The sequence below is a fragment of the Oreochromis aureus genome, linkage group 3, assembly GCF_013358895.1.
Source record: "Oreochromis aureus strain Israel breed Guangdong linkage group 3, ZZ_aureus, whole genome shotgun sequence".
NCBI classification, from domain to species: domain Eukaryota; kingdom Metazoa; phylum Chordata; class Actinopteri; order Cichliformes; family Cichlidae; genus Oreochromis; species Oreochromis aureus.
Genome location: NC_052944.1, coordinates 40019772 through 40091860, shown reverse-complemented (window position 1 = coordinate 40091860; position 72089 = coordinate 40019772). Strand labels below are relative to the sequence as shown.

The 72089-nt window shown below is 41.5% G+C and overlaps 2 protein-coding genes and 1 long non-coding RNA gene across 17 annotated transcripts in view; all 3 read right to left on the bottom strand.

Annotated features, from left to right (window-relative positions):
• Nucleotides 1-6784, bottom strand: part of LOC120439342 (gastrula zinc finger protein XlCGF26.1-like) — a 22902-nt gene extending 16118 nt beyond the window's left edge. The window contains exons 1-2 of one of the 5 annotated variants that reach the window (XM_039610263.1): nucleotides 6666-6749; nucleotides 6430-6536 (exon numbers count right to left, since the gene is read on the bottom strand). In XM_039610263.1, the coding sequence (XP_039466197.1) occupies nucleotides 6430-6445 (16 nt within the window). In that variant the 5' untranslated portion in view covers nucleotides 6446-6536; nucleotides 6666-6749. The other 4 variants (XM_039610264.1, XM_039610265.1, XM_039610266.1 and 1 more) reach the window with 4 other exon arrangements.
• A 38039-nt stretch (nucleotides 6785-44823) lies between these two features.
• Nucleotides 44824-61533, bottom strand: LOC116313191 (gastrula zinc finger protein XlCGF26.1-like). 10 transcript variants are annotated; one of them, XR_005612571.1, is made up of 4 exons: nucleotides 61142-61533; nucleotides 59747-60665; nucleotides 57965-58060; nucleotides 56103-57826 (listed from the first exon to the last, which is right to left on the bottom strand). XR_005612571.1 is itself a non-coding variant. In XM_039610236.1 (3 exons), exon 3 carries the CDS (start codon nucleotides 48283-48285, stop codon nucleotides 46609-46611), a length of 1677 nt encoding a protein of 558 aa, XP_039466170.1. In that variant the 5' UTR covers nucleotides 48286-48362; nucleotides 60630-60665; nucleotides 61142-61533; the 3' UTR covers nucleotides 44824-46608. The 10 variants fall into 10 exon arrangements, 6 of the variants coding, with proteins under 6 accessions (XP_039466170.1, XP_039466171.1, XP_039466169.1 ...); XR_005612570.1 differs by having other exon boundaries at nucleotides 60630-60665; XR_005612573.1 differs by having other exon boundaries at nucleotides 61253-61533.
• Nucleotides 61534-68722: 7189 nt separating this feature from the next.
• Nucleotides 68723-71187, bottom strand: LOC120439345. Of its 2 annotated transcripts, none has more exons than XR_005612575.1 (5): nucleotides 71032-71187; nucleotides 69499-69608; nucleotides 69249-69308; nucleotides 69065-69155; nucleotides 68723-68898 (listed from the first exon to the last, which is right to left on the bottom strand). It is a non-coding gene; the product is annotated as an uncharacterized LOC120439345 (long non-coding RNA). The 2 variants fall into 2 exon arrangements; XR_005612576.1 differs by having other exon boundaries at nucleotides 71037-71174.
• Nucleotides 71188-72089: the final 902 nt, after the last annotated feature.

Below are 72089 nucleotides of genomic sequence, written 5' to 3'. Positions count from 1 at the left end.
CAACGTGTCATCTAGTTGTTAAGAAACGGGGGGAAGTTTTAGGAGTGACGGCGGTGTTTTGAGATGTGAGAGATTTGAGATGTTTAGCACAAATCTTGTGTAGTTAGTGTGTAGTGTAGTCAATAGTTTTGTTGTGTGTGTCAGAACAATGAGGTGACTGCTGAATCTTACAGGTGTTACAGGTGTGATACATCTCCTGTTGTCAGGCCTGCAGGTATCAGGCTGTTGTTCTCCTTTATCTCATAGTGGGCAAATTATTTTTTGGAGTGGCACAAATAATTTGTGTGGCATCAGATTTGATGCAGAACAGCTGATTGTTCTGTAAATAGTTTGAAATGTTTATTTAAAAACGCCTTGGCTGCATTAAAAAAAAAATAAATAGCTGCAAAAAACTTTGTTTGCCAAACTGAGTTACTTTTTTGAAGTAGTAACTATATAATTAATTGCCCAACATTGGTCATTATACACTGTATTTTGCAGACAGTTATAGGACTCTCCCAGACCACAGACTCATACTCATAATACAAGTCAGAGCTTTATGGAAAAAAAAAAGAAAGAAAGAAAGTTGTGTTTTCAAAATTGGAGTTCAAGTTATTTTCACTTCCAATAGTGTTAACATACTACACAGATCATGAACAGGATTTTTTAAATTTTCATTGTAAGTGGGCTAAAGCAGTTAATTAAAAGTAGTCTAACATAAATGTAAATGCTGTAATTTGATTATTTTAATAAACCATGTAACTTGGATGGATTAGATGCTGGCGTGACCACAGTGCACACGTCTGATGTCGCTCACAGTGGTCCAAGGGATCACTCAGGGAGTTTGTGTGTTCGCTCAGACACATGAAGTATTTGAGGGAACATTGGTGGAAACATTATGGGTTCGCGGAGTCAGACATGGATCAAATATTGTGCAGTATTTTGAAGTTCACTAAACATAGATGTTTACATTTTCATTTATTTTTATATTGCAAACATTTGCACTGTAATCAGTATTTGCACACTATTTTATATTATTTTTTGACAATCTTTAAAGCCATTATTCAATACATTGTTATTGTTAAATAAATATCGTCAAATAATCGAGATCTCAATTTCAGTGAAAATAATCGTGATTATCATTTTTGCCATAATCGAGCAGCCCTAGTGCAATATTTTTTTTTTGACACCGAAGAAGTTGTACTTACATCTTATGCCATCAGCTTGTCCTAGGTCAGTGGCTCCCAAACTTTTTTTGCCAGGCCCCCCTTTTTTACAAGAAAAATGTTCGCGCCCCCCCACCACCTAACCGAAAACGGAGATTATTTAAAACTCCTTTTTTGCGTTTACGTGTGGACGAGGATTACAGAGTTCGTCACGCAACGTCAAAGGTATGTGCCTCTTTTCACGTCACGCTGTGCGCCATGTTATTGTTTACATGAGATGAATTGCAGAATGGCAGATAGAGACAAAATACTGTTAATCTGACTATCTTCAGGTTTTACACGCTTACATATACACACGCAGTTACTGTCCCTGCATTTAGAAAGGCAGAGGCGTCACGGTGTAATTATTTTACATGTAGTTGTTTTTTTTTCCTGTGTAATAATATTCAACATTGCTATCAATACATTTTTCAAAAAATGTCTCTCTGTGCAAAATGGGTTTAAACACATAAACAGCTGTGGGATACTGTTTGTCCATGATTTGAACAGGGGGAACAAATTACGGCAGGATCAGCCTGATATTATTTGTATCCCGCTGTAACTTTACTGCATAAAGAGCTAACATGTCCAAAATGTCAGGAGTAGTTAGTCATTACAAGAAATGTTTGTGAACTAAAAATCAAGAATGTGGGATCCTGTTTGTCCGTGATTTGGAGAGCCCAGCGCTGCTCCCGACGCAGGGAAACTAATTTTGCAGGGGAGACCTACCTTGGCACTTGTGCAGGTGAAGCCAAAGGGAAGATATGCTTCACCATATTTTCCTGTCTTTGGCTTGGAAGGAAGTTGGTTTGGAAACATATTTGGCGATGCTTCATCTCCTGCTTTGCACCTGTCCACAGTGTCCAAGCGCTCTTTTTTTTTTTTTTTTTTTTTTTCATACCGCGCCCCCCCTGCAATGGCTCTGCGCCCCCCCTAGGCGGCGGGCCCCACACTTTGGGAACCTCTGTCCTAGGTCACGGTTTCCTTCCACGTATAACTTTGCAAAAATTGCATAAGAAGCACTTGCAGCAACAAAAACATAATATTCCAAACTTGCAGCAACAAAAACATAATATTCCAGAAACACGCTTTGCCGATGTTGATAATACTTCCTACGTTGGCATATACGTCAGCGCGAACTATCACATGTCCGCCATTACCTCCCCGAAACCGGAAGTGACGTCATTTTCGCGAAAGGGCCTTGTAAGCCTATGTTGGTGTTTTTAAAAGTCATGTTTTATTTTATGCTTTTCTGTATCATTTCTGGGATGCTTAGAACTCAAATTACACTGTTTAAAATAGTTTATTTTGATGCATTATAATATTTTTTTCATCTTTCCTGTAGTATATAAAAATTAGTGTATCTCAAAAGTAAAACTATGAAGACACTCAAAATAAATTTCTCGTGGTTGGAAACTTTTGTATTTACAGTTTTGAGGGATACACCTCTTAAATTTTTTAACTAGAAATATATGTAAAAAACAAAACAAAAACGATTTTCAGGTTTTTTTTGTAGTTTATTGCACTACAAGTTTTTGCAGTTTATGTAGTTACTATGGACTTAATGCATACATATTATTAAAATTTGGGCTATAATGGTTGTATTGATATATGGAAACTTGAAATGCTCCCACAAATGGCACTACAGCATGTAAAAACATAAAGATAAACTCTGGCGGACTTAGTTCTATGGTAGGTCTTAAAGGGTTAAATAGCCTGTGGGAAATATATTAGTGTTGTCTTCTCACTATACATGCTCTTAACTTTATGCAAGAAAAAATAAAGTATAAAAAAAATGATATTTTTCGCAAAGTAACTCCGTCTCGTGGTTTGCGAGCTGGTGCTGCTGTACGTGCACCCGGATTTGCGACATACTTTACGGTAACTCAAAACAAAGACTGCACCCTGCTGTTTACAGACTGCGTACTTTCTAGATGACCACAGGTCAGGTGGTATATCGTGATATATATCGTTATTGTGATATAAAATAATTCATATCGTGATAAATATTTTTTCCATATCGCCCAGCACTAATGGAAAACCAAAAGACAACCTACTGTTGCATTATCTACCTGTGAAGCTGAGTACATGGCTTTAGCTGCAACCCTACAAGAAGTTTTGTACCTGATGCAACTGTTACAAGGTATCGATGGACAAAAATATGAACCGCCAAAAGTTCATGAAGATAATCAGGGTGCAATTGCGTTGGCGAAGAATCCTGCGACGAGACAGAGATGTAAACATGTTGACATAAAGTACCACTTTGTGAGGTCAACTGTGAGTGCAGGAAAAATAACTCTGGATTATTGTTCAACAGAAGAGATGATAGCAGATGTAATGAGAAAACCTGCAACAAAAGTTAAGTTGTTCAAGTTTGAGGAGTTTATGTTTGGGCATTAACATGGTATACGGACATGTATACAGTACCAGGAAGAAACCCTGTGTTTGTTGTTTATTTTTTATTTTGTTACTTAAGAGTATCATAATATGAGAGCAAGTGGGGGTGTTGACATAAGGAGAGAAAATGCTCTCAATTATGGAGACAGTAAAATGGTTCATCTATGTTTGATGTGTGCTTTACATTTGTGTGGCTGTTAATAAAGTTGGCGCGCTCTAGGGGGCGTGTGCGTTCATTCAAAGGCTGATGTGTGTTTATTCTAGGCCTGCACAATAAATCGAAAATTTATTGTCATCGCGATATCAGCCTGTGCGATGAGCCCATCGCAAAAGACAGCGTAAACTGCGATAATTGGGTACCTTAAAATGTTTACACACGTGCTTTAAAGAATTTACCAATCAAAGAAAATCCTTTACACATTTGACCAGTCGAATAGAGCCCTTCACGGCATTAACCAATCAAATGGATTAGAGGCCCGCCTCCTACGCAGGTGGGGAGCGAACAACGCTGCAGCAACGAGTCAGAGTTGTAAAGGCTGAGAGCGAGACGCATGACGAGAACGGTACTGACTATGAACTCGTGCCTAAAAAAAAAAAAAAAAAAAAAAAAAAAAAAAAAATAGTGCCTCGCTTATTTGGAGGTACTTTGGATTTGATGAAGACAAACACAGGTACTCTGCAAAACTTGCCGAACACTCGTGGCAACCACCAGAGGAAACACGACTAATCTCCACCATCATCTTCAATACAACCACAGAGAACTGTTTGAAGAGTTCCCGAAAGATAGGGCTAGCCAAACAAAGGTTGCTAATGTTAAGACAAAGAGCGCAGCAGTCCAACAGCCGTCTCTGTATCCGCGTTTTTCAAGTGGAACTAATGAGAAAACGTCGAAGCACTACAAAGAAATAACAGAGGCCATTACACATTTTTTGACAAAGACGTGATGCCTATAAATACAGTCACCAGTCTGACACATAAAGTGGACCGGAGATACCGCATCCCCTCACGAAACTACTTTTCCCATGTCGCCATTCCACAAATGTACGAAACATGCCGCAAGACCGTCATGTTTGAACTGAGCCAAGCTGAAAACTACGCAAGCTCTACAGTAAAGTTTCCTCTCCAGTTTTGACTTACATCATAACTACTTGGTGAGTGGTAAAATGATGAACAAATGCATTGAGATAATTTGCAGTATAATTTAAGTTATGTTTATTTAAAACTAATTATAGAGATTGGGATGGATGTCTTTCAGAATTCAAGCCTCAGAAATTTTTTTTTTATGGGGGCAATGTTTCAATGTTAAAGTGCACCTTGTTGTTACACTGCTAATACAGCAGCTTTCATTCATTGCTATTTATTTTATCGCAAGTCATATCGTTATCGCAATATTGATCACAGTTATCGCACATTGCAGGTTTTCCTAATATCATGCAGCCCTAGTTTATTCCTCCCTAAATATCGTCGGTGAAGTTTGCCATGCACGTCAGATTTTCCTGCGCATTTTCATACCTCTGCCAACATATTTCCATATTTCTTCATTTATAGTTTTGATGCCTTCAGTGAGAATCTACAATGTAAACAGTCATGAAACGAAAGAAAAGGCAATAAATGAGAAGCTGTGTCCAAACATTTGACCAGTGCTGTACTAAGATAGAAAGACAAACAGTACACTTGGCTCAGCCTGGCTGCAGCGCTGAAAAGAAACCTGAGGTTGTTACCGGTTTTTCATTAATTACTAAGATTTCATTACTTTCAAGAGGGCTTTTTCTTTTCCAGGTCAAAAGAAGATCTTCTACATTGTGCAGAGGATGTAATACTATTAACAAAATAAGCTATCAGCGATCATCAGACGGAAAAAAGTAACCAACAGAGGCTAAAAAGAAGGTACAAACGAAAACACAAATTAGCTAAGAGAGAAACCCTGTAGACCAGAGATTCCCAAAGTGTGGGGCCCGCCCCTGGGGCGGTATGAAAAGAAAAAAGAAAAAAAAAAAGAGCGCTTGGACACTGTGGACAGGTTTTTGACCGTATGGGCTCCCACACAAACGCAAAGCAGGAGATGAAGCATCGCCAAATATGTTTCCAAACCAACTTCCTTCCAAGCCAAAGACAGGAAAATATGGTGAAGCATATCTTCCCTTTGACTTCACCTGCACAAGTGCCAAGGTAGGTCTCCCCTGCAAAATTAGTTTCCCTGCCTCGGGAGCAGCGCTGGGCTCTCCAAGTCACGGACAAACAGGATCCCACATTCTTGATTTTTAGTTCACAAACACTTCTTGAAATGACTAACTACTCCTGACATTTTGGACATGTTAGCTCTTTATGCAATAAAGTTACAGCGGGATACAAATAATATCAGGCTGATCCTGCCTAATTTGTTCCCCCTGTTCAAATCATGGACAAACAGTATCCCACAGCTGTTTATGTGTTTAAACCCATTTTGCACAGAGAGACATTTTTTGAAAAATGTATTGATAGCAATGTTGAATATTATTACATAGGGAAAAAAAACAACTACACGTAAAATAATTACACCGTGACGCCTCTGCCTTTCTAAATGCAGGGACAGTAACTGCGTGTGTGTATGTAAGCGTGTAAAACCTGAAGATTTTACACCCTTTTTTTTACATTTTTCTTGTAAAAAAAAAGGGGGGGCCTGGCAAAAAAAAGTTTGGGAACCACTGCTGTAGACAACTATGGAGTTAGGCAACCAATGCAGTTATAATTTACTCACTGTGGATCCCTCTCTGAGTAACCCGAATTAAAGATCCACCAGGGGAGAAGGAGGCAAACGTGCCGATTTTATAACTGGACTAGGACTAGTAGAGACAGTGGGCTCACTGACCTCCTCTTTCCGGCATGTTACTCCCGTCAGTCAGCACGAGTACACGTTCTTTGTTTACAACGAGAGCGTATATCTTTCCAATCACGCATCAGAAACAGAAACGCGATCTGCTGGAGACCAGAGGGGTAGCATTAAGGAAGCTCAGCACAGCCACACGATCTTTGCCTTAGACCGCTTAAAAAACTAAAGGTCCTCGTAGAAGATAAAACGTTTGATGACTGTAGTTATACTCTTACCTCCTTACGCCCACGTTGTACTTTTTACAAGCACCGCGCGCTACTACTTCTTCTTGTTTAATGTCGATTGACAAGCAACGTTTCTGGTGCATTACCGCCACCACCTGCACAGGAGTGTTGATAGGGGACACTAAGGCTGTGTCCCAATTCAGGGTATGCACGCTTGAAGTACGCACACTACGCGTACTACGTACGGTGCGTACTACAAGTACGGGAAGTGCGGAAGTGAGAGGCTTGTGAAATGGGACGGTCTAGCCTTCGTTGCGCTGTTCAGGTTGCCTAGCAACCATGATACTAACCGCGAGAAATGTTTCATACAGCTTTGTGTGACAGAAATGAAGGAGAAAAAATGTTTTGTTGGTCATTCATTTTTGTCATGACATCACTTTGATCAGTTGAGACCACAGGACTGTAAAACATGATAGTTGGGCTTCATTTCTGTACTGAACAGTCATTTCAAGATTAGTTAGTAAATGATAATTAGCTAATGTTGTTCATGAGACTAAAGTCATCTTACTGTGGTAATGTTAATATAATATGGACAATATTATATGTATTGTCAGATTATATATATATATGAGCTTGAACTCTGGGTCAAAGATGCAAGTAGCAGTTATTTATATTTCCTATCACCTTAAATCTTCACTCAAAGACAAGTATCTCTGACAGTGTATATACAGATGTATTATATATAAGCAGTGTTGGGTAAGTTACTTTAAATTAGTAACTTAGTTACATTACTAGTTACTTCTCTAAAAAAGTAACTCAGTTACTTCAAGTTACTCGTTACTTTCAGAGTAACTAGTTACTAAGGAAAGTAACTTTGGTTATACTCAGAATTCTCTTGTTAATGTGTTGCTTCCGTAACTGGATACCCAGCAAGTTTGCCAGTCTTCTAGCTTGCTTACTTGCCACAAGTGCACTGTGCCACCTACCAACAGAAAGGAAAAAATAATGTGCACATTTCCATGAGAGAAATCCCACGCCTGGACCGTCGTTGACCGCCGCCATGATTCTAGCCTGCTTTTTACATCCAACACAAAAACTGCAGTCGTGGTGCTTTTGATTGTACTCAGAACTTGGAAATTCTGCCTTCTGAATAGGAAGATGTAGGTAACACCAGACTGCAGATGAGCTGCATACAGGGCTGGACTGGGACAAAACAATCGTCCCGGGTATTTTGACTAGAGACCGGCCCACCATTATAGGAAAAATCATAAAGCCTTTGAATGAAAATAAACACTGTTGTGACAGTGATGTACACTGTTCTGATGGTATATATGTATCAATCTATCAATCGTTTGTTGTAAGACTCAGATAATTATTTTTTTAAAAGCGAGACATTTTAAATGAGAATAATAAAGAAAATATTTCCTTGTGTCCCCCTTTCTCTGTTAATGCCCTTCCTGGCCCCCTGGCAACACTTTGCTAGACCCGCCCCTGCACAGTTACCAGCTGTCAGCTACTTAGAAAAGGATCCTGGTGTTATTTGTCTCTCAGAAACAGTTCATAACTTCCCTTCAACTCATTCATGTCACCTAAAAGGTAAACCTGTTTCTCCATCACCTGTTCAGCTCTGATGATTCAGTAAGGACATCTCCTGGTTTCATCTGCATGTTTCCTTCTCACCACATATCCAAACCGATGACCAGCAGCTTTACAGTTGTGGCTCCAGCAAACATCAGCTGATACTAGAAATTAATATTAAATAAATTCTAACAACAGCTGCTCAAGCTTAAACGTGCTGCTGTTGTTTAACGCGACATCCGCTGGTTTCCTCTTTCTGGCACAAAGTGGGCGATAAATAAACAAGAGAGAAAAGCCGATCAGCTGATCATTGATCAGTTTCGTGATTGAAGTAGAAACGGGAGAGAATGAGAGAAGAAGAGGCAGCTGTGCAGCTTCAGCTTTGTGTCTTTTTCATTGTAGCTGAAGTCCGGGACAAACTGTGTTCCTTTTCACCTCAGTACGAAACGCGTAATATTTTCTCTGAATACCAGACGATTCTGTTTTTTAGGGGACGGTTGGCAACTCTAATAATTAACCGTATGAACAAAATAAAGTTCAACATCAGTAACATAGCACCCACCCAGCTGTATAGAAACTCCGTCATGCTAGCTAGCACGCAGTACGAAAATGTCAGCATACCGAAAATAAACTCCACCTAAACTTGGTTTATATCTGACTCAGATAGACTGCAGGTCATAACTTCTTACCTGAAGTTCAGTTCACCTGACACGCGGCGGCTTCGGGTCTCTCCTCTTGCCTCCCTTTTCCTTCATCCACCTGCTGGCCTCCATCACTTGCTAATGTTATTGAATCTGTGGAAGCTCCGCGATATCCACCACACGAAGTAACGAGTAACGAGCCTATCTAAATCTCAGTAACGAGTAACGCGTTCCTGGTTTTGGCATAATAACTAGTTACCGTGCTCGTTACCACAATAATAACGTAGTTACTGTAACGCGTTACTTAATAACGCGTTACTTAATAACGCGTTAGTCCCAACACTATAAGAGACAAACATTGTTCTTTCAATATGTTGACATTACTAAATTTGGCTCAATGCTTACATATATGTGTAAAAAGAAAATGTACGAGCTGTGAAAACTGTTGGTGATAGAATGAAGAGTAGACTGATATATTAAATATTCCTTTATTGGGTGAGAAAATCAGAGCATGTCATAACTGCTTTAAGTCATACAGAATAGATATCAGAGCCTTAAACAGGCTGACTTCTGCTAAATGGGTCAAACTGGGCAGAAACTATACAAACACATAACATCCTTATAGAATATGATGTAACACTATAGATCAACTTACCTCAGAATATATAAAGTATATAAACAATTACAGCAATATGATGCAACAAACACAGCAGTACTACTAATCCAAAATACTCAAAGCTTCATAGAACTGAAACAAACATTTATTTTTAGCTCCGTTCTGCTGCTGATACATACTTTAGGTTTCTGAATATTAAACTTGTTGCTGCCTTTCATAGTGTGTAACTTGAAGGCCCTGAGTACTTTCTCCCACACTGAAAACACTGGAATGATAACATTATTTGAACATTACCTAATAAGACTGATTCAGGACAGACAATTAGTTATTTTAAACTTTCCTAGCAGTCCTTCACAAACAGGGAACAGTCTGTCTATTCTCTCCATCTGTCAGCTGCTGCTGGCTCTTCCTCCTCTTCTTCCTCACACACTGCTGAGTTTGTCCTGGTGGATCATCAGGGTGCAAAGCCTCACAGATGATGTGCAGCAGTGGGTCCCTCAGTCTGTCCTCACTCTGGACACTTGCAGTTGTCACACATGGAAATCAAATGTGTGATAAGCTGCAGGATTCAAACACAAGTGTAACTTATAAATACATGTTCATACTTTTATTCCACAATCAGAGAGAAAGAAACAGAGAGAGTGCAGGACAGACAGACAGGTGACAGTCTCAGGTGTACACACTGCTACAAAACAGCACAAGAGAAGGAGGATTTAGTGTTTGTGTTATTACGAGTGCTAAACAAGAAGAGTTCCCAGATGGTACAGTGGACACATGTGTGACTCCTGTGATTAAAGCATCTTTCTTTCAGCTTAACGAGTGAACCGTCAGCTTGTTCAAACACACGTTAAAGTCCGTTTGGCTCGACACCACAGAGGTAGCAATATAACATAGCTAACATTAACAGTGCAGTGAATCCTGCTTGTGCCGTCATATTCAGGACTGCAAACCGAGCAGCATCACTGACTTTCAGCTCGTTGTGTTTGTGGATATATGACTGACTTTAATTACGCATAAAATCATCACATTCTCTGTAAGATTAAGGTCAACTATATATATATTTAGAAGTAGAGGCTTTAAAACCAAGTTACCGCTGAAAGTACAAACATCACTAATGTCACATAACTTTGCCGACATGTGGCCAACAGTAATGTTTTAATGTTCTTAAACATTTGCACATAAATAAGTGGCATAATATTCAGTACTTACTTTTGACAGTTCACTCTTGACGCTCCCTTCTGCCGTATTTTTGCGGCAAAATTATCCACACCCACCGCCGCGCTATGGATTGTGGGATATATGGGGCCACGAAGCGTGCACCGGACCATGCTTGATATTTGGGGAAAACGACGGCGCATTTGGAGTATGCATTTGAAGTGCACTTTGAATTGGGACAGCCGTCGTCGCGTGGCGGTGATGTAATCGCACTTGAAATGCGTACTTCAAGCGTGCATACCCTGAATTGGGACACAGCCTAAGGCTACGTTCACACTGCAGGTCTTAATGCTCAATTCCAATTTTTTGATCAAATCCGATTTTTTTGTCTGCTTGTTCACACTACACATAAAATGCGACATCAAACGCGCGCTCCAGTGTGAACGCTCAAAGCGGCCCGCATGCATAAAAAGAAGATGTCACACACAACTCGCTCTGTTTAGACCCAGAGCAAACAATATTGTTTGACTGATTGCCCTTAATATAAAGACTTCGGACTTTATGTTTCCAGATTTTTGCTTTAAGTTATTTTGTTATTTACATAATAATGTAGATAACCTAATAATGATCCTTTTTGCTGTTTTAGAGGAGCGGTGCTTCAAAGGATAGTTGCAGATTTCTGTCAGAATCTGCAGAAAATACAGTAAAAATAAAATGTTCACATTTCTCCAACGTTGTCTTCCCAACAGTTTCACCGGATGGTAGGAAATCGTTCGCGATGTCCTATCGGGCGCTTCTCCGGCGCTGATAATTGACGTCTGTCTTGTGTCAGTGACGTAAAAGACGGATTTAATGCGACTTGACCGTTCACACAGCAGTCGCTTTCTCAAACATCGGATACGTATCGGATTCAGTACCACATACGAAAGTGACCCAGATCGGATTTGAATATATCGAATTTGTGCCGTTCACACTGTCATACCAAGATTGGATACGGGTCGCATAGGGGCGAAAAAATCAGATTTGATGCGCTTTCGCCTGCAGTGTGAACGTAACCTAACTTCCTGCGAATTCTTTCATCTTTACTGTTCTGCCATCTTCACTTGATTTTTTCAATTACTGTTTTATTTCTCCTTTAGTGAATAGTATCATTATATCAATTTGACTGCTTTATGTGGCTTGTTTTGCATATTTGCGTTCCAGCTCTAAAATTTGAGGCTCCCCCATTGCCCCTCCCATCAAGATTGTCTTACGTTTGTTTTCATTTTAATAAACGTGAACAGCAGAGAGGAAGTCACCCTACAATGAGATGAAACAATACCTTGCAATTTTTCCTGCATATACAATTTTACGGTCATTCACTCCATGCCACTAATAACCAGCTCGCAAAGTAAAACATAATAAAAACAAAACAACAAACACAAAACACCAGACATTATGATATAGACTTATAATTTGCACAATTTGTGTTTTCTAAATTCTATTTCACACATATTCGGGAAAAGTGAATGCAAGGACCCTCAGTGCCCCTGCTTGCTGCTGCTGCGCTGAAGTCTCAAACACAACCTGTCAAAAGGGAAAGGGGGCGGGAAGCATCCAAACAAAGAACATTTCATTCATAATGTTGTCAATCCAAGCCCAGTGTGTATTGATTATTTTTTGTGGTTTGTGTGAAATCCAGGTAATCAGATGTGTCATCGGATAATGGTAGGTGTGGGGCGCTAAACTGGGCATTGAAATTTCATTTCATTTCAAAACAGTATTAAGACCATGGACCAGACCTTTTATTAGAAATTCAACAAGTACTGGCATTAATAGGGATACACTCCTTTCCAGCTGGTGGCGATAATGCTCCAATAAACGAAGAAGAAGAAGACGTGCCAGTCATCATAATTGTTATTTTCCATGGCATTTTTTAAGCGGGTTAAAGCCATCACCTTTGTCCATCTGTATCTGAAAGTGCCACAGGACTAGGGCTGTCCCAAACACACTTTCAGTTGTGGCCATCTTCCTGATGTATTTGTGGATGTTTGTTGTTTCATCCTGAATAGTGGTTCTGACACTCAGTAGGCTGCAGCCACCTTCATTTCACTTAGTGTAAAGTCTCAGAGTGCTGAATTTGGATTGAAACTTTCCATACATGTTAAAGAGCTTTCTTATCTTGATGCCAGTGGCTTGTTTCTCTTCTTTTAGCCTACTGATTATCCCAGCAGGGGTATAGGTATTAATTGCCTGGATCCTATTCTTCCTATTCAGCTAACATCACGCCATCCTTCAAAAGTCTTCGCCTCACTGTGTGTGCAGATGCACTTACACCTGCCTGCTGCCATTCCTGACCAACTCTGCACTGGTGGCACCCATATCCCGCAGCTGAATCATCTTTAGGAGACCTTCTAAGCCTTGCTGGACTTTCTTGAGCGCCCTGAACCTTCTTGACAACAATTAAACCTGTTTCTTAAGAGTTCTTGATGATCCCATAAATGGTCGATTTAGCTGCAATTTTAGTAGCAACAACATCCTTGCCTGTGAAGCCCTTTTTATGCAACACAATGATGTTGCATTGCAGATAACCATGGTTAACAGCAAGAACAACGATCTCAAGCATAATCCTCACTTTTATTCTAACTCAGTCAGCATAACATAATAGTCTTCAGCCTTGTGTTCATCAACATTCTATTGTTTGTATTGTTTGTTTATTGAAATTATCTCAGCATGTCTTTTTATGGCAGTGATAAATGTAGTGGAAATAGGTTTTTTGGGATTAAGTTCATTTCTATGGCAAAGGACTTGCAAAGAACTTTGTCTCACACATGGGTCCTGGAATATTTACACTGAGGCACAGTCGGTGTCAATCCAGGTGATCCACAGATTGCTCAATCTGCTTTTACAATCTTGAGCAACTCCTCTACTTAGCAGTAGCTGATTTTTTTTTTGTCTCTCTAGTGTTCTTCCCAATTCTTTTCTGTGCCCAACATCTGCATTAAGCTAGATGCCCATTTATCTTAAATGCTTTGAAGCTGAGGCAGATTATTGTTCAAAATCACTGCTGGATTTCTCTAATGAGAGGCATTTTCAAATCGTCATATCTCCTTAACGAAACGAAGTTAAAACATGAGGCTTGTGCCAATATATCTTCACACTCCTGGCGCTAACAATTCAAGAATTTCTTTATCACCTCTTACCGTTTGGCTATGAATTAATAATTTACTGTTGAAAAAGTACATTTGAGGGACCCTTACCATGTTCAGCATTTTTTCAGCTGTCCATTTAAGTTATTACTATTCTGCTAAATCATAGTATTTCTGCTACTTTTCAGTATTTGTGCTATATACAGTATTTCTGGTAATTCATACTATTTTTGCTATTTTATAAGATTTGTGCTAAATATAGTATTTCTGCTTAATCATAGTATTTCTATATATTACTGCCTGTTCCCCAGCAAGCAAATCATATCTGAGGGCTGGAACCATTCAAATTTACATATGAGGGCCTGCACGGCTTCCCCGCCAGCTCTAAAATTTGAGGCTCCCCCATTGCGCCTCGCGTCAAGATTGTCTTATGTTTGTTTTCATTTTAATAAGCATGAACAGCAGAGAGAGGAAGACACCCTACAATGAGATGAAACAATATCTTGTAATTTTTCCTGCATATACAATTTTACAGTCATTCACACCATGCCACTAATAACCAGCTCGCAAAGTAAAACATAATGTCAGGTTTTAGTTAATGGACTAAGGCACAGACCGGGAATCCTTGCAGAGTAGACAGTCAGTTTATTAACACAAACGACACCAGGTGATACTATTTACAATGTGCTGGAGGGAGGGGAATGGGGTCCAGGGCCCTGTTTCAGAAAGCCGGTTTAGAAAACTCAGAGTTAAAAATGATACTCAGGGTTGAGTAACCCCGAACTGTCCAACTCGGAATATTCGGTTTCAGAAAGGCTGATAACAATTAGTTCAATCAACGCGGAGTTGCTTTAACCCCAAGTTAAGCGCGCGCACGAGGATACATAAAGCCCTGATTAGTGGAGCACAGATTAAACGAGTCACCATGGAGACGGAGGGAAAGAAGGCGCGGTCAATGTATTTTACAGCGCTTGAGGCAGAAATTCTGATAGCAGCATATGCCGATAACATGCATATTTTGTGGAAAAAAAGTAACATAGCCTCAGCTGCAAAAGAAAGGGAGCATGCATGGCAAAACATAGCCGACAGAGTCAATGCGTGAGTGTTAATTTAAACATTGATCTAGGGATTTCCACCCATTTAACACGTTATTTTATTACATTTCATTTTAGTTTTTATGTTATACATTTTATTTTGTGATGTGACGTGAGCGCAGGTGCAACCCAACAGGCCCCAAACGTTCCTGGCAGCAAGTAAAAATGAAATATAAAAATATAGTCCAAACAGGTAAGGTGTAATTGTATTATGAGCCATAGTGCTTGGTCTGTTTGTAAATCAATGGCAGTTAGAGGCTACATTAATTTTCTTTCTGTAAGCACTTATTGAAATTATCTGAGCACATTACAAGTACATATTTGCTTACTCTGTATGCTCAAATGTGACCCGTTATAGCCAACAGAAAAAAAGCGGAGGCCGAAAAACAGGTGGGGGTCCTCCACCACCACCACTCACAGAGGCTGAGCAGTTGGCCCTCAGCAGTGGGCGCCCTGTGGCTGAAGGCATCTCTGCGTGGACATCCTCTGAGTCAATAACCCCGCAAGACACAAGTGCCTACATAAGAGGTAAATTACTATACTCCATTACTATAATGAAATAATTTGTTAGTTTGAAATGCTACAGGGAACTATGTACCTGTACATTAATGCTGTGGAAAGACTTCCTGTTCACATAGTCTCCTTCATTTACTGAAGGAGCAATGATTGGAATGTGAGTGCCATCTATACAGCCAATCACGCCTGGGAACCCTGAAAATAAATGTAAAAGTAGTAGTTCAAGTATCACCACATCATGAATTAGGTTTTGTTCATCCTGATACCTGCAATTTTGTGGAATCCTCTTTGATAAATCTTGTGGGTCTATGACCGGGAACACCACAAACGAGTACAGGAGACGTTTCAGTGCAACTGTAACATTCCTGACTGCCCGACAGACGGTAGCCTTGGAAACGTGCTCAGCGTCACCAATATTATACAGAAAGCTCCCGTTTGCAAAAAACGAAGTGCAATACAAATATTATGTACAGAACTGAGAGAATGTCCGTGATGTGTCACATGAGCAATATAAGGCCTGAGGATGATATTCAAATAAATTATAGATTGTGCTGAAAAAAAAAAAAAAAAAAAACGTTCACACAGAAAATCATCAGGAAATGATAAAATGTCCAAACGCGCTCTAATCACTCTCTCCCGGCGGAGAGCTCTGCGGAGAATTTGGGCTTCAACATCTACTGGCTCTTCAAGGAAGGGGCACGCCCTGTCTGACACTTCCTACAGTCAGGTTTCCGACAAAGAGGCGGAGAAAGTCAGGGTTAGTTGAAGTAAACCTGCTAGGGGGCAGGTTAGCTTCACGGAGTGTGTCGTCATAGTAACTCACTCAGAATTAATCTAAACTTGCTTTGTGAAACCGAAAACCCAGAGTTTTCGTTAACTCAGGGTATACTTACTCAGAGTTTGCACTAAACCGGCTTTCTGAAACAGGGCCCAGAGCTCCGGGGTACGTGAGGGGAAGGACGGAAATCAGACACACTCCAACGAATCTCTCTCCTCTCTCCACAGCAGGGTAACACAAATCCACTCACTCGTCCACACGATGACAGGCGGGCAGGGAAAGGTCCAGGGTAGATCTGTACAAGGAGAAACTAGAGTTAACGACGAACAGACAGAAACAACTTCTCAGAATTTAACTCACTACGGGCAGAGTGACTGATGCTGATAGCTCAACGATCCAGCGACGAGTAACACAGTGCTGCTGTCTTAAATAGGCCTTGCGATCACCTAGATATGCAGCAGGTGTGGAGATGGCAGGTGCGTGGGCCAGGGGCGGGAGCCCATAATGAGCACCGCCCCGGCAGGTGAGAGAGAGAGAGAGAGAGAAAGAGAGGGAGACAGAAAAAACAACAAAACACATCTTGCCAAATACAAGATCAGCTGGTGAGGCACAGGGACCATGACAGTACCCCCTCCTCAACGGGAGCCTCCCGGCGACCCACCAGGCTTACCTGGATGCAGGCGATGGAACTCCCGCAGCATGCGCTTGTCCAGGGCGGCCGGCCGAGGGATCCAGGACCGTTCCTCCAAGCCTTAGCCTTCCCAATCCACCAGGTACTGGTAGCCATGCCCTCAGCGCAGAGAATCCATGATACAGGTGATAGAGTAGGCTGGCAGACCATCCACGAGCTGGGGGGAGGAGGTGGCCTGGAAGGAGAGCACAGAGGGCTGGACTGGAGAGGTTTAATCTGAGACACATGGAAGACGTTGTGTAGTTTCATGTTGCGAGGTAGTTTGGGCTTTACAGAAACAGGGTTAACCAAAGCAGAGATCTCGAACGGGCCGATAAAGGTGGGAGTGAACTTCTTGGATTCCACCTTGACGGAACGAAGCGTGTGGAAAGCCATACCTTTTGTCCAACAGCATAGGCGAGGGTAGAGGACCGATGGCGGTCAGCAATGCGTTTATTGCGGTCCTTGGTTCATAATAATGCAGCCCGGGTGGCCTTCCATAACCGACAACATCTACGAAGATTCACCTGGACTGACGACACTGAGTGTTTGCCTTCGATGGAGGGGAAAAGAGGTGGCTGGAATCCCAGGGAAGCTTCGAAAGGCGACCGGCCCGTGGCGGAGGAGGTCATGCTATTGTTGGTGTTGTTAAGTAATGAATATATAATCTTAAATGCTTATATGCTGATTATATTGGTTTATGTAAGAAAGGCCCAACTCTGAGTACAATCTGTGCTGAAAGGAAACTGCATGCTTTTGCAGAGCGTGCTTTTACAGCTAGAAAGTGAAACCAACTAGGCTGTTTGATCGAAACTTAAAGTGTGGGGTGACGTAAAGACCGAGTATATAAATAACTAGGCTTCCATTTGTGCTTCAGACCTAGCGTTGTGTGTTTTGTGTTCAGGTCTCCATATCCGGATATGTAAAATAAAGATCATTTTTAAAGTTAAAAGACCACTTTGAGCCCTGTGTCTTCTTGGCCCTAAAGAATATAAAGAACCAGAATTTAATAGCGTATTCCATCCATGGCAGTTCCTCACTCCTGATGGCCTGGTTGGAACAGGCGTGGCAGCGCAGGGCGGCCTCCAACTCCTGGTTCGCCCGTTCAGACTGGCCATTGCTCTGAGGATGATATCCAGAGGACAGACTGACCTCAGATCCCAATGAGGCGCAGAACTCTTTCCACTATCAGGATGTGAATTGGGGGCCCCGGTCAGACACAATGTCATCCGGAATGCCATGCAGGCGAAAGACGTGATTGATGAGTTGACGTGCAGTCTCCAATGCTGTAGGTAGCTTAGGCAGAGCAACAAAGTGAGCCGCTTTAGAGAAGCGGTCAACGATCGTGAGTATGATCGTATTACCTGCAGAAGGTGGAAGGCCGGTCACAAAATCCAGAGAAATATGGGACCACGGTCTGGTGGGTGTGGGTAAGGGATGAAGAGGACCCAAGGGTGGCTGGTTAGAAGCCTTGTTTTGAGCACAGACTGCACAAGCGGAGACGAATTCTCTCAGTGTGGGCCACCAGAAGTAGCGCTGCAGGAAAGTAATGGTGCTGTGTATTCCTGGGTGACAGGAGAAATGGGTTGTGTGTGCCCACTGTAATACCTCAGACCTGACAGACTGGGGAACGAACACACGTCCCGCTGGCCCTCCTGCTGGGTCCGGTTCCCTTCTCTGAGCCTCGCGAATGGCCGACTCGATTTCCAAGGAGATGGCCCCCATTACAAAGGTGGCCGGGAGGATGGGTGCAGGGTCCGCCAGGCCCTCAGAAGTGGAGAACTGTCAGGACAGGGCGTCCAGCTTGACATTGCGAGACCCTGGCCTGTAGGTGATTGAAAAGTGGAATCGCGTAAAAAACAGAGCCCACCTTGCTTGTCTGGCGTTAAGTCTCTTTGCAGATTGCAGATATGCTAGATTTCAATGGTCTGTCCAGACAATGAACGGTTGAGCAGTGCCTTCCAACCAGTGGCTCCACTCTTCCAAGGCGAGCTTGATGGCTAGAAGTTCCCGATCACCGACGTCGTAGTTGCGTTCTGCGTGGGTGAGACGACGGGAGAAAAAGGCACATGGGTGAAGCTTACCATCCTTCTCCTGTGAGAGGACTGCTCCTACTCCCGTGTCAGATGCATCTACCTCCACCACAAACTGCAATTTTAGATTGGGCTGGACCAGAATGGGTGCCGAGGCAAACCACTTTTTCAGCTCCTGGAAGGCTGATTGGGCAGCGTCGTTCCACTGGAAAGGAATCTTGGGAGAGGTTAGTTATGTTAAAGGCAGGGCTACCTTGCTATAGTCCCAGATGAATCTCCTATAGAAGTTAACGAAGCCGAGGAACCGCTCCAGCTGCCGTCGGTTGGGGGGGTTCAGGTCAATCCATCACAGCTTTTACCTTACCTTTTACCTTTACCTTAGTCAGGGTGCAGGTTTCCCCGCTGGATGATGTAACCTACGAAGGCAACTGTGGACACGTGGAACTCACATTTTTTGCTCTTAACGAACAACCGATTATCCAGCAGGCGTTGCAGGACCTGACTGACATGGATTTCATGCTCAGATAGAGTTTTGGAGAAGATCAGGATGTTGTCGAGGTAGACGAAGACGAACCTGTTGATGAAATCCCTCAAAACTGTTATGTGATGGCTGTGTGCAGGCAGGAATAGGACCCAAAATGCAGACACTTGGAGGCGGAACGTGAACTCAAAACAGCTTTAATGCTGAACTCAAAAGGGTAACAAAACTAAGAATACAAAATACACTTACGCAGACAGAACACACAGCTAGATAAGGGTAGATCGCAACCCCGACAAACTGAAACACAGGGCTTAAATACATAGAGGGAGCAATCAGGGAATGGGCAACAGGAGGGAAACACAGCTGGGGCAAATCAGGCCTAACGAGACAAAGGAAGCAAAACCAGATGCATTTACATGAGACATGGACTTTCAAAGTAAAACAGGAAACATAACACAGACTGAACTTACAGACACAGACTCACAGGCAGGCACTACAACAGAGGGAACAGAGACATGGGACCAGGGCAGACACAGACACTGACTAGACATGGGGATATAGCAGACAGGGGAGACAGCAACTAAGGATTACACAGAGACATAAACCATGAGACAGAACTCTAACAAAGAAACCAAAGACTAGAAATGATAAATAATATAATAAACTCAAAACCCCCAATCCTAAGAGTACCCCCCCGCCCCCCCCAAAGGGCTGGCTCCCAGGCAGCCCAAACCGAAACACCAAAACAAAAAACAACCCAACTAGGGCTGTGCGATATGACCAAAATCTCATATCCCGATATTAAGACATCTATCGTCCGATAACAATATAAATCACAAAAATGTAACATTTTCTGTAAATTCTGTGAATGTCGGGCAGCTCGACTTGCGTGAAGTGTTTCCAGCTGGGCGTCGCGTACCTGGAGTCGAGTGTTTTAACTGATGCATGAAACGATACATTTTTAGACATAGGTTGTAACGGCCACCGTTTTCTTTGTGAGTATTTATTACACAGCGTGCTGCGGGGAAAAGCCTGTTCTAACGTTTGAGTCTAAGGTTTTGTTTTTTTTAGCACCGGACGGCTCTTTTTTGCTTCTCATCCGTTAATACTCTGCATCTTTCACGTGATTGTTTATTTTGAAAAGTCTCAACAGGATCTTGAGCTTTATTGTGAAAGGTTTATGTGGAAAATAAACAAGCGGACACGAGGTGGTGTTACCGTCGTTGTTGCTAACGACAATGCATAAAAACAAGCGCTTGTCCGTCTGTAGTGTGGTTATATTAAATATAAGAGAAAGAGAGAACTTCAGGAAATTAATATAGCCACTACAGTGACCATCAAAATAATGAAAAAATATTGCCGTAAACAGTTTATTTTGCGACACCACGAAACAAACGATAGCGTAAAATGAAACGATAGACGTTTTTCTATCGTCATCCGATATATATCGTTATATCGAACAGCCCTAAACCCAACCAGGGTGGGCGGCGGGGGAACAGGACGGAGAGACCGAAACAGAACAAACACACGGAGCCAAAAACCAAAATACAGGGAACAAGACTCCAAAACAGAGCGAAACTACAGGACTGAGGCCCAGGAACATGTCAAAACGAAACAAACAAAAAAAGTCCATGAAAGGCGCAGAGGCCCAGGTAACAGTCTCGAACAGGTTCAGGGGGCCAGCCCGGAGGTCAACGGCGGCGACAGCCAGACAGTCCAGGGGGCCGACCATGCAGGAGGCAGTGGCGGCAACGTGGTAACAGTTCAGGGGGCCGACCGTGGGGACGGCAACAGCAGCGACGTGGAAACAGTTCAGGTGACCGACCGTGTGGACGGCAACGGCGGCGACAGGGCAGGTCCGGTGGCTGGCCGCGTGAAAGGCAGCAGCGGCAGTGGCGACTGAACAGGGCCGGAGGCCGGCCGCGACAACGATGATGTTCAGCCAACGGCCTGGAAGGTGGCCGGACAGGACAAAGACGTGCGGTCCGGACAGGACGAGGACGTGCGGGCCTCGGAGGCTGGACCAGACGAGGAGGAAGGCGCTGCATGCATCCTAACAAAAACATCATAGAATGGCACAACTAGGTACTCAAAGTGCCCAAGGTGAGTATTGAAAGCGGTCTTCCACTCATCGCCCTCTCGGATCCAAACCAAGTGATACGCATTCTTCAAGTCCAATTTGCTGAAAACGGTTGCCCCCTGGAGCAGCTCAAAAGCAGAGGTAAGAAGTGGGAGTGGATATTTATTCTTGATGGTTATGTCATTCAATCCACAGTAGTCTATGCACGGGCGGAGAGACTTGTCTTTCTTCTCGACGAAGAAAAATCCTGCTGCTACAGGTGATGAGGACGCGCGGATTATGCCGGTGGCGAGCGACTCAGTAATGTATGTCTCCATAGCCTCCTGCTCCTGTAGAGAGAGGCTGTAGAGACGGCTTGTGGGCAACGGCGCTCTGGGGAGCAGGTCGATTGCGCAATCGTAAGGCCGATGTGGAGGCAACTACTGGGCCCAATCCTTGCGAAACACCTCGGCGACATCATGATAAACAGGGGACACTTTGGACAAATCAGAGGAGGTGGGTGACTCTGCGGAGGAGGCAGGTGTGTGAGGCGGTGAGGCAGACTTAAGGCAGGTCATATGACACTCCTCCGCCCACCCCATAATGCATCCCTTAAGCCAATTAATGCTCGGGTTCTGTTGACGAAGCCAGGGGTGCCCGAGAACGAGTGGTGTCCAAGTGGCTTTGAACACAAAAAAACAAATTTACTCGGAGTGGTTACCAGACAGAGTGAGAATGACAGGCTCGGTGACGTGAGTAATGTTGGGTAGGCGCTGTCCAGATAATGCAGTGACATGCAGGGCGTGGGGAAGAGGATCCTGGGCCAGCTGAAGGCGGTGAGCTAACTCAGAGTCTATAAAATTCTTTTCCACCCGTGAATCTATCATGACTGAGAGGATGTGACATTTGGTGTTGACTGAGAGCTTGGCAGATAGCATTAACAGTGGAGGCGATTTGTCTTGGCTGAGACCGCCCACCAGCACTCCTACCGTCACTGGTGGGCGTGACCTTTTGTTCGTGAGGGGAAGGAGGCAACCGCATGTCCCTTGTGACCGCAATAGAGGCACTCACCGGCAGTGATGCGACGCTGGTGTTCCGTGGCTGAAAGATGTGAGCCTCCTATCTGCATGGGTTGCTCTCCTCCATCTGCGCTCTCTGCTTGCCGGGAAGAGCTGTGCTCCGATGAGGAGCCAGCCCCCAACTGCCCCGCAGCCTCCTGGGAATTGTAGTGTCGTCAGACGACGAGCTCGTAGTCGGTCATCCATCTTAATGCATAAAGTCATTAACTCAGTAAGAGCGGTGCGACTAAAAAAAAATATTTGGTTGGACCGGTACAACCAACTGTTCGGGTAACAAGAAAAAAAAAAAATCTCTGCAACTCTCCGTGTGGTCAACAACAGACACACATTATTCCCCTATCGTGGACTAAACCAATCAGAGATAGTCAGGGTGGGACCTCTGATTGGCCGTGGTCCAGTTGAAAGTGCAGGTGGAAGAGGGAGGTGGGTAGTTTGAATAAAGTGATATCGATTCATTAAATCCTGAATCGACTTTTAAATATAACTGTGTTTTGCCAGAAACGCCAGATTCTCAGGTTAAAGCTCACAGAACTATTTCAACAACCACCACACAGCAAATGAGAGCAGGTACACGGATTCCACACAAAGACGTAAACACAGAGCAGACCCGATGCATCAGAATCAACTTTGTCTTTCTCGGCTTTCTCACCCAACGGCCCGCAGACCGGCACACTGTCGGTGCTCAGCGATTCTGATGCGTCGGGTCCGCTCTGTGTTTACGTCTTTTTGCGCTGATTCTGAGCTGCAGGTGTTGTCTCTCTCCAACCAAAATTCACCGAGCCAGCAGCAAAAGAAGCAGCAAACTGCGCTTCACATTTGATCAATGTCGTCATGAGTTTTGCCTCTGAGTTTTGCTGTTTTGCTTCCACCACGATAAAAAATCACAATTCATGCACATCTCTTTCTCTCTCTCTCTCTCTCTCTCTGTACTTCAAGAACAGTTTCCCGTCTCCAATCTGTTCTCTGCATTATTCATTCGCTTATTACCCACCAGTCTACCGTTGTTCACAGCACTGTCAGCCGCTGTCTTTTTCTTTTTCTCACTTAAATGACCTCGGACAAGAAAGCCTAATTTCTGCTGTTCAATACTGAAGAAATTTAAACTTTTTAAAATTATGCAGAATATTTTTAAGGTTATCTGCTATAAAAAGTCAGGCCAGATAAATCTCCTTCATGTTTTTCTGTGTTTTATTCTCAGTTACTTTAACACAAAGGCATCTGCTGTGATGTTCACAATTCTGATGAAGTCTTACATGTGTCAGTACTGATAAATGATCAGAATTATAATATTTCTGACTGTCTGGGGCTAAGTTGAATCGAATCAGGACTCAAATGGATTATAGAAATCAGTGATGATACCCAGCCCTAGTGAGCAGCCTAGGCCCGACACAAGTGGATGTAGCTGTGGGTAATAAGAAAAGATGAAAAGAACTATTGATAACTTTTTTGTTAAGGCCTGATCCGTCTGAAATTTATAGCCAGTGCTCTGACACGGTGCCATCAATCTTTGAATACTGAAAAAGGACAGTGTATCCAGAAAACACATTATATGCTGTGATAAATGCCCAAGTGTCCCCTCTCCCCACTGCCTTTCAGCAGCATGCAACAGCAAACAGGTCGTCAGAGGAGGCCAAGATGATGATTAAGTTTAACATTTTCTACAATATTGACAAAGCACTTTAAGCACAAGATTGTTAGTTTATAATTTAGAAATGAATATTGTCTGTATGGACTGCAATTCCCCCCTCAAAAAAGAGCACATGTAAAACTGCGGTGTTAAGCGATGCGCTTGAAAAATTTGAGTGTGCCTAACTTTTGTGCCGGTGCGCCTAACTTTTTAAAGTTGGGCGCACCGGTGCGCCTATGGCAAAAAGTTAGTCTAGAGCCCTGGAGAGTCAGGGAGATTGTGCATAATGAGTTCATCTTTCACCTCTTCACGAACATTGTTAAGTAGCGCACTCCTTAGAGCCTCCCGTCCCCAGCCTGTCTCTTCAGCCAGAATCGAAAAATCTATAGAATGGTCTTACATGCTTTGCTTACTGTGCTTGAAGTTTAGCAGACAAAGTGCGGCAGCTTCAGCGCCAGAGCCCTTGTTGAACACAGTCCGGAATTTTGACAGAAAGTCAGCATAGGAAATCCCGGGATCCGAGTTAAGTATCACCTGAGCCCACTTTAAAGCCCAGTCCCGCAACAATTGGACAAAAAAGGTTATTTTGGCCCCATCGTTATTATGGAAGCGCCGCTGCTCGCGGAAAACAAGAGCACAGAAAACCAGCACACTTGTCCGACTCACCAGTAAAAGGTTTCGGAGTGGGCAGGTGTCCATCTGAAGGTGGCAAATGTGCCACCCCACATCACATCAAGAACTCCACCGACTTCACCAACAAGGTCCAGAAACTTACCCTGGATCCAGATGAAATCATGGTGTCCTTTGATGTAGTCTCTCTCTTCACTTGCATACCCACCACGGAGGCAGTGGAGACTGTCAGAAAACGACTACAAGAAGACAGCTCCTTGGAAGACAGGACCAACTTCACACCCGATCAGATTTGCACACTGTTAGACCTCTGCCTCACCACTACATATTTCAAGTATAACGAGGGTTTCTACAGACAAAAATATGGCTGCGCCATGGGCTCCCCCGTGTCACCTATTGTAGCCAACCTTTACATGGAGGAAGTGGAAAGAAAGGCTCTTGGCTCTTTTAAAGGGTACCCAAGTACCCAACCACTGGTACAGATATGTAGACAACACCTGGGTCAAAACACAAGAAGTGGAATCCTTCACTGCGCACATTAATGCCGTGGATAAAGACATCAAGTTCACCATGGAAGACACAAAGGACGACTGTTTGCCCTTCATGGACTGCGCTGTGCACCAGAGGTGGGTAGTAACGAGCTACATTTACTCTGTTACATTTACTTGAGTAAGTTTTTGAAAAAAATGTACTTTTTAAGTACCTTTTTTGCACGATACTTTTTACTTTTACGTGAGTACATTTATGAAGAAGAAACGGTACTTTTACTCGGCTACATTTGCAAAATTCGACTCGTTACTTTAAAAAAAAAAAAAAAGTTTAACACATTAGTTAACATCAGTGGAGTTTCCAGTGACTTTTTTTTTTACCAATGAGATGTGGCTATACAGTCACATGACCAGTTTGAAACCGTGGCGGGCAGAGCGGCCCAAGTGTTTCAAAGTAGCGACACACGGAAGAAGAAATATGATGGTCTACGCTAGAGCTGAAGAGGATGAACACCTTTGGCCTCACATACAAAGAATGTTTCGCTTAAAAGCAGCACAAAAGAACCTCTATGTCTGCAGTGTCGGTGTCTTCAGGGAGAGCCAAAACAAACCAACTTTTCAGCGTGAAACAACTCAGCTCATGTAACCTGAGGAAACGGTAAGTTTTCTCTAAATATCTTTTTAGCTGTGGTTAGCTGGATGTCAGTCTTATGTTACAGCAGCTGTGTCGAGCTCGAGCTGCGAGTCATATTTCCGGCGCTACGTTGTAGTGATATAAGTTTGTGGGTGTTTTGTGCAGCTTCAGCTGTCTTTTTAACTGCTCGTTGGTTAGCTAGCGTGAGCTATAAGCTAACAGCTAGCCTGGTTAATGACGCTAGAGTTCCACGCGCATGCAAACAGCTCGTCGCTACTGCTTTAACTGTTAAACAGAAGGCAATACTGTGGCTGACAGGGTTTATTATGTGAAACAGCAGCTCGTTTAGTTTAAACAGTCTGTGTGAGTTTTTTCAGTCACGTTATTCCGCTCCTGCTCAAACTGTACAATTAAATCGCAGGGGTTAGAAGTTCATAGGTCACGATGCAGGGTCTCACACTATACGGCCTGATGCTCTGATGCGACCTGAGTGCTCAAACTGTGCGTCCATAACATGAAGCTTATACAAAATATGTCCCTCGCTCTCCCTCTCTGTCTTTCACTCACACAGACACACACACACACCATCAACTTTCCTAAATTACTAATGAAAAACATTGACCAGGCAGCTTTGATTGAGCAGCAATGTCCATCCAACTCTTTTCATGGTTGTTGTAGTCGTGATAATTTTGTGAGGCCACATTGAAAAGCCTCGGATACGGAAGCGTAGAGCTGCCACCGGGGCAAAAGAAAAATAGAGCTATGTCACGTTATAACATGAAGGTTTATTGTTCTAACAATATACTTTCAATGTTTGTACAATATACCTTTCATGTTTGAACAATATAATATCACGTTATTACAATATACATAATTATCACATTCGTACAATATAAATATTATATTGTATGAACATGATATTATATTGTTCAAACGTGATATAGCTCTATTTTTCTTTTGCCTGGGTGGCAGCTCTACGCTTGCGTATTCAGATGAGCTTGCCTCATCCTACAAGTTGTGCCTCCATCTCTTGTGTCCAGATCACTCGCTGCACTGCCGTGCTGCTCCACCTTTTCTCTTTAAATTCTGTGTTTGTGCGTGTGCAGTGTGAGAGGCGACAGGATTTCAAACTGGTTTGATTATCTTGCGACCATACGATTGATGATTGGGAGCTGGTCGTGAGGTATTAACTGCTTTTCGTTACCCCATGTATACTACAAGATGCACACACGATTAAGGCAAAACATGGGCCGATCCCCAAAACGGTTGCGCGACTGAACAATCGGCTCAAAATGGGCCAAAAATCGCACAGTGCATGGCCAGCTTTTGGAGGCTAGCTCCAAACAAACATCTGCAGCTTGGCAGTGTATACAGCACTATAATGACCACACCTAATTCTGTTGAAAACCTTACATCTTTCCACAGGTCTCTACTTCATCAGACATCACCTAGACACAGAGCTGGGTGAGGCCAGCACAAACAGCAGCCTAACCAACGAAGATGATGGATCCATGGGGTCAGGAAAGCCAGTAGCAGAGGACCTGGAGAGGTACGTTTCATGTCCATTCACTGGAGGTATGGATGTATTGCATGGCTTTCCTCAGATCAAGAAGCTGTCGATCAAAGTCAATACAGCTCTTCCTGCATCTGCAGCCTGTGAGAGACTTTTTAGTCATGCAGGACTCCTGTTCACTGCCAAACGGTCACAGCTTCACAGCAAGAACCTTGAGAGCCAACTGCTGCTGAAGCTGAACCACCATTTCACTGACTGAAGAAACAATTTATGGTAAAGTGAGCCATACACATATGTACATCCACATAGTGGAAATTTGTATTTGTCTTTTATAATTAGTTTTACTCTGATTTCAGTGTTTATTTGTGAGTGTAGTTTTTACATTTTTACATACTACATTGTGTTAATCCACTGTCTATACCAGAGGTTCCCAAAGTGTGGGGCCCGCCCCCCTTGCAGGGGGGGCGCGGTATGAAAAGAAAAAAAACAAACAAAGAGCGCTTGGACACTGTGGACAGGTTTTTGACGGGGCTCCCACACAAACGCAAAGCAGGAGATGAAGCATCGCCAAATATGTTTCCAAACCAACTTCCTTCCAAGCCAAAGACAGGAAAATATGGTGAAGCATATCTTCCCTTTGGCTTCACCTGCACAAGTGCCAAGGTAGGTCTCCCCTGCAAAATTAGTTTCCCTGCGTCAGGAGCACGCGCTGGGCTCTCCGCGAACATTTTTCTTGTAAAAAAGGGGGGCCTGGCAAAAAAAGTTTGGGAACCACTGGTCTATACTTCAGGGTATTTTGGTATACAAAGAACATTTTATAGTTTTGTTAGAATGTCATAGATGTGTTGTGTGTGTGGGGTTTTTTTTTTTTTTTATTCCTGCTGTCCGCCTTGGGAATAAACTTTTCCTGATTATACCTGTTGCATCTCTGTGTCATTTGTTTCTGATTTACTTAATCCCTCCTTGTATTTAAAAGAACCACCCCTAGTATGGCATTCTGGCGCATCAGCTGTAGTCTGTTATGTTGAAGTTGCCTCATTCTAATGTTTTCTCTGAGGCTGCTGTAAATGCGAATATAGTTACTGTGGGTTTTGCTTGAAAAAGCTTTACGTTGTGAAAAACTGAAATTTTGAAATTAGAATTGTTGTGCCTTATTTTGTGGATCTTTTTACATATATTCCTTTTGAAAATACTAAAATTTGTATATTTATTTATTTTTGTTTGTCTGATAGCATTTATTTATAAAATAAATCAGACATTTCAAACAGTTACTCGCTACTTACTCAGTACTTGAGTAGCCTTTTCACCAAGTACTTTTTTACTCTTACTCGAGTAACTTTTTTGATGATTACTTTTCACTCTTACTTGAGTAATAATATTTTAAAGTAATGATACTCTTACTTGAGTACAATTTTTGGATACTCAACCCACCTCTGCTGTGCACATTGAAGAGAATTGCAACCTTAACATTGAAGTTTACCGGAAGCCCACACACACAGACCAGTACCTCCTCTTTGACTCCCATCACCCTCTGGAACACATACTTGGAGTAATTAGGACCTTACACCACCGGTCAGAAGATGTTCCATCCAAACGTGAAGGGAAAAGAAGGAACACACACGTAAAGGAAGCACTTAACCCTTTAAAGCCGGTCGGAGCGGACACGCTCCATTTTGCGTAACTATTTTTAAATCCCGGTAGCACTGCAACCACGTAAGCTAGCGCAATAATTTTATTTGCATATGAAACCGGAGGAATTGTACTTACATCTTATGCCATCAGCTTGTCCTAGGTCACAGTTTCCTTCCACATAAAAAGCACTTGCAGCAACAAAAACATAATGTGCTCCGATGAGGAGCCAGCCCCCAACTGCCCCGCAGCCTCCTGGGAATTGTAGTGTCGCGTCACCGCATCGGAAATGTAGTTTTTTACCATCAGGGCCTTATGAGCCTATACTTGTGTTTTTAGAAGTTATGTTTGACTTTATGACTTTCTTAGGACTCATATTGCACTGTTGGAAATAGTTTATTTTGATGCATACGCTGCTTTTTTGCAAATTTGCATTGTAATATTTATTTTCATTTTTCCTGCAGTATATGAAAATTGGTGCATTTCAAAAATAAAACTATGAAGACACTTAAAATAAATTTCCTGTGGTGGGAAACTAGTTTGTGCAACCTTTTTGTATTTACAGTTTTGAGGGATAAGCCTCTTAAATTTCTCTAACTAGAAATATATGTTAAAAAAACCCAAAAACGATTTTCAATTTTCTTGTAGTTTATTGCACTTTTTTGCAATTTATGTAATTACTACGCACTTAATGCATACATATTATTAAAATTTGGGCTATAATGGTTGTATTGATGTATATCAACTTGAAATGCTCCCAACAATGGCACTACAACATGTAAAAATATAATATAAGCTCTGGCGGACTTGGTTCTATGGTAGGTCTTAAAGGGTTAAAACATGCGGTTATCCTAATTGGGCGTTTATAAAGTCAGCAAAGATGCACAGAAAAGAAGACCAGACACCAGCGAGGGAGGATAAGAAAGACAGATGCAACAACATTGTCATCCCCTATGTAGGTATCTCAGAAACTCAGCTGAGTTTTCTCCAAGCACGACATCCCAGTGCATTTCAGATCCAGCAACACACTCAGACAGAAACTGGTTCATCCCAAAGACAAAACTCCAAAGGACAAACTTAACAATGTGGTGTATGCTGTGCAGTGCAGCGAGGAATGCCCAGACCTCTACATTGGAGAGACCAAACAGCCACTTCACAAGCGCATGGCACAACATAGAAGAGCCACCTCAGCAGTTCATCTGCATCTAGAGGACAAAGGTCACTCTTTCGAAGATGCCAATATTCACATTTTGGACAGAGAGGAGAGATGGTTTGAAAGAGGAGTGAAAGAAGCCATTTACGTCCACTGTGAGCGACCATCTTTGAACAGAGGTGGTGGTTTACGACACCAACTGTGTGCCATCTATAATCCAGTTTTGAGATCCCTTCCCAAATGCCTTAACGCTAGGGGTGGGTTTTAATAATCGATTCATCGATTAAAATCGATTCTGGCTTGGATAATGTGAAATCGATTCATTAAAGTCCTGAATCGATTTTTTAATATAAATTTATTTTGCCCGAAACGCCAGAATCTCAGGTGAAACCTCACAAAATTTCAACAACCACCAAACAGCCAAAACAGTAAATGAGAGCAGGTACACGGATTCTGCACAAGGACGTAAACACACAGCGCGGACCCGCGGATCAGAATCAGTGAGATGTCGCCTTTCTCACCCGACGGGCGCTGCAGCTTTAAGCGGCTGCGCGCGCTCCCGCGGACGGCAATCACTTTCTGGCAGACAATCACTTTTTGGCACAACAACTGCATGGACACGGTCGGGGCTGAAAGCGACAGCTCGCTGATTCTGATGTTTCGGCGGGTCGGCGCTTTGTGTTCACGCCCTTTTTGCACTGATTCTAAAGCCGTTAGTTTGATCTCTCTCCAAACAATATTGACCGAACCAGCAGCAAAAGAAGATCCAAACTACGCTTCACATAAACATCGTCATGAAATCACTCTGACTTTTACTGTTTTGCTTCCATCACGATAAAAATCACACTTCATGCACAGCTCTCTCTCTCTCTCTCTCTTTGTACTTCAAGAACAGTTTCCCGTCTAAAAATCTGTTTTCTGCATTATTCGCTTGCTTGTTACACACAAGTCTACTGTTGTTTGAAGTGCTGTCCGCCGCTGTTTTTTCCTTTTTTTCGTTTTACATACTTCCGAAAAGAAAACCTAATTTCTGCCGTTCAATACTGAACAAATTTAAACTTTTTAAAATTATGCAAAATGCTTAGCCGTGTCTCTAATAAAACCGCTGTAACGTCAGAGGTAACGTTCATATGTTGATTAATGGTTTTCTTTCGTTTTTGATGTACTGCAGAATATTTTTATAAAATCCCAGGCCAGGAAAACCACCTTCATGTTTTTCTGTGTTTTATCTTCAGCTACTTTGACACAAAGGCATCTAATGTGATGCTTACACCTTTGATAAAGTCTTGCGTGTGTCAGCTTCCTTTTTATAGATACAAAAATATGTAAATGTACCGATCTGAATTATAATATTTCTGACTGTCAAAATTTCCCAGATTTAAATCGAATTTAATTTAATCGAATCGAAGTGAATCGAATCGAATCGAATTGAATCGAATCGTGGATCGAATCGATTCGGGACCTTGTGAATCAGAAACGAATCGATTCTAGAAATCAGTGACGATACCCAGCCCTACTTAACGCCCACTCACATCCTGGGCCATCTGACCTCAGGAAATCACATGATAGGGTGGGTCCAGGTTTCACAATGAGCTCACCTGAAACCCTGGCTGATTGTGACCCACACCCGCTTTCACACCTTGGCTCATGTGATTAGATAGATGATCATCAGGGGGTCCTTTGTCCCTCTTTGGGGGGAAACTTCCACTAGGTTTAAATCTGGTACTCTCCACTATTTGACCCTTAGAACTGAAGAAGCTTGTCGGATGAGAGGTGAAACATTTTCAAGCAACTTAAAGAAGTCCAGACGCTTTTCTTTCCAAGCTCCTTAGACTACGATGACCTGGATGACTGAGAACCTTCACAGAAATAAAAACAAACCAACAAACGCAAAACACCAGACATTATGACATGCACCATTTGTGTTTTCTAAATTCAATTACATTACAATTACACACATATACGCGAAAAGTGAACGCAAGGGCCCTCAGTGCCCCTGCTTGCTGCTACTGCGCTGAAGTCTCAAACACAACCTGTCAAAAGGGAAAGGGGACATCCAAAACAACGAACATTTCAATCATAATGTTGTCAATCCCAGCCCAGTGTGCATTAATTATTTTTCGTCGCTTGTGCGAAATTCCAGAAAGAAAATAAAACCCTATAAAAAGGTCAAGGTCTATTAGGTTATGTTGTGGTGATTCTTGGGTTGAGTGTTATCAGTTGCTCAGTATAGAAAAAAAAAGAAAAGGACAGGAGAGGAAACGAGCAAAACATGCAGGTAATCAAATGTGTCATTGGATAATGGTAGGTATTATATATGACGTGTTTCCTGAAACAAGATAACATTGATTAGATAACATTTGGATAGTGAAGCAATGTCAGCATTCTTGCTCAGAAAAAGGAGCCGATCAACATGCTCTGAGGTAAGAGTGTCCATTTTGCTGTGACGATGTCTCCAGCGGTTGAGAAGACTCTTTCTTTTTGCCAGTGTGGCCAGGAAAGGATAGACTTGCTCATGGGATTTCCACCAGCTTAGTAGGTCTTCTGTGAGTGTCAGTGGCGTGACCTCCTGCCATCTTTTCACTTCCTCCTCAGTTATTGCAGATTTGGGGTGACTGTGGTCCAGGGGGTTGGGAGCTCATCTGTAACCAGAAGGTTGCCAGTTGGATCCTTAGCTCTCTCTGTCCTGGTCGTTCTGTCCTTGGGCAAGACACTTTACCCTAGCGCCTACTGGTGTTGGCCAGAGGGGCCGATGGCGTGATATGGCAGCCTCACGTCTGTCAGTCTGCCCCAGGGCAGCTGTGTTCATGGGCTTCTGCCTCTTTTCTTCCCATAGAAAATCCGCACACATACAGTGAGACGGAGAAAATAAATATGTTATGTTATGAAGTAGAGATGGACCGATCCAATATTACGTATCGGTATCGGTCCGATACTGACCTAAATTACTGGATCGGATATCGGAGAGAAATAAAAAATGTAATCCGATCCGAAATATCACAAAATCACCTCACAAAACGCGCTACTTGGCCTAAGCCAGCTCGTGCGTCGGAGCAGTATGTGTCACGTGATAGGCGGCTGTTGTCTGCCAGACCTGTCGGCGGACTGTTGGAGCATTTGGAGCCTCGCTACATGCTTCCTAAGGCATTTCATCTCGGCGAAAACTATCCCAGAGAAGTAAAGCAAGTGTGTAAGTTCATCCAAGAATGTTTGCATAGTATTTCCACGTTAAGCTTAACAACTGATATATTGAGCCACAGCTGAACTGGCCTTCGGAGTTCCATATTGAGGTGAAAGGGAAGTGATTTGTCCCCGTACTCCAGCTAGAATAAAAAAAAATAGACACAAAGCTGAAGTTATTCTGTCTTTGCTGCGCAGTTGCAGCTACTTCTCTCATTCACTCCCCCTCCCTCTCCTGTTATTACTTAAAACATGAAACTGATCAACGATCAGCTGATCGGCTTTTCTGTCGCGAGTCCCGTCTTTCTTGTTTGTTTATTGCCCACTTTGTGCTATAAAGAGGAGACCAGCGGATAAACAACAGCAGCATGTTTAAGCTTGATAAGCTGTTGTTAGAATTTATTTAATATTACTTTCTACACCAGGATCCTTTTCTACGTAGCTGATGGCTGGTAACTGTGCAGGGGCGGATCTAGCAAAGTTTAGCCAGGGGGGCCGATAGGGCATTAACAGGGAAAAGGGGGCACAAAGACATACTTTTCTTTCTTATTCTAATTTAAAATGTCTAGCTTTTAATAAATAATTATCTGAATCTTACACCCAAAACTTTAATCTGATGTAAAATGTATAGAAGTATTAAGTCTAATATACCCTAGTAAGCTATAGTACTTTTTCCTTTGGGAATGTACAATCTGTGCAGTTTGCTATTCTGTAGAAGAAAGATATTGAATCTATTTAATTATTCTTGAAAAATAATTGATAATTGATAATTAAGCATCATGAGGTGGAGGGTGGGTGGTTCCCTATTTTTTTATTATTATTTTTTTGCTGGGAGTTTTCAACCCTATTAGTTAGGTTGCTTAATCTTTAAAATACAAGAATAGGGAGGATGGATTAGGTTTAAGTTTATTCGATTGATCAGTATTGCTGAACTATGAAATATTTTGGTTGCAGTGTATTTTTTGCACACAGGTATAACAGAATAGCTTTAGTGTTTTGGTTTTTTTAACTTGAGTTTGAACTTATACAAAATTCAGCAAGATATTAAAAAAAAAGTTTTATTGATTGAAAAACACACTATATCGGATTCATATCGGTATCGGCCGATATCCAAATTTATGATATCGGTATCGGTATCGGACATAAAAAAGTGGTATCGTGCCATCTCTATTATGGAGTCATGTTGTTCCCTGCAGTTATGGAACAACAAAACCTACAGAGAAAAAATAAAAACAATTATTTTACATGTAGTTGTTTTTTCCCCCTTTTATTTATTTATTTATTTATTTTTTACTGTGTAAGAATATTCAACACTGCTATCAATGCATTTTTCAAAAATGTCTCTGTGCAAAATGGGTTTAAAAACATAAACAACTGTGGGATACTGTTTGTCCATGATTTACACCGGGGTAACAAATTGTTGCAGGATCAGTGTTGTGCCAAGGTAGGTATCACCAACTAAATTTGTTCCCCCTGCATTGTGAGCATTTGCTGGGCACGGACTGCGGATCCAGTTTACTCTGCCTCCATTACAGATGATTAGACTTGGAAGTAGTGATGTTTGAGTTTTGTGATAAAGCAAAAAATGAGTGGATTACATTACCATTCAGTTTGAGGGTTACAACAGAAAATTATATATTTATTGTTCTCACGAGGTACCGGACGGGATTATTTCAACAAACAAAGCACATTTTGCCTGATAATTATTTTTATTCTCCTGTAACTTTACTGTATGAAGTGCTAAAACCTCCAACATTTCAGGAGTAGTTAGTCGTTATTTTCTAGTCATTAGCTTGGAAGGAAGTTGGTTTGGAAGCATATTTGGCAATGCATCAACGTCTGCTTTGCGTTTGTGTGCAACCCCTTTAAAAAACCTGTCTATTATTCTAGCAGTGGGTGACAAAGGGGCTAGGACTGAATTCATTTACCATTTGATACTTGTATATATTGTTATTTTGTGGTCTGTTATCTTATAGTCAAGATCCATCAGGTGCTCCATCAGTTGCAAAACCAATAGACTAAAAAAACACCTTCTTCCCGTGGGCTGTCAGAGCTTTTAATGCAAACTAAGAACGTGAACAGACTTCTTCCATACAATAACTCTCTTGCTGCTGTTCATTGACTATGTTGCTGCCATCCCATGTGCAATATCTTAGTCTTTCCTTGTTCTGTGCAATATGTTGGTCATCCCGTTTTTTTGGTGCGACGTTTTACCCCCTGTGCTATATTTAGGTCTCTGTAAAAAAGTCCTGGCTTTTTTAGCAGATAACCCCCTGAAAATATTCTCCAGTAAATCACAAAAGGAAGAAAACCACGAATTGACATATGAACATTACCTGATGCTGCTGAACTGAAGTAGAGCAACGTTGAAGAGGGTTTTTTTTAGAGATATGGCTACGCTTTTTGCAATTTGGCATCACATACACACGCACATAAAACATATTAAGGATTGTACATTAACATAAAACTGTTGTCAGAACCATACTGAATTTCACCAGAGAAACACACACACACACATATGAAGCCCGAAAGAGTATGCATTGTATCCAAACAGCTACCAAACAGCCATCATAATTTGTCATCCAATGAGAACAGGACAAATCAAGAATTGACACTGACTAATTAATATTAAAATCTGTAACATGATGTATTGTTTGGAGTTTAGTTACTATTTTTACCATTTCTTCTTGGAGCAATTGTAACCCACATTATTTCCTTAGGGATTAATAAAGTATTCTGATTCTGATTGTTTCAGGATGACCTGCCATTATCCAATGACACATCTGCTTACCTGTATCTTTTGCTCATTTCTCCTCCTTTTTTCTATTTTTTCCAAACTGAGCACCTGATGGCTTTGAACTTTTCTTGTCCATTAGTTTTAATTTTGCACTCCAGTATGAACACAAATATCCCCAACTCGAGGATCACCACAACATAACCTAATAGACCTACACCTTAGTTCACAGATTCACTTTGTCTACGGTGTATTTCTGGGATTTCGCACAACCCAGGATTCAAATCATGAATACATAATGGATTTGGATTTATAACATTATGAATGAAATGTGCTCTATTTCGAAGCCCCTTTCGACGGGTTGTGTGTGAGACTTTAAATCATCAAACTGTAAATTTTAAATTGTTATTGATCCCTTTAACCCGAGTCCTAAAGTGTATGTTTATTTTCTTACTCTTCTTATATTTATTGTTTGTTTTTTTGCACTGTTGTAACTGGAGCCTCGTCGTCTCCTCTCTCTACTGTATGTAGCGGAGATGACAATAAAGTTAAGATAAGATAAGATAACCTTTATTAGTCCCACACGTGGGAAATTTGTTTTGTCACAGCAGGAAGTGGACAGTGCAAAAGTTATGAAGCAAAAATTAGAATAAAATAAAATAAGAATAAATACAGTACACAACTGTACAGAATAGAATAAAATAAAATACTATATACAGTAGAATAAAATAGAATAAAATATACAATGAGATAAAAATAGAGTACAAATGCTATATACAATTGAGTAAAAATACAACGATGCCAGAAAAGATTATTGCACATTTGTGGATGTGTGTGTTTGATCAGTTAAAGTCTTTATTGTGGAGTCTGACAGCAGTGGGGAGGAAAGACCTGCGAAATCTCTCCGTCCCACACCATGGGTGCCGCAGCCTGCCACTGAAGGAGCTGCTCAGTGTGGTCACAGTCTCATGCATGGGGTGGGAGATGTTGTCCAACAGGGATGACAGCTTAGCCACCATTCTCCTGTCACTCACCACCTCCACTGGGTCCAGAGGGCATCCTAGAACAGAGCTGGCCCTGCGGATCAGCCTGTTCAGTCTCTTCCTGTCCCCGACGGAGATGTTGCCGCCCCAGCAGACCACACCATAAAAGATGGCTGAGGCCACCACAGAGTCATAGAAGGTCTTCAGGAGTGGGCCCTCCACTCCAAACGACCTGAGTCTCCGCAGCAGGTACAGCCTGCTCTGCCCTTTCCTGTAGAGGGCGTCTGAATTATGAGTCCAGTCCAGTTTGTTGTTCAGATGAACACCAAGGTACCTGTAGCTGTCCACAGCCTCAATGTCCATACCTTGGATGTTCAGTGGTTGCAGTGGAGGATGTTTGTGCCTGCGGAAGTCTACCACCAGCTCCTTGGTTTTACTGGCATTGATCTGGAGGTAGTTCAGCTGGCACCAGTCCACAAAGTCTTGGGTCAGTCCTCTGTACTCCTTGTCGTTCCCATCAGTGATGAGGCCGACTATTGCAGAGTCATCAGAGAACTTCTGCAGGAAGCACTGGGTGGAGTTGTGGGAGAAGTCTGCAGTGTAGATGGTGAAGAGGAACGGAGCCAGAACCGTTCCCTGTGGGGCCCCATACTGCAGACGACCCTGTCCGACACACAGCCCTGAGTCCTCACATACTGTGGTCGGTCGGTGAGGTAGTCCAAAATCCAGGTAGTGATGGTCCACTCCAGAGTTCTCCAGCTTGTCCTTCAGAACCGAGGGAAGAATGGTGTTGAAGGCACTGGAGAAATCAAAGAACATGATTCTCACAGTGCTCCCAGCGGTCTCCAGGTGAGCGAGGGAACGATGTAGGAGGTGAATTAAGGCATCATCCGCTCCAGGTTGGTAGGCAAACTGAAGTGGGTCCAGTGATGAGCTCACCAGGTGCCGAAGCTGAGCCAGGACCAGCCGCTCCAGGGTCCTCATCAGGTGGGATGTCAGAGCCACCGGCCTGTAGCTGTTGAGGTCCTTGGGCCGTGAAGTCTTTGGCACTGGTACAACACAGGAGGTTTTCCAGAGCTGTGGGACTCGTCCCAGCCTCAGGCTGAGGTTGAAGAGGTGCTCCATCACCCCACACAGTTGGTCCGCGCAGGACCTGACGACCCTCGAGCTGATGCCATCTGGACCCGCTGCCTTCTTGGCTTTAATCCTCCTCAGTTCCCTCCTAACCTGGGTGGTTGAGAGAGACAGGCTGGAGCCTTGTGTTGAGTGTGTATTGGATGCTGTTGTTGGGGGTGGGGAGGGGTGAGCAGGGTGAATAGAGGAGGTGTGAAGTGTCTGAGGTGTCAGAGGTGGAACAGCAGCAGTGGGGGTGGGTGAGTCTGCAGCCGATGTTGGAGACTGCCTCATGGCTGAATCAAATCTGTTGAAGAAATGATTCAGTTCATTTGCCCACCTCACATCCCTCCCAGGCAGAGAGTTCTGATGTTTTGTAGCCGAGATGGTTCTGAGGCCTCTCCAGACTTCACCAACGTTATTTTGCTGAAGCTGGTTCTCCATCTTTTGCCTGTAGCTGTCCTTCCCATTCCTTATCAGTCCCCTCAGCTCTCTCTGCACCCTTTTCAACTCCTCTTTGTCTTTGGATTTGAAGGCCCTCCTCTTCTGCTTGAGGACAGCTTTAATTTCTGGGGTAATCCAGGGTTTGTTGTTGGAGAAACACCGTACAGTCCTGGTAGGTACGGTGTTATCCACACAGAAATTAATATAGTCAGTAATGCATGTAGTAAGGCTGTCGATGTCCTCTCCGTGGTCGTCACAGATCACCTCCCACACAGTCGACTCAAAACAATCCTTAAGAGCCTCCTCGCTCTCCTCCGACCATCTCTGCACTGTGCGGGTAGCTGGTGGCTCCCTGCGCACTAAGGGCTCATACACAGGGACAAGGTGCACCAGGTTATGATCAGATCTGCCCAGGGGAGGGAGAGGTGATGAACTGTATGCCTCTTCTGCATTGGCATACAGTAAGTCCAGTGTTTTATTGTCTCTGGTTGGGCAGGTCACATACTGGGTGAAGGTGGGCAGTGTGGAGTCCAGTGAGGCGTGATTAAAGTCCCCTGATATTATGAGAAGGGCTCTCGGAGATTGTGTTTGCAGTCTGCTGACCACAGAGTGGAGAGAGTCACAGGCTGCATCCGCATTGGCCGAGGGGGGGACATACGCTGTTATCGCGATAACATGCGAGAATTCCCGGGGCAGGTAGTACGGACGCATGCTAACGGCTAACAGCTCAATGTCTCTGCTGCAGAGTTGTTCTTTTACAGTGATGTGCCCAGGGTTACACCATCTGTCATTCACAAACACTGCCAGTCCCCCTCCTTTCCTCTTACCGCTCTCTCTCGTCCTGTCCGCTCGCAGCAGCTGGAATCCCGGTAGTGTCACGCTCGTGTCCGGAGTTAGCGGTGTTAGCCACGACTCCGTTAGCACCATGATGCTACATTGCCGGTACTCCCTCTGTGACCAGGTTAGCGACATGAGCTCATCCATCTTATTGGGCAAAGATCTTACATTTCCAATAATTACAGAAGGAAGAGATGGTCGATAACATCTCCTTCTCGGGCGACGGCGCTCCTTCCCAGCACGACACCCCCGTCTTTTCCTCCTCAGCTCGCTGGGAATGTCGGGTCTGTCCGCTGGCAGTACAGCTGCGGGACGCAGCGCTAACAGCTGATCCTTACCGTAAACAAAGGATCCCTGCTCTGGGTCCCCAGACACGGGTGAAAAAAGTAGAAAAAAACTAAGAAAAACGACCAGAACTAGCACACTAGTTTACTTTGACTTCAGCAGCGAGCAGGCGCACCGAGGGCTCCCGCGCTCACTTTTCGCGAATTTCGAAAAAAACATCGGTGCAAATTAAAAGTCTGTATCATAATGGCTGATGTTTTCGTGTTTGTTAGCTTGTTTTTATTTCGTCTTATTTTGGTTGGTTATTAGATGCTGCTCCAGCCAGCCAGAGACTCCCCCGCCGCCCCGCCCTCTCCTCCCTGTGCCACAAGTAGCAGGCGCACCTCGAAAACGGAGGGCACACTTACTCCCAGAAAATGGGCGATAGAAAACCGATCGGTGCCTATGCCATTCCCACTATGCTCTGGCTGATGTCAGGGTAGCTTGAGTAAGAGCAATTTTTTTTTCTTTTTTTGCCGATGCCCGTGATGCCGCCCACCACCACAATGCCGCCCCTGGCAACTGCCTGTGTCGCCCGTATCAAAAACCGCTACTGCCCTGAGCCATGAAACACTGCCCTTGGACTACGGAAGACTGGAAGGTATAATGAATCAAAATTTGAAATCTTTGGTTCATCACGCAGAACTTGTGCAGCATATATGGAAAGAACTTTCTGAAGAATATAAAGAATAAAACAGGTGTGTTAAGCTGTTTTATCTGCCAGGCCTATAAATTGATTCCATGATTTCTTTGTTTAACTCCAACTCCTTATTTATACTATGGTTTCATTTCAAAGTGCAATGAAACACTAAGCTACATAATTTTCAATTGAAAAAAATTGAAAAATTAAGGTGTTCTAGCACTTTTGACCGGTAGGGTACGCTTCCACTCAAAAGTTGGACACACCCTCTCTTTTAATGGTTTTGCTTTATTTATTTTACTAATTTCTACTTTGTAGCTATATATGTCAAATATATGAAGCGAGATAAAAGGAATTATGTGGCAAAGAAAACAATAATGAATAACTGTAAAATATATTATGTCTTATATTTTAGACTCAAAGTGACATCAAATAGATATTCATTTTTCCATTCAGTGTGGGTATGTACCACAAATATATATTTTTTTAAACATAAGCAATGTTTTTGAAGTATTTTGGTGACAAAAGAAAGATTAGAAACATTAAGAAATACTAGTTGCTTTACATTTTTTTTCTTCAGCAATGATTTGTCCCACATTTGGTATAAACTGGCAAAATGCCAGTGTGTGCAGAATAAATGTTATTATTACTAACAATAATCATAATAACAACAGTTTAATGTCTGTAGAATAATGGTGGTGATTTTATTTTCGTCACCTTTTATGAAGAACGGATGTTTCTCACTGCAGTGGCTGAGCTGCTCCTCCATCAGACTCTCCTCCTCCCGTCAGTCGCCTGTGTTATCAAACAGATCTTTATTTTTCTGTTCAGTGATTTATTGTACGGCACTACCGAAGAGCATTGTATTGTATAGAATTATTCTTCCTCATACATTCAGTACCAACATTAGAATCAGATTCAGAGAAACTCTATTAATCCCAGAGTGAAATTGAGTTGTCATAGAAGCAAATATGGAACAAAGAACAAGCACTCATAAAAATGAGCCTAGAAACAGTTATGATGGATCAATATTAAGACAAATGTGGAGATATATAAATAAAAAGCAAAAAGTATTTAAGCAAAATAATTAAAAAAGAATAGTAAGATTAAACAGAAAGAAAATGAAAAAAAAAGAAAAACATAGCACCGCAAAAGAAACTAAAGAACATTACGTAGACAGGGAGCTGCTACAACAGGCTGCCACTAGAACGGTGCCAATTTAAAGACACATTACTGGTTGGTCCATAAAAGTTTATTCTGTTCATCTGGACGTTTTCAGCGTGAGAAAGGTTTCGTCACTCATCCAAGTTGACGAAATGTTTCTCTCACTGAAAACGTCCAGATGAACACTATCAAATTTGGGGGATTTACTTACCTGGATGATTGAGCATGCATCAAGGCGTATTACTGGTTGGTGATTCTGTTATTAATTGTGGATTATGTTGTAGTTTATCCACCTCATAAAATCGTAATTTTCAGTACACCACCTTTATAAGAAGTGTGGCAGGATGAATGTTATTTCTCGGTTCAACCCACTTTCGGCCTGGAGTATTAGGGGGGCGCTAGTATAAATAGTGACCATTTGAGCATTCCTGGATCGCTACCTGTGATCTCCTTTTTGGTCACCTGACTTCCCTTGGTGTTGCAGAGATCATTTGCGAGTTACCCTTCTAAGCCTCCATCGAGGCTGGTCGTAGCTATAGAAGCCTCCTATGAGCCACTCTGCTCATGATTCATGACGCTGTTTACTCGGAAGTGTGGGCCTTAGTTTTCCAGAACGCTACGCTAACTGAAGTGCTGCTGCTTTGCTTTTACCGTCTGTTCCTGTTGCAAGGTTTCTTTTCCTGCTGCTGCCAGCCTTTTGAAGTGGACGTCGGCGTGGACAGCGGCCATATGCATGTCGGCTACAGGAGTCGGCTGGTGTGCACATTGACTGGATGATTAACTTATAGTCGGCAGACAGCAAGTTGGAGCAATATGGCGATTCCATCCGCTCCATATTTTAAAGTTTTATTTAGATTGTATGTTTGTTTTTCTGTTGTTTTGATTTGTAGTTTGGGTTTTTGTTAGGCCACTGATGGGAGGCCCCTCCGCATAATCGCAGGCACTCTCCTTTAAATACGGCTTCGGAAAACTAGCACCCTCCGTACTGCCGAGCCACAGTTCAGGTGGGGTGTCTGTTGGCTCAAGGGTTGTTTCTAATGGTCCAGAGGCAGTCTCCAAATTAATTTCATCCTGTCCGCATATAGATGTGGACATGGGCGGCATAAAAGTACCTTGTTTGGTTGATACAGGGTCTATGGTGGGACTAGAAAGAGAGAGCATATTTCTCCTGTTTTGGCTTCCCTTCATTGGCTTCCTGTTAAATCCAGAATTGAATTCAAAATCCTGCTCCTCACATACAAGGTCTTAAATAATCTGGCCCCATCTTATCTTAATGACCTTGTAGTACCATATCACCCTATTAGAGCACTTCGCTCTCGCACTGCAGGCCTACTTGTTGTTCCTAGAGTATTTAAAAGTAGAATGGGAGGCAGAGCCTTCAGTTTTCAGGCCCCTCTTCTGTGGAACCAGCTTCCAGTTTGGATTCGGAAGACAGACACTATCTCTACTTTCAAGATTAGGCTTAAAACTTTCCTTTTTGCTAAAGCATATAGTTAGGGCTGGACCAGGGGACCCTGAATCCTCCCTTAGCTATGCTGAAATAGATGTAGGCTGCTGGGGATTCCCATGATGCATTGAGTTTTCCCTTTCCAGTCACCTTTCTCACTCACTATGTGTTAATAGACGTCTCTGCATTGAATCATATCTGTTATTAATCTCTGTCTCTCTTACACAGCATGTCTTTTATCCTGTCTTCCTTCTCTCACCCCAACCGGTCGCAGCAGATGGCCGCCCCTCCCTGAGCCTGGTTCTGCCGGAGCTTTCTAGTAATAACAGAAGCGAAACGCAATATTGTGTCAGGACAATTCATTATTTATGCACAATAAACAAAGGAGCATAGCGCGACAATTTCTGTTCAGCGCCAGACTTGCTTGTAGCCTATATCATCAATTATGTTATGAAAAATGACGTATTAACTACTACAAAACACTGACCTTTGTGGGAATGTTTGGAGCAGACTGGGAAGTTATATTTGGTCTTTGAATGGCTGCAATCCAGGCCGATCTCTTTACCCGTCGGCTTCCCGTGGCTGTCATGCGACCGGCTATTGCAGTTAATAATACAACAGCTTCTTGCCATTTTTTGGGTTTCTTTTTATCGTTGTATAACTGATTTCAATTGAAAGCCTGGATGCGCTAGTACCTCTTGCCACGGGTTCCCAGAATCCTTTGCGGTTTTACCCCTGAATGACGTCACATTTTCAATCTCTATTGGAGGGAATGCCGCTGTAAGTAATACAGACTAACAGGATATGGAAGGCAAAAGTGAACACACCGAACACAGGCAGAATGCTAACCACTGGCTCAACAATGGTATATCGTCATGTACAAAATGTGGTGAAGCCACTGTGGTGCATTTGTGGTGAGAAATGGTCCAGACGATGTACTCTAATAGTGGGCTTTACTGCATGTAATGAAGAGGACTCCCTTACTACCACTTATATTATAGTTTCTATAGCACTTTAGGAGCACCTTTCGTTTTATTAAAAGCACCGTATCTAGCACTTTATTCAGCATCACACTTTAAGCCTAGCACAGGAAGAACATTTGCACACAAGTTGGATTTTTCATTGAGTATTTATTGTGTATTTTAAAATCAGTTGGTAGCCTTTGTTCTAGATCCTGCTCCTCATCAATAAATGTGGTTTTATGTGAAGAAGACAGTTTGTGATTGAGAGCAAATAAGGTTTACCAGTAAGGATAACTAATGCTAGTTTGTGTGAAAGTCTAGAAATAAAGGTGGTGCAAAGAAGTGACCGTAAGATGTTATTACTCACCCTTCTTTCCCGTGTTCACTCCAGGGTGTTTGGGCAAATGTTTTCCTGGGGGTCCAGACATGGGTTAAAGGAGCGTGGGAAATCTTTTGTGCTTGGGGTTTTTTGGTGTTTTTACAATAAGGGGTATGGTTTAAGGATAAAGTGTAAAATATTTATTAATATGAAAATGTAAAATGTATTTATATATATTTTTATTAAAGTTGATGTATTATATAATGTGGTGGAAGTTTAGGATTTCAGAAATCACCTGTTAATAGAATAATGCTTTAATCTGTGACAGCTGAAAGTATTTAAGACTGTCAGTTGTTATTAAATGCAGTGGACTGTTTGTGAGCTGTATGGTAAATAAATACCCCGTGTTCAACTATACTTGTCTTGGTCTGCCTCATAATAAATCCAGCCGCAAAAGGCTGCCCTATTACACTGCACATGGCACATGACAATACAGTTACAGGGGGATTTGGATTGTAAGTGTGGTCCTGTGATAATTGCTGCAATTCCACTGGAATTATATGAAATTTCAATTATTCTCTTTGAAATGGCATTTTAATTATATTTATGCACAAATACTTAACAGTAGGTACACTGGAATAAAGGGGGTAGCAAGTCGGTTTCTTACAGAGAAAATACAAAGAATGATTATAGCGACATAACTTTTAAGTAATGTGTAAATAAGTTCACAGAAAATAAAAAATATACTTTATAAGTTTTATATATCTTAATAATTATAGAATACATTTAATTTTACACATACCTTTGGTCAAAATGACAAACTGACGAAATACAATAAAAAAAACATTTTTGATGCAACATAAAAAAGACAGGTTTCTTTTTCTCATCATGCAACAAAACAGACCCACATCATGTTTTAAGACAACAGAAATCATTTAAAACTATTAAATTTTGTTCTTTGAATTCTTTTGGCAGCAAAGAAAGACTGGACCCAGGGTGGTCAAAGCTCAAAGAAATGATCTTTATTTTACATTCCCGGGAACAGAGACCTGAACACACGAACACACACGCTCAGGTCTGAAAGCAGCAGCAGCCAACATGGTTAAATGTATATATATATATATATATATATATATATATATATATATATTTCCGCAGCACGTCACACACTCTAAGTTTGGATCTTTGCAAAAGCATGCAGTTTCCTGTCAGCCTGCGACCTAGTTTACACTCAAATCCCAACAAAACACATTTCAACACATTTCAAATAGCTACCTTAGAGAAACAGCGCTGCATTGACTTCACTAATTATCTCATGATGAACAGCTGAATAAACAGCAACAGGTCTTTCAGATTGACCTAGAGGGATATCTGTTCAGATGCTCTGATTCTCTTTGTGATCACATGATGACAATAATGCTTGGTCTGCAAGATTACATAGATGTTTGCACAGAACAGATAAATTCAACATTTGCGTGACTTTAACGTGACAAACTTTCCTCAAATCTATCTTCAATGAACAGTTTGTTTTGTGATGCGTGCATAGATTTCAAACCCTTGCTGCATCGTGGCCTCTTAATAAATTCTGTTTATAGTTCTGCTATACGTCACACACACATAGTTTCGATATAAACAACTCCTGTGTAACTAGTTCTGCTTTTCTGTCTGGTTTCCTGTGTTTTATTAATATGCCTATGCAGCTCTACCCTAGCTTCCTGTTTTTTAACTTCTCCTTACTGAAGTCTCTGTTGCCAAGGCGACCAGTCACCCTCTGACCTAGTTTTCCTCACAGACCTTACTACAAAGTACAAAAAACCAATATAATCAGAAAATAAGCACTAAGAATATATGTTTATTCCTTAACACTCTTAATCATGGGTTTAATTTCGGTTTCTAGTAAATAGCCATTACATTTAAGAAACAACAATCAGGAGTTTCTGAAAAGACCATTTGATTAAAAATCAGAAAATGTAAGAAACTAATATCAACAATTCAGAGAAAGTCTTTCTACATGCTGGCTGCCAGCTTAAGATAGGCATGTTATTTCCCTTCCCTTCATTCCTCTTCTCTCCAGAGCATACCTCCACCTCTCCAGGTTCTCTTATACCTGATTCCTATTCCTACTATAGATTACAATGTCATCTGCAAACAAGATATTCAACAGAGACTCTTAACTGACCTCGTATGTCAGTCTGCCCGTCGATACTGAAAACAAGAAGGGGCTCAGAATTGATGTAATCCCATCCCCACCTTCAACCCATCTGTTACTCCTTCAGCCATTCGGGAGGGGCTCAGAGTCGCAGAGCCGCTGCTCCTCCACATCGAAAGGAGCCAGTTGAGGTGATTCAGGCATCTGACAAGGATGCCTCCTGAGTGAGGTGCTCCGGGCATGTTCCACTGGGAGGAGGCGCCGAGGCAGACCCAGGACACGCTGGGGAGATTATATCTCTCGGCTGGCATGGGAACGCCTTGGTGTTCCCCGCGATCCAACCCTGCGATCCAGCCCCGGATAAAGCGGAAGAAGATGGATGGATGATTGGGTGGATTAGTTGATGATTTATTAACCTATTCTTGAGTGCAAAAGCCTTTCCACACTGACCACAGCTGAATGGTTTAAATCCAGTGTGGATAAGCTGATGTTTTTGTAAGCTGCCATCCTGAGTAAAGGTCTTTCCACACTGATCACAGCTGAATGGTTTAAATCCAGTGTGGATAAGCTGATGTTTTTGTAAGTGACCATTCTGACTAAAAGCCTTTCCACACTGATCACAGCTGAATGGTTTAAATCCAGTGTGGATAAGCTGATGTTTTTGTAAGCTGCCATCCTGAGTAAAGGTCTTTCCACACTGATCACAGCTGAATGGTTTAAATCCAGTGTGGATAAGCTGATGTTTTTGTAAGCTGCCATCCTGAGTAAAGGTCTTTCCACACTGATCACAGCTGTATGGTTTAAATCCAGTGTGGATAAGCTGATGTTTTTGTAAGCTGCAATCCTGAGTAAAGGTCTTTCCACACTGATCACAGCTAAATGGTTTAAATCCAGTGTGGATAACCTGATGTTTTTTTAAGTTACCTTTGGAAGTGAAAGACTTTCCACACTGATCACAGCTGAATGGTTTAAATCCAGTGTGGGTGACCTGATGTCCTTTTAAGTTACCTTTGGAAGTGAAAGACTTTCCACACTGATCACAGCTGAATGGTTTAAATCCAGTGTGGATGAGCTGATGTTTTTTTAAGCTGCCACTCTGAGTGAAAGCCCTGCCACATTGATCACAGCTGAATGGTTTAAATCCAGTGTGGGTGACCTGATGTCCTTTTAAGTTACCTTTGGACGTGAAAGACTTTCCACACTGATCACAGCTGAATGGTTTAAATCCAGTGTGGATGACCTGATGTCCTTTTAAGTTACTTTTGGAAGTGAAAGACTTTCCCCACTGATCACACCTGAATGGTTTAAATCCAGCGTGAATGAGCTGATGTTTTTTTAAGTTGGCATTCTGAGTAAAAGCTTTTCCACACTGATCACAGCTGAATGGTTTACATCCAGTGTGAATGAGCTCATGTTTTTTTAAGTCGTCAGTCCTGGTGAAATTCTTTCCACACTGATCACAGCTGAATGGTTTAAATCCAGTGTGGATGAGCTGATGTCTTTTTAAGTTGGCATTCTGAGTAAAAGCCTTTCCACACTGATCACAGCTGAATGGTTTAAATCCAGTGTGGATGAGCTGATGTTGTTTTAAGATGCTATTATGTGTAAAAGCTTTGCCACATTGATCACAGCTGAATGGTTTGAATCCAGTGTGGATGAGCTGATGTTGTTTTAAGATGCTATTATGTGTAAAAGCTTTGCCACACTGATCACAGCTGAATGGTTTGAATCCAGTGTGGATGAGCTGATGTTGTTTTAAACCGCTACGCCGGGTTAAAGTCTTTCCACACTGATCGCATGTGAAGCTTTTGTCTCCACTGTCAATGCTCTGGCGTCTTCTGGGCTGCTTCATAGTGGTAAAAGTCTTTTCCATCCGGTTCACAACTGGTTCATCTGTACTTGCTGGAACTGGTTGGATTTTGTTTTGTTTGATGCTTTCCCTTCTTTTGACTATAATGACAAAGAAACAAAACAGTGACATGTAGTTATAGAACGACAAAACCTACAAAGTGTACAGATTATGACACATTCTTAAAACCTTAATTCAGTTTCAGTTTAACATCGTTAAAAGGTTAAAAAAAAACGTATATAGACACATTGTAGACACAAACAGAAGACATTAAATATATGAAAAGAGATATGTGAATTATTTAGCAAAGAAAAAAGATAAATAACTCTAAATATATCTTATATTTTAGACATCTAAAGGTAGCCACCCTTTCCTTTGTTGACAGCGCTGCAATCCCTTGGCCTTCTCTCAATGAGCTTCATGATGTAGTCGCCAAGCGCAGTCGCAAAAAACATCAATCGCTACAAACAAAAAAGTGGCTCACATGATGACCGCCCCAGGAAAGGAAGACCAAGAGTCACCTCTGCTGCTGACGATAAATTTATCTGAGTCACCAGCCTCAGAAATCACAGCACCTCTGGTTAGAGCCTAGAGAAATGCCACACAGAGTTCCAGTAGCAGACATATCTCTACATCACCTGTTGAGAGGAGACTTTGTGAATCAGCCCTTTATGGTCAAATAGCTGCTAAGAAACCACTACTAAGAAAAAGCAACAATCAGAAGACATTTGTTTGGGCCAAGAAACACAGGGAATGGACATTAGACCAGTGAAAATCTGGTCTGATGAGTCAAAATTTGAGATGTTTGGTTCTACCCACTGTGTCTTTGGGCGAAGCAGAAAAGGTGAACGGTTCACGCTGTGAAACATGGAGGAGGTGTGATGGTGTGGAGGTGCTTTGCTTGTGACATTGTTGGGGATTTATTCAAAATTGAATGCACGCTAAACCAGCATGGCTACTACAGCATCCCGCAGCAACATGCCGCCCCATCTGGTTTGTGTTTAGTTGCACCATCATTTATTTTGCAACAGGACAATGACCCCAAACACACCTCCAGGCTGTGTAAGGGCTAATTTGACCAAGGAGAATGATGGAGAGCTACGCCAGAAAACCTGGACTCCACAGTAACCTGACCTAAACCCAATCCAGTTGGTTTGGGATCAAATGGACCAAAAGGGCTAGCAAGTGCTCAAGACTGTTGGAAAACCATTTCAGGTGACTACCTCGTGAAGCTCATCAAGGGATGCCAAGAGTGTGCAAGGCAGTAAACAAAACTAAGGGTGGCTAGTGAAGATATGTGTAGCTTATTTTAGAGTTTAGGAATGTGTTAGTTAGGATGTAGAATTATTGTAGAGACACTGGCACTGCCCTGGATGCAATAAAGGCCTGAGTGTGTCATGAATTTAGGAGTAGATTTCTAGGAGGCCCTCCCCCACTTTGAACTGTGAAAGTAAGACAAAGAGAAGTTAATATTGAGTGGAAATTCCCCAGTGGATACCTGGGTGGGGGTCTCAGTATTTGTAACTGGATAACTTTGGTCTGAAAGGGAGATTACTTTTATTACCGGCAGGAAGTCACGTATACAGAGAAACACACACACACACACACACACACACACACACACACACACACACACATGCACACTCACTCACTCACGTGCACTTACACATACACACAGGTACGCGCACACAGGCACTCACATGCTCGTGCATTCACACACAGACAGAGTTTGCAGGACACCATGGGGGTTTTATGATGGGGTCGCTTCTACAAAGCTGTGTTTCACAGACAAAGGAGTAGAATATTTGCAGAGGGACACTGGCCTTGCACGTCTTCCCTTCTAGAAGATGCATGCTTAACTGAAGAGGAATAAAGATGAATAAAGGTTTTGTGAAATGACTACTGAGTCCGGTGCCGTCCCTGGATGCCCGAGGAATAAAAAAGAACCGGGGTGAAACTGATGAATCTCGAATATAAGGCATGAGTTATTTTCATTTTTTTTTGTTTACTTCATATTTCCATATTTCTTCATTTATAGTTTTGATGCCTTCAGTGAGAATCTACAATGTAAACAGTCATGAAACGAAAGAAAAGGCATTAAATGAGAAGCTGTGTCCAAACATTTGACCAGTGCTGTACTAAGATAGAAAGACAAACAGTACACTTGGCTCAGCCTGGCTGCAGCGCTGAAAAGAAACCTGTGGTTGTTCCCAGTTTTTCTTACTTACTAAGATTTCATTACTTTCAAGAGGGCTTTTTCTTTTCCAGGTCAAAAGAAGATCTTCTAAATTAGTCTTCTATGGGATCAGAATGATGCCACCTTGAAATGAAACCGAAAAAAAATATTGAAACCGAAAAGAAATATTGTAACTGAAATACATGTACTGAAAAATCTTGTATTGAAACCGAAAAAAAAATTGACAGTGAAAAACAATTAATTGTGTGGATGCCTCAAGGCATCCACACTATTGTGTTCCTGTTTCTCTTTATTCTTTATCTTTATTCTTCTAGTTGCTCCGTTTTTTGGCACTTAACTACTCCCTCAGTTTTCAGCCGATTTTCTCCGTTCAAACTCCAAAAAATTCTGCTCTTTCTGCTAACGACTGCTATGACTTTTGGTGCTCATAACTTCTATACTTTTTGAGATATTGAATATTTTTTGCAATATTTTTGCCCATTGAAATGAATGGAACACATTATCAATGTGGTCACTTATTTCTGATCGCCGGGCTGAGCTGTGTTTTAGCTCAGTGAGATGAGCAGCCGTTCTAAGACTGGAAGGCCCGGGTTCAAATCCCACTTATGGCAACAATTTTTCAGTTCACAGTTAAACTTTTTTTTAACTGTTTTCAACACAAATTTGAGCATCTTCAGCCCCTTTCAGCAAAATTTTCAGTTTTTTCTGCTGTTTTCAGAAAAAAACCCCTCTTTTCAGCAGAAATTCTGCTCATTCACCTCTTTTCAGCACAATGTTCTGCTTCTTTCCGTCTTTTCTGCAGAAATACTGCTCATTCTTCACCCCTTTTCAGCAGAATTGTGAGTTTTTTCACCCCTTTTCAGCACAAATCCCATCTTTTTCAGGTGTTTTCAGCAGAAACCTCTTCTTTTTTTTCTTTTTTTTTTCTTTTCTTTTTTTTTTTTTCCAAAAATAAACAAACGGGTGTACCATCTAGTGTGTATACACACACTATACTTAGTCATACATACACATACCTACATACATATGTATTCGCCTATACACTCATACATAGTGACATATACATATATACACATAACCATTCAGAAATATGGCATACATAATTACAGAGATTCAAACAAAATCGGGTCTCCTTGACAAAATGTAATGTTTCCATTTATCCCAAATATCATTAAATATGTCATATTGGAGTCTATTAATGAAAGTAATTCTTTCCATTTTAAACATCCCATAAACAATCTCATACCAATCATTAAGTGATGGAATTTTCACACTAAGCCATTTCTTGGTAATAGTCTTACGGGCAGCCAGACTCAGAATACCATACAACAGCTTGGACGTTTTATCTACATTCACTGAGTATAAATATCCAAACAAAAGTTCATCCCAATTAAAGGGAAGTTGCATGCTAAAAATGATCTATAACTCAGAATGAATCGATACCCAAAAAGTGTTGATCAATGGGCATGACCAAAACAAGTGGAAATGTTTTATTCCTTGGGCCCCACATTTTCTCCAACAGCTAGAGTGAATAGAATAATGTTTACTTTGTGCAGGTGTAATAAAAAACCTACAGAGACTCTTCCAACCAAAACATCTCCATATATTAGAACTAGAAATTCTCCACTGAAAAACACACTGCTGAAACCAAATATCATTTAGAATTTCTGTATTTGTTTCCCTTTCCCATTTTTTTTTAATGTAGGCAGTATTCCACTTCTTAACCTCTTGTATACCCTTATACAATCTAGAAATCACCTTGAGGCCAGGATCTGCCTGGTAAGCCTTGACAAATATATTCAAAACAGGAAGAGAGAAAAGATCTGTTCTTTTAGGTATAAAGTTATGTATGTGATGCCTAATTTGGAGAAACCTAAAAAAATCCGTTTTGCTTAACTGGTATTGATCTTTTAGTGATTGGAAGTCCCTAAGAATTCCCTTATCATAAAACATACAATATGCCATTAAGCCTTGTCTCTTTTCAGCAGAAATTCTGGTGATTCACCTCTTTTAAGCAGAATTTCAGCCTTTTCACCTCTCATCAGCACAATTCTCAGCAGCTTCTGCTCATTTCAGCAGAATTGTCAGTCTCTCCACCTCTTTTTTTGTAAGAATGAGTTTAGCTCAGTGAGATGAGTAGCTGCCTTGAGCCCAGGAGGACCAGGTTCGAATCCTGCTCAGGGCAACATTTGTTTTTCACCACCATGCAACTTTTTGCAACTTTTCATCTTTTTCAGCTTTTCAGCAGACAGCTTCAGCGTTAAGGCATCCACACAGCATTTTCGCAGGAAATGCAAATTTTTCTAGTTCAAACTGTAATTTTTTTGTTTTCACTTACAATTTTTTTTTTTCGGTTTCAATCCATTTTTTGGTTTAAATCCATTTTTTTTTTCCAGTTTCAATCCATTTTTCGGTTTCAAAACATTTTTCGGTTTCACTCTGCTGGCACTGTTTTGGTGTCCAGGGGATTCCGACCCTCATGTATTTTCATATATTATAATGCTGACCAATGACTGGAGAAAACACTGACGACGCGGCTGCGGTCACGGACAGTGTTGCCAACTTAGCAACTTTGTCGCTGTATTTAGCGAGTTTTCAGACCCCTTAGTGACATTTTTTTCTAAAAAGTGACTAGCGACAAATCTGGCGACTTTTTCTGGTGTTATTGGAGACTTATTTATGATGACTTTTTGACGTAAAAGAGGATATCACTTATACTCTCAACAAGCAGCGGGTGCTGCCGTGGGCACCTCGCCCGTTGCAAAGTGCTCACGGGTGGAGGATAGTCCCCCCCCAGCTGCTATCAGAGCAGCAGATGTTCACACCAATGCGTCCAAACTGCAAATGAATCGCGTATGAGCGAAGCTGCTGCTCCCGCACTGACTGTAACGCAGTCAATTCTTCTTTTACTCTTATGCTGTTTTGTGGATCACAAGGTTTAAAACTACATATAAACACACACACACACAAAGTAACTCCACCAGAGTGCCTGTTTCGGGTTGGAGGGTTGGAATCCACCCAGGTTAGGAGGGAACTGAGGAGGATTAATGGCAAGAAGGCAGCGGGCCCAGATGGCATCAGCTCAAGGGTCGTCAGGTCCTGCGCGGACCAACTGTGTGGGGTGATGGAGCACCTCTTCAACCTGAGCCTGAGGCTGGGAAGAGTCCCACAGCTCTGGAAAACCTCCTGTGTTGTTCCAGTGCCAAAGACTTCACGCCCCAAGGACCTCAACAGCTACAGGCCGGTGGCTCTGACATCCCACCCGATGAAGACCCTGAAGCGGCTGGTCCTGGCTCAGCTTCGGCGCCTTGTGAGCACATCACTGGACCCACTTCAGTTTGCCTACCAACCTGGCATTGGAGCGGACGATGCCGTCATTCACCTCCTACATCGTTCCCTCGCTCACCTGGAGACCGCTGGGAGCACTGTGAGAATCATGTTCTTTGATTTCTCCAGTGCCTTCAACACTATTCTTCCCTCGGTTCTGAAGGACAAGCTGGAGAACTCTGGGTGGACCATCACCTCACTACCTGGATTTTGGACTACCTCACCGACCGACCACAGTATGTGAGGACTCAGGGCTGTGTGTCGGACAGGGTCGTCTGCAGTCACGGGGCCCCACAGGGAGCGGTTCTGGCTCCGTTCCTCTTCACCATCTACACTGCAGACTTCTCCCACAACTCCACCCAGTGCTTCCTGCAGAAGTTCTCTGATGACTCTGCAATAGTCGGCCTCATCACTGATGGGGACGACAAGGAGTACAGAGGACTGACTCAAGACTTTGTGGACTGGTGCCAGCTGAACTACCTTCAGATCAATGCCAGTAAAACCAAGGAGCTGGTGGTAGACTTCCGCAGGCACAAGCATCCTCCACTGCAACCACTGAACATCCAAGGTATGGACATCGAGGCTGTGGACAGCTACAGGTACCTTGGTGTTCATCTGAACAACAAACTGGACTGGACTCATAACTCAGACGCCCTCTACAGGAAAGGGCAGAGCAGGCTGTACCTGCTGCGGAGACTCAGGTCGTTTGGAGTGGAGGGCCCACTCCTGAAGACCTTCTATGACTCTGTGGTGGCCTCAGCCATCTTCTATGGTGTGGTCTGCTGGGGCGGCAGCATCTCTGCTGGGGACAGGAAGAGACTGAACAGGCTGATCCGAAGGGCCAGCTTTGTTCTGGGATGCCCTCTCAACCCAGTGGAGGTGGTGAGTGACAGGAGAATGGCGGCTAAGCTGTCATCCCTGTTAGACAACATCTCCCACCCCATGCAGGAGACTCTGACAGCACTGAGCAGCTCCTTCAGTGGGAGACTACGGCACCCACGGTGTGGGATGGAGAGATTTCGCAGGTCTTTCCTCCCCACTGCTGTCAGACTCCACAATAAAGACTTTTGCAGCTGATCAAACACACAAACCCACACATGTGCAATAAGACTGCTATATGTGCAATTCTTCTTCTGACGAAGTTGTATTTTCCTACTCAGTTGTATATAGTATTTGTATTTCCATTTTATTCTATTGTATATATTATTCTATTCTATTTTATTCTATTGTATATGGTATTTTATTTTATTTTATTGTATTGTATTTTATTGCTTTCCATTGTTTTCTAATTTCTGCTACATAACTTTGCACTTTGCTGTAACAAAACAAATTTCCCACCTGTGGGACTGATAAAGGTCATCTTATCTTATCTTATCTTAATTGTGACATTAAAAAAAACAATAATTGCTAAAAGAAATTTAATTTGTAGTTCTAAATAAACTCTAAATGCATTTAGGATGTTTTTTTACTCACTTTATGTCTCTTCCACGATGTTATTTCTCTCTTCAACAACGTAGGTTACTATTACATTACCATGACCAATTATGCAAATTAGGCGATGATGTCATTTAGCGACTTCTAGCGACTTTTAGGACAACCAATAGCGATTTTCCTTACTGAGGAGTTGGCAACACTGGTCACGGACAAACTTGCACGTGTCTGTTCGGGAATGGCAGATGCTGAGAGGTCCAGCGTTTACATTACTCGTTTACATTACCGACTATTTCAAAGTGCCAGCCTGAGGTGTTCTTCAGTAAATTGGACTACCGGACAGGAGGACCTGAGGCCCCACTGCATTAATTATTCCGTAATTTAGGTCCTTAGCTAGCTACCTAGCTAGCTAAGATGAGCACTCGGCTGTAGGGAAAACTTGTTTTGTAAAGTTCGTTTAGCTAACCCGTGCAGGTGAATGAATTTACCCTGACTAAAGAAATCAAGAGAAACGCACCGGGCTGCTTAGTGACTAACCACGGTTACTGTACTTTTATTATGAGTATTATACTGTAAGAGTAACAGGCTGGACTCTGCTTCTGCTCCTGTGCAGAGCTGATTATTAAATATGTGCAAACAGCAGTATGTTTTCTATCGCTTTCCACATGTGGAAGGACATTAACGCCAACTTTTAAAAACCTGGCACTTCAGTAACCCCTCATTAGTCAATACCTACGGATTAAATAGCAAAGCCCGATACTTATGTACTGAAACCAACTACTTCCGCTTGTCAGCTTAAGTTAAAAATGTTACATTTTTCCTCTGATTATTTTTTTAGCATTTTTTTTTTTTTACTGAGTTTATTACAAATATTCAGGTTAAAAAAAACTGTCCAAATTATTTTTAATGAGTTATGTTCACAAAGTTTGTTACAAATATTCAGGTTAAAAAAAAAAACTGTCCGAATTATTTTTAATGAGTTATGTTCACAAAGTCACATGTGCAGTACTCTGTACAGCTTGCATCCTTTAGGACAAATAATTTGAAGCATTAATATTTCTTGTTCAATACCACTGCTGATAACATCTCCGTATGTTGTGACCAGGATGCAGCAGCAGACTGAACCTCGACTGAAACCTGCTCCATCCTCTCATCTTTGCAGATGTCCATTTATAAAGCATCAACAACTCAAAGGTAAACATGATATTAGAAAATGTGTTAGTATATAAGGCTTTTAAACAAATAAAAAATAAACAGCTGTCGGCAGAACTGTAGGACTGAACAACTTCAGATCCCGAGTGTGTGAGGACAGAGAAGGATCAGCTCTATTTCAGATTTGAGATGATTCTGTTCTGTTTGTGATTTGTCCTCAGATTCAGACCTCAGCACCACCCAGTGACAGCAGACAGATCATCCTATATCTTCAATCTTTGTAGTAACTCCAAAATTAACTGAAGAAAACAGTACAAAGGTTAAAGTACCACATGTGCTGTCAGTGAAAGCTGCAGCTATTTTATTGATAAATTTAAAGACAAAAAGTCAAAAGGATTAATCACTCCTGTAACTGTGTCACTATACATCAGCATTAACAGTACCTCAGTTTGGTGTTTCAGAAAACTGCTGATCTCAGACCTGCACAACTTCTGTTTTAAACACTGAATATACTCAGCTACATGATGAGCATGTGATGTTTTCTCTAACACAATTAAATAAAACCTGATTAAAGTCAAATGTTGTTACTTGTATTTGAACTAAAAACTTGTGATCTGGAATTATTTCACTGTTTTTTGACAATAGTGTGTTATTTATTGTCGCGCTGACCTAGTAGGTGTGGCTGTTACTCTTCTCTTCCTCCTTCTGCCCACTACCTGCTCTGTGCTGCTGCTTGCGCGTGGCCGCTGATTAGACCTTGTGTGCAATCTATAACTAAGCGCGGCCTGGTGCGCACCGCTCCGCCAGGTGTGCACCGCTCCGCCAGGTGTGCTGAATTAGAGCAATCAAGGGCTGGCGTGCCTAGTAGACCTTAAAATGCATGCAGCAGTCATTTGACCCGGGTGCGACATACTGAGAGGACAGCAAACAAAGCACAATCCACTTTCCACTGTGAGGAAGACTTTGAGCTAGACGGGCTATCGGTTTTCTACCTACCTACCTAGCTAGCAAAACAGCTATCTAACTAGCTAACTACCTTATCGACTGAATGAACCTGAAACTGGTCAAAAATAAATTGAGTGAAATTCAAAGTCTGGTCTTTTTCAAGTGTGGGCACCTCACAGACAGAGAACACTTGACATTTATCATAAAGTAATTCAGAGTCATTCATACCAGAGTAACCAGAGAGCACAACATATATTTAACTTTCTACAGGACTTAAAGCTATTATATTATGTAAAAGTCCAGACCCTCTGAGGATTATCTGAGTACTTCTAACATTACACAAGCAAAGGTCTCCATCAGTGTTCATGAAATGCTGGGTTTATCCTTCTTGTGAGGGAGCTGCTGGTGAAGATCACGAGCCCTGCTTGATCCCGGCGATGAGTTTCAGTCTTCCTGGTGTTTCTGAAATGATGCCTCTCACTGTGGGTCAACAGAACATCTGGCACAGGACAGCTGTAATGAAAGAAATTGAAGAGGTTTTGAAAAAAAAATCTTGGAAATGCCCTATATGTGAGAAGCAGATTTTGTATTTACATTTCTTTTGCCAATCAAGATAACTAGAAGTATAATTTTCACCATACAATTACTAACCTTGTCATCTCCTGCACTGTCTGTTTTGGGCTCTGGGCTTGTCCTTCCCAGTGCTCATGAAACTGCTTTTGCTGCACTGTGATATGAGGTGCTAATCTGTTGACAGTGTTGGGAAGGTTAATTTTAAAATGTATTCCACCAAAGATTATAGAAGTAATGTATTCTGAATACTTTACAACTACATGAATATACTATTGCTGTGTGATTTATTACTATTACTGAAGGCTACTCGCCATACCAATACCAACTAGATGTTAAAATCTTAATATAAATGAGTAACAGTAGGTGGACATAAGGTAAGGCTGCACTCTTCGCAGCGATCTCGTATAGAAAACTATTCCGCGTGTATATAAAACAGGTCAGCGGCTCCAAACCGTAGTAAAGGGACCTCTGGCTAATACGTCGGGTTCCGTGTCGGGCTCGTAGTTGAAAACTAGCTTTACTTTGTTGTCTGGGTCAACTTTGCTAGCGAGAGACAGAGAGAGGCGTTGAAAGGCTGCTGCAACGGAACTTATTGTTTCAGAGGAAAACACGAACACAGTGTACAGTCGAGTCTTAATAGCTTACTTACAGCTGGGCACTCTTTTTGGTTGCAGTGGTTATTATTATTATATTTACATGCTTCCAGCTCCCGTTTCTGCTCCGTGACAGGTCGTACTTTTCCTTTTTCTCCCTCCTTCGCTCACAGACACATAACGGGTATGGCAGTCCATTCTCCCTGCAGCATGGACTACACTGCCCATGAGGCTACATTGTTTAGGGCGATGCCTGTAACACTCTGCTATTGACTATGTGCACGAGAAAATGCTAACTTCCTGGTTTGAGGCCGGATGTGGGGTTGCACATTTCCGGTAGCTTTACTTTGCGGTAAATCGCTACTGTGAAGATATACTCCAAAATCATGTCCAAAACTTGAAAACGGAAAGATTGCGTTAAGTTCCAAAGAGCAGAAGGTGGGAACACTCACCACTGTTGTGTCACAAAAACAATCTAATGATAGATTTTGACGTTTAACCACTTAAGCCCCACGTCTCCGGTACCGGGGGCAAAAAGGAGGAGATCACGTTTAATCGGTTATAACGCGGGTTGAGAAATATAAGTCCAGACATGTGTGGTATCCACAGAAACCTCATAATCTCAGCTAAAATGTCATATAAACCATTTCTACAACCACCAAACACACCGAAAATAAGCCGCGATTACACGAGCAGTTACGTAAATGCGCAGAAGTCCGCTAAACAAACAAAACCGAACCAGAAATTCTTCAGACTTCATGTAAGTAACCGATTAAAGATAGGCTGGTTAGCTCCCAGAGCTATCACTGACTCCACACACAAAGTTTCACCACGATCAGACCAAAATTCACTGAATTAGCCGCAAAAGAAGACCACAAAAACACACAGCGGCGCAAATGCTCTAAGACAGAAATTGGCTTACCGTCCCGATTATTTTCGCAGGTAGCCGGTAACCACGTGATTGACGTTTAAAGAGTTTAGATCGATCGGTTGTTTGCATCACTCAACACAAGCAGAACTGCATCACTGCAGCATAAGACACATCGTCCACATTCAGAAGCACATCTCTGTATAGTGACTGGTCTTATTCTTTAAACAGGCAAATGTTCAGCATTCAAACTACAGGTGAACAACAGTCACAGATGTTTCCCGTTATGTCCACACCTACACAGCATGTTAAACCGTGAAAAAAGCCACACAAAAAATGAACGATTGCTGGTGAGGGTTTCTATACATTAGTATGTATTAAGGGTATGTTGTGACTTACCTTCTAAATTAAAAAGTGCAGTACTGGATGTCCACGATGTCCACGCATCAAAAAAATAAAATTGGCTACTTGATTTCACCTATCGCTGGTTATTTTTTGAACATAACACCCGCAATAAAGGAGGGACAGCTGAGAAATATAACATTTGAATCCCTTTTCTCTTTTGCTCTGAGGCGTGGGGGCAAAATATCGACAAGTCCATGAACATCATTTACAGTTATATTGGGTAAATGACCAAGACATCTATAGAAATGTAAATCAACGCTTAATTCATTCATTTGGTTAACTTCTTTTGGACATTAAACAGGGCGCGAATAGGACACCGGAAACAAAGCTCCCCACAGGAGTTTTTGCACCAGAAGTAGCATATGCTAACGTGCACATAGTCAATTGCCTTCATATTAAATCAGTTTTGTATAATAATTTTTAGAGCCTCTTATTGCGTGTTTTGTTTGGGTTTCCACCGGCATGGAATTACCAAAAATAGAGAGACCATAGCCTAACATATGAAACAGGAAAATACTGCCATGTAATCCATTTATTTCAACAAACTAACTGTATTCTCAATATCACCAGTAACTATAACGGATACATTTACTTATATTTTGTATTTTAAATACGTAACGCCGGTGCATGTATTACGTTACTCCCCAACACTGCCTGTTGATGAGATCTTGTGCCGCTCCTAAAACACCGGCCTCCAACTCCTAAAGAGACACAGGTATCCCTAAATTTAGCAAATATTAGCTTCAGGCTAGCTTGCTACGACGAATAGGCTAATACCAGTATTTTACCACAACTTCACCAGATGTAGCTAAAAAAACTAAACTAATGTCCAGTCCAGTGGGACAGCAAGGAAAGATGACAAAAAATGATTACTTACTTGCTGTTTAGAGGGTCAAGCTGAAATTGCAGAAGCCTTTGAAAGACGGGAAGAGAGAAAGATGGCAGCTTGGTCAGCACTAGTGGCCTCTATAATGTATGCAAATACATGCGGGCCGGAATCCCCGCCCCCCCCAGCGCGCCCCTGGACGCCAAAACAGTGTCAGCAGATTGAAACTGAAAAATGGTTTGAAACTGAAAAATGGATTGAAACGGAAAACTGGATTAAAACTGAAAAAAAAAAAATTGTAAGCAAAAACAAAAAACATTACAGTTTCAATTAATTGTTTTTCACTATAAATTTTTTTTCGGTTTCAATACAAGATTTTTCAGTACATTTATTTCAGTTACAATATTTCTTTTCGGTTTCAATATTTTTTCGGTTTCGTTTCAAGGTGGCATCGTTCTGATCCCATAAAACAGAAGGTACAAACGAAAACACAAATTAGCTAAGACAGAAACCCTGTAGACAATTATGGAGTTAGGCAACCAATGCAGTTATAATTTACTCACTGTGGATCCCTCTCTGAGTAACCCGAATTAAAGATCCACCAGGGGAGAAGGAGGCAAGCGCGCCGATTTTATAACTGGACTAGGACTAGTAGAGACAGTGGGCTCACTGACCTCCTCTTTCCGGCATGTTACTCCCGTCAGTCAGCACAAGTACACGTTCTTTGTTTACAACGATCAACGAGAGCGTATATCTTTCCAAACACACATCAGAAACAGAAACGCGATCTGCTGGAGACCAGAGGAGAAGCAGAAAGGAAGCTCAGCACAGCCACACGATCTTTGCCTTAGACGGCTTAAAAAAACTAAAAGTCCTCGTGGAAGATGAAAAGTTTGATGACTGTAGTTATACTCTTACTTCCTTACGGCCAAGTTCTGCTTTTTACAAGCGCTGCTACTTCTTCTTGTTTAATGTCGATTGGCAACAACGTTTCTGGTGCATTACCGCCACCACCTGCACAGGAGTGTTAATAGGGGACACTAACTTCCTGCGAATTCTTTCATCTTTACTGTTCTGCCATCTTCACTTGATTTTTTTAATTACTGTTTCATTTCTCCTTTAGTGAATAGTATCATTATATCAATTTGACTGCTTTTTGTAGCTTGTTTTGCATATTTTTGTTCCAGCTCTAAAATTTGAGGCTCCCCCATTGCCCCTCCCATCAAGATTGTCTTATGTTTGTTTTCATTTTAATAAACGTGAACAGCAGAGAGAGGAAGACACCCTATAATGAGATGAAACAATACCTTGCAATTTTTCCTGCATATACAATTTTACGGTCATTCACACCATGCCACTAATAACCAGCTCGCAAAGTAAAACATAATAAAAACAAAACAACAAACACAAAACACCAGACATTATGATATAGACTTATAATTTGCACAATTTGTGTTTTCTAAATTCTATTTCACACATATTTGGGAAAAGTGAACGCAAGGGCCCTCAGTGCCCCTGCTTGCTGCTGCTGCGCTGAAGTCTCAAACACAACCTGTCAAAAGGGAAAGGGGGCGGGAAGCATCCAAACAAAGAACATTTCATTCATAATGTTGTCAATCCAAGCCCAGTGTGTATTGATTATTTTTTCTGGCTTGTGCGAAATCCCAGAAAGAAAATAAAACCCTGTAAAATGGTCAAGGTCTATTAGGTTATGTTGTGGTGATTCTTGTGTTGAGTGTTATCAGATGCTCAGTATAGAAAAAAAAAATAAGAAAAGGAGAGAAGAAACGAGCAAAACATACAGGTAATCAAATGTGTCATTGGATAATGGTAGGTATTATAGATGACGTGTTTCCTGAAAAAAGATAACATTGATTATATAACAATCAGGATTAATCACACAAGAAAATTAGCCCCGGTGCACAAATATTTTTTTATATGAAGAGGACTTTAGTGGGGGACAAAATCAAATAATAGACATGAGCATGAATATTGTAAACTCAAGCTCTTTTAATTTCTGGGGGTGGGGGTTAACCGTTAACACCACTAGCCACTAGAAGTGGGAATCACCAGACACCTCATGATACAATATTATCACAATACTTAACTTACGATACGATATTATTGCAATTTTTGATATTTTGTGATATTCTGAGTACTGCAATACAATATATTGTGATTTGTCACATTTTTTTCTAATCATTTTACCTAATAAAAACAAAGTCAAACACTCAGTGTTTCTCTAATTTCCATCAGTTTTATATCTGACAAACTGAACTGTTTGTATCACAGCAACGTAACTGAATGCAACCATCTGTGGACAACGGTACAATTATAGCTATTCCGAACCACTAAATTTGTAAAAACTATGCAGCCCCTTCAGCAACAAAAGAATTTGAAAGTAAATTACTGTAAAATTAAAACAATATAGTTTTACATTAAATAAAAAATGTTTTAAATTGGAATAAAATAAAATATGTTGTCTTAAATTAAAATAAGTAAACTGTCCTGTTTGTTCCTGTCCTAAAAAAGTTAAACAAATTTAGTGAAGTGAAGTGAATTTAGATAGTGAAGCAATGTCAGCATTCCTGCTCAGAAAAGGGAGCTGATCAACATGCTCTGAGGTAAGAGTGTCCGTTTTGCTGTGACGATGTCTCCAGCGGTTGAGAAGACTCTTTCTTTTTGCCAGTGTGGCCAGGAAAGGATAGACTTGCTCATGGGATTTCCACCAGCTTAGTAGGTCTTCTGTGAGTGTCAGTGGCATGACCTCCTGCCATCTTTTCACTTCCTCCTCAGTTATTGCAGATTTGGGGCGACCGTGGTCCAGGGGTTTGGGAAGCTCATCTGTAACCAGAAGGTTGCCGGTTTGATTCCCAGCTCTCTCTGTCCTGGTGGTTATGTCCTTGGGCAAGACACTTTACCCTACCGCCTACTGGTGTTGGCCAGAGGGGCCGATGGCGTGATATAGCAGCCTCACGTCTGTCAGTCTGCCCCAGGGCAGCTGTGTTCATGGGCTTCTGGCTCAGAGATTGTCTGCTGCCTCTTTTCTTCCCATAGAAAATCTGCACACATACAGTGAGAGGGAGAAAATAAATATGTTATTTTATGGAGTCATGTTGTTCCCTGCAGTTAGGGAACAACAAAACCTACAGAGAAAAAAAAAACATTAATCATTTTACATATAGTTGTTTTTTTCTCCCTTTTATTCTTTTTTTTCAGTGTAAGAATATTCAACACTGCTATAAATACATTTTAAAAAATGTCTCTGTGCAAAATCGGTTTAAAAACATATACAACTGTGGGATACTGTTTGTCCATGATTTACACCGGGGTAACAAATTGTCGCAGGATCAGTGTTGTGCCAAGGTAGGTATCACCAACTAAATTTGTTCCCCCTGTACTGTGAGCATTCGCTGGGCACGGACTGCGGATCCAGTTTACTCTGCCTCCATTACAGACGATTAGACTTGGAAGTAGTGATGTTTGAGTTTTGTGATAAAGCAAAAAATGAGTGGATTACATTACCATTCAGTTTGAGGGTTACAACAGAAAATTATATATTTATTGTTCTCACGAGGTACCGGATGGGATTATTTCAACAAACAAAGTACATTTTGTCTGATAATTATTTTTATTCTCCTGTAACTTTACTGTATGAAGTGCTAAATCCTCCAACATTTCAGGAGTAGTTAGTTGTTATTTTCTAGTCATTAGCTTGGAAGGAAGTTGGTTTGGAAGCATATTTGGCAATGCATCAACGTCTGCTTTGCGTTTGTGTGCAACCCCTTTGAAAAAAACCTGTCTATTATTCTAGCAGTGGGTGACAAAGGGGCTAGGACTGAATTCATTTACCATTTGATACTTGTATATATTGTTATTTTGTGGTCTGTTATCTTATAGTCAAGATCCATCAGGTGCTCCATCAGTTGCAAAACCAATAGACTAAAAAAACACCTTCTTCCCGTGGGCTGTCAGAGCTTTTAATGCAAACTAAGAACGTGAACACACTTCTTCCATACAATAACTCTCTTGCTGCTGTTCATTGACTATGTTGCTGCCATCCCATGTGCAATATCTTAGTCTTTCCTTGTTCTGTGCAATATGTTGGTCATCCCATTTTTTTTGGTGCGACGTTTTACCCCCTGTGCTATATTTAGGTCTCTGTAAAAAAAAGTCTTGGCTTTTATAGCAGATAACCCCCTGAAAATATTCTCCAGTAAATCACAAAAGGAAGAAAACCACGAATTGACATATGAACATTACCTGATGCTGCTGAACTGAAGTAGAGCAACGTTGAAGAGGTTTTATTAGAAACATGGCTACGCTTTTTGCAATTTGGCATCGCTTGTAAAAGTTTAAAGTTCTTCAGTAGAAATTAGCAGAAATTAAGCTTTCTTGTCAGAGGGCACTTTAAAAAAACAAACAAACAAAAACAATGGGCAGCAACACTGTACACATCGGTAGACTGATACATGATAAGCAAGCAAATAATGCAAAAAACAGATTTTTTTTATAATGGTAAACTAGTCTTGAACTACAGTGAGAGAGCTGTGCAGCAAGTGTGATTAGTTGTCACGGTTCTGGATCATTTCTTATTCTCTTGTAGTGCTGGTGGTGGTGGTGGTGGTGATGATGATTATTACTAGTTTCTTGTTTCTGGTTATCCGTGTTTAAGGATTTGTTATTTCATGTATTGTTTGAGTTGCATGTGTTATATTCTGTCTGTCTCTCAGTGTCGTGTCTGCGTCCTTGTGTAGTGTTTTCTTGTTTCCTGTTTTATTGTGAAGGTCTGCGTCTCATGTAAGTGTGTTCAGTTTTACCTCCCTTGTCTCGTCTCGTTAATTACCTCCAGCTGTGTCCACCACCTGTGTGTAATCTCCCTGTGTTTCTCTGTGTGTATTTAAGTCGTGTCTTCTGTCATTCTAGCTGCTGGTCTGTCTGTGTATCCACCATGCTCCTTCTGTGTGTTCTCCCTGCTGTCCGTCATCATTCTCCGCTGTTCATCCTCCTTCATGTACATGTCCTGGGCCCTGTTTCAGAAAGCCGGTTTAGTGCAAACTCTGAGTAAGTATACCCTGAGTTAACGAAAACTCTGGGTTTTCGGTTTCACAAAGCAAGTTTAGATTAATTCTGAGTGAGTTACTATGACGACACACTCCGTGAAGCTAACCTGCCCCCTAGCAGGTTTACTTCAACTAACCCTGACCTTCTCCGCCTCTTTGTCGGAAACCTGACTGTAGGAAGTGTCAGACATGGTGTGCCCCTTCCTTGAAGAGCCAGTAGATGTTGAAGCCCAAATTCTCCACAGAGCTCTCCGCCGGGAGAGAGTGATTAGAGCGCGTTTGGACATTTTATTATTTCCTGACGATTTTCTGTGTGAACGTTACCGTTTTTCAGCACAATCTATAATTTATTTGAATAACATCCTCAGGCCTTATATTGCTCATGTGACACATCGCGGACATTCTCTCAGTTCTGTACATATTATTTGTATTGCACCGGGTTTTTTTTTGCAAACGGGAGCTTTCTGTATAATATTGGTGACGCTGAGCACGTTTCCAAGGCTACCGTCTGTCGGGCAGTCAGGAATGTTACAGTTACACTGAAACGTCTCCTGTACTTGTTTGTGGTGTTCCCCGGTCATAGACCCACAAGATTTATCAAAGAGGATTCCACAAAATTGCAGGTATCAGGATGAACAAAACTTAATTCATGATGTGGTGATACTTGAACTACTACTTAGATTTTACATTTATTTTCAGGGTTCCCAGGCGTGATTGGCTGTATAGATGGCACTCACATTCCATTCTGCTGCTTGAAGTGTTCCATTTCCAAAAAGCATTTTTATTTTCTTGATCAAACAGGTCTTGTACAGCTGCTTTACGGGAGTTATTGAAACACAGAAAATAGCATTGACATTCATAGTACATGCCTACTTAGGTTGGTTGTAAATCAGTGCTGAACATCTTACTGAGGAAAGGTTTGTTGGAGAAGTGGCTGGACCCTCTTCCTCTACATTTTTATATTTCATTTTACTTGCTGCCAGGAACGTTTGGGGCCTGTTGGGTTACACCTGCGCTCACATCACATCACAAAATAAAATATATAAAATAAAAAATAAAATGAAATATAATAAAATAACGTGTTAAATGGGTGGAAATCCCTAGATCAATGTTTAAATTAACACTCACGCATTGACTCTGTCGGCTATGTATTGCCATGCATGCTCCCTTTCTTTTGCAGCTGAGGCTGTGTTACTTTTTTTCCGCAAAATTTGCATGTTATCGGCATATGCTGCCATCAGAATTTCGGTCTCAAGCGCTGTAAAATACATTGACCGCGCCTTCTTTCCCTCCGTCTCCATGGTGACTCGCTTAATCTGTGCTCCACTAATCAGGGCTTTATGCGTGCGCTTAACTCCGCGTTGATTGAACTAATTGTTATCAGCCTTTCTGAAACCGAATATTCCGAGTTGGACAGTTCGGGGTTACTCAACCCTGAGTATCATTTTTAACTCTGAGTTTTCTAAACCGGCTTTCTGAAACAGGGCCCAGGTTTGTGTTCACTAGTTTAGTTGTTCCCAGTTTAGATACACTGTAAAAAAAAAAAAAAAAAAAAAACTGTCAAATTTACGGTAAAATACCGGCAGCTGTGGTTGCCAGGAATATACCGTGAAAAAAAAATGTGGAATCTGTAAAAGACAATACGGTATACTGGTTTTGTAACCCTAAATTTTAAGGTAGACAACGATTATTTTACCAAAATCATGATAGAAAAAACAAATATTTGTCAATTATACAGCAATTTAATGTAAAAATGCAACTTTCCATAGCTTTTTACGGATATTTGCAGTAAAAAAGTTATAATATAATAATATTTACAGTAATTTGTTGTTAATTTAACAGTAATAGGATAGACCCTATTATTGTAAATAACTGTAAAAATAACAGAAATATGTTAAACCTTATTAAAACCTTTGACAGTAAAAACACAGTGAAATTGTATAACAAATTACAGCATTTTATTGTGACCAGATACATTTTACGGTAAATTCCTGGCAACCACAGCTGCCGGTATTTTACCGCTAAAAATACAGTACAATATGAGGAACATAAATGGTTTACCGTATATTTTACATTTGCAACCGCTAAATATAGAAAAATCTAAAGATACTCATATATAACCAAGGTAGTGAATATTACTGATAAACAATGAGAAAATTTGACATACCATTTGAAAACAGACTAAACATATCATTTCTCTATTCCTACAAAACAGCATAGATCTTGAGAATACAGCATGTGTCCATATATATGGCTGGTAATCCATGGAGGAATGAATAAACATGAAACAAAATATTACCTGCCCCTGACCTATCAACAGTAATGAGTCACTGGGTCCTGCCTTGGTGAAGGAAAGGACTCAGTGGAGTTTCTAATGCGCATGGTGTCGAAGATACAAGCTCTGCAGGAGTACTTCAATGTCCATCAGGAGTTCACTTTGGACTGGCAGGATCCCTCTGCAGCAAAAAAATGGACAAAGTTTGATCAGTGCTTGAGCAAAATGCACAGAAATGAACAAAACGTGCTGCTAAAACAGATCTAATGATAAATGATTTCTTAAGTGTAAAATATACAGTTCTTAAAGGATAGCTATTGTCAAAATGCAACCTGGGCTGTTTTTTTTTTTTTTACTGTAAACAAGACAAACATATATCTAAAAGCATAATTACGACAAACGAGCTGTTTTTGAGATTGACCGTGATTTTGTTTTGTGGTCAATAGCCAGTGAATGGGAATACTAGGGGGCCGGGGCATAAATTTGAGTGCATCAAAATCGATACAGAAAAAAAACAAAACAGCCCAGGTTGCGTTTTGGCAATAGTTATCATTTAAATCTACTTATGTAAAAGTGATACATAGACAACGCAGCCCTAATCACAATCATAATTTGTTGGAAAACGTATTTAAGTTTCCTATTGATTTATCATAGAACTTTAAGTTAATGGCTGAATGCATGGTGATGAGACCTATCATTCAATCTACATTTTATAGCATATGAAACTGCTCACCTGGACATGAACCTGAGCTCGGCTGATTAAGATTAGTGTCTCCTGTCCATCTTTTTTTTTTTAGCAAAACTTGAATAATACCACTGCTTACCTCTTATTGAATCTTTGGGTGCAGACTTAACTGAAGAGCCTCGTATAAACAGGCAGGGTGTGATGTTTAGGGAAACCAAAGAATACAGGTGCCATCATTTCTGCCAGAAGACTCATGGGGTGCAACGAAGCTTTCATTGTGGACTGGCTAGATACCTTCTGCATTCAGAAAGAAAACAAGAAGGGCATACACCATAAACAATAATAACTGACAAAAATAATGAGACAAGAAATTAAAGTAACAAAATAAGTGCAAATCAAGTTTCCCTGTGTTGCAGTGTAGCTGAATGTTTTTCAACAATTTGATTTACAGTAAAACACATACCAAATATTTCCAGCCAAGGTTTGTTTCAATCTTCAGCATGTTTTTCCTGCCATTGTCTTGAAACTGTTTCATCTGTCCCTCTCATTTGATGCTGTTTACAAAACAAAACAGCAATATTGTAAAGAGAAAAGGAAAATGAATTTAATGAAAAAAAAAAAAAAAAGATTATGACCTGAAATCTCACCATTTCCTGAGAGTCACAGGTCCTTTGAGTATCCTTATGGTTTCTGCTCAAATTCAGTGTCTGAAAAGGGCAGGAACAAAACAAACCTTTTAATCATAATAAAGACAAAATAAGATTTAGAGACAGACAACAAAGAAATGTGTAAAATATCTTCTTGAATCTGTTTACTCCCTCAAAGATATCATGACCTAGACATGGTGGCAAGCCTGGCATACAAACGTTGAAGTATTTCAGTGAATTGAACACTGACCTGAACTTCACTCCTTCGACGTCTGGTGTATTGTCAATCTGGAGGTGATCAACAGCAGAGTTGTAGTTCTCTTTGGTACGTTCTGGTCCACACAGATTTGGGTCAGCACCCTGAAATTCAGATTTCGTTATCAGGCAGTACCTGCAGAAGTACTTTGAAGGACTAAAGTTTTCAGTGAAGCCACCAATACAGTGAGAACCCAGATTATCACCAGCAATGCAAAACAAAGTTCCTTTGACTCTAGTTTCATCCGATGCAACAATCCCACTGTCCTCCAATTCTTTCAAGTCTGCCAGTAATTCAGAGAACACATTAGCATGACCAAACTCTTTAAAATCTTTCTCCCTGCACAGTAAGACAAGAGACATGTGATCTGTGTCTGAGCGTACATGAAGTGGCAAGTTTGCCACTGATGCATATACAGCTAATACCTTGTGTTTTGTCCTTGCAGAGCCTAAAGGGTTAACGACTTCAAAGGCATCCTGGTAGAGTACTAGCTTGAGACATGATGGGTTTTGACCAAAAAAATCATTTGATTTAAACAGCTTACTATCACTTATGTCACACAGAACATCAGCAGGAGGCTCAGTAGAGGGCTCTTCTGATTTCTGCCACAGATCAGACTCTAGCAGACATCTCAAAGTCTCTCTTAAAGGCACATAATAGGCAAACCTATCTTTTCTGTTTTCATCGCTCCCTAAAAATATTTTCTTTGGTTCCACATAGTTGAAGGCTTTTTTAAAGGTCTGAGCTCTGGAGTGCACTGTCCTCAATGGCCCGGTATGACATGCAGAAAAAAGATCATAGCTTTTGACAGACTCGCAGACTTTGTTGATGTCCTCCTCTGATAATGATGTGTCATCTTTTAACAGTGATGCAAGTTTACCCAAACTGTATGTTCTGCATTTCCTCCACAATGTTCTGTATGGTTGAAGCAGGCAGTAGAAACTGACCCTGCAATTTTAAGTAGAATAGTGAAACGTTTCTCAGAAAAAGTGACGTGGCTCATTCCGATGCAGTTTACAATGAAGCACGTAGCCCAGGGGTGGGCAATTCCAGGCCCCGAGGGCCGGTGTCCCTGCAGGTTTTAGATCTCACCTTGGGTCAACACACCTGAATCACATGATTAGTTCGTTACCAGGCCTCTGGAGAACATCAGGACATGTTGAGGAGATAATTTAGCCATTTAAATCAGCTGTGTTGGTTCAAGGACACATGTAAAACCTGCAGGGACACCGGCCCTCGGTGCCCACCCCTGACGTAGCCCCTTGATGACTGAACTACCTTACCACAGAAATTACAGGTTAACATAACTCCATGTACTTTGGTAATTCCTCCCTAGCGAATTAAGCACGCCAAACACAGAAACTAATCCAGAGCAATGCTTCCCTCGCGACAGTAATGCTAACTCAACTCACAAATGCTAACTAAATTCACAACCTCACTCATAAAAAACGAACTGCTAAAATTATCTATAAACGCTGGGCTGGTGGATTTTTATAACAGAGATAACTTGAAGTTGCATGTACTCACCTCACCTCGAACTAATTGTAAGCTGCCAGGATGTCTACAAATTCTGAAGATGCTGTGGTCCAAGCAGCAATAAATGGCGCTAATATACGAGTTCAAAACTGTGTCTGTTAGCTAAGCCAACTTGAATCTCCTGCATGAAAAAAAGAGAGGTTGGCACACAGCTCAGCAGCGCGCCACGCTATTGGTCATTTTCAGGTGACGTCATCCTGCACTGTAATGTCGCTCTTTGTTTCTTTAGGAGGAGGTTCGAATTTGATCAGAAGTCACGTCTGCAGACCGCTGCAGCCACGTCTTGCCTTGCTTCCCCTTTTTTTTGGTGAAATGGTTCGCTCATACTGCACAATGTTGCTACCACAATTTTTTTTTCTCTGCAATTCGAACGTAAAACGTCTGTACACGGTTTACCAGCAGTTTAGCTACCAATCAACAGCGATCACACAAACTCAAAATTTAAGGCGGACCCACGTAAGGTGGTCTGATAATATGGCGTGAAACACAACAACATAAAGTTGTTTTAAAATAATAATTAAAAAAGATTATTGAAATCAATTTTATTCACAACCATGAACTTTATTTTTAACATCTTCTTTTGCTGTTGATTTTTTTATCAGAAGGTTAACAATGATATACTGCAGGCCTAACGTTTAATCTGTATATCAGTATCTGAATTTTAAAATAAAAAAAAATACTATCAATTTTATTGTCTTTCACTGCTGATATTTGCTTCTTTTTTTAAAAAAAATGGTATTTACTGGTTGTATTATTACGGTGGACCCTATTTTTTAACATCTTGCTTCTGTAAAAATGAATGTTTTTGTTTGCTTAAAAATCTACAGCTTTATACTGTGAATTCCAATGTGCACAACCCCAAAAGATGTAGTTTTACTCAAATAATACCGTAAAATCTAAGTTTTTCAGACATTTTCAACATTACAATATTTAATTGTAAAATGTATGCATATTTATTTGTTTTCACAGACAATATTTATAATTTCAACATTTTATTACAGTAAAAAACAAAGTTTTATCCAGTCTCACAATTAACGGTTATTCAATCT